General features: G+C 36.0%; 5 protein-coding genes and 1 long non-coding RNA gene across 8 annotated transcripts in view; 5 read left to right on the forward strand and 1 right to left on the reverse strand.

The window, feature by feature from the left end:
* LOC127154063 (uncharacterized) overlaps positions 1-9,901 on the forward strand; it is a 16,982-nt gene extending 7,081 nt beyond the window's left edge. The window contains exons 2-9 of one of the 2 annotated variants that reach the window (XM_051095458.1): positions 1,484-1,888; positions 2,016-2,342; positions 2,444-2,767; positions 2,971-3,291; positions 5,198-5,320; positions 8,009-8,046; positions 8,500-8,571; positions 9,123-9,901. In XM_051095458.1, the coding sequence (XP_050951415.1) occupies positions 1,484-1,888; positions 2,016-2,342; positions 2,444-2,767; positions 2,971-3,291; positions 5,198-5,320; positions 8,009-8,046; positions 8,500-8,544 (1,583 nt within the window). In that variant the 3' untranslated portion in view covers positions 8,545-8,571; positions 9,123-9,901. Of the gene's footprint in view, positions 1-1,483; positions 1,889-2,015; positions 2,343-2,443; positions 2,768-2,970; positions 3,292-5,145; positions 5,321-8,008; positions 8,047-8,499; positions 8,572-9,122 lie in introns of those variants that run through there. The other variant, XM_051095459.1, reaches the window with a different exon arrangement.
* Positions 9,902-17,348: 7,447 nt separating this feature from the next.
* On the forward strand, positions 17,349-21,391 carry LOC127154062 (gastrula zinc finger protein XlCGF57.1-like). Its single transcript, XM_051095457.1, has 2 exons — positions 17,349-17,599; positions 19,189-21,391. The coding sequence occupies exons 1-2, from the start codon at positions 17,545-17,547 to the stop codon at positions 20,886-20,888; spliced, it is 1,755 nt and encodes a 584-aa protein (XP_050951414.1). The 5' UTR covers positions 17,349-17,544; the 3' UTR covers positions 20,889-21,391.
* Positions 21,392-24,202: 2,811 nt separating this feature from the next.
* LOC127153423 (uncharacterized) lies at positions 24,203-34,835 on the forward strand. The gene is made up of 5 exons (XM_051094477.1): positions 24,203-24,345; positions 25,751-26,089; positions 28,536-28,877; positions 33,076-33,408; positions 34,483-34,835. Exons 1-5 carry the CDS (start codon positions 24,294-24,296, stop codon positions 34,833-34,835), a joined length of 1,419 nt encoding a protein of 472 aa, XP_050950434.1. The 5' UTR covers positions 24,203-24,293.
* A 106-nt stretch (positions 34,836-34,941) lies between these two features.
* On the forward strand, positions 34,942-36,651 carry LOC127154083 (uncharacterized). The gene is made up of 4 exons (XR_007825435.1): positions 34,942-35,233; positions 35,325-35,667; positions 36,128-36,238; positions 36,326-36,651. It is a non-coding gene; the product is annotated as an uncharacterized LOC127154083 (long non-coding RNA).
* A 4,338-nt stretch (positions 36,652-40,989) lies between these two features.
* LOC127154075 (SLAM family member 5-like) lies at positions 40,990-50,146 on the reverse strand. Of its 2 annotated transcripts, none has more exons than XM_051095483.1 (4): positions 50,074-50,146; positions 42,294-42,611; positions 41,387-41,689; positions 40,990-41,248 (listed from the first exon to the last, which is right to left on the reverse strand). In XM_051095483.1, the coding sequence occupies exons 1-4, from the start codon at positions 50,105-50,107 to the stop codon at positions 41,115-41,117; spliced, it is 789 nt and encodes a 262-aa protein (XP_050951440.1). In that variant the 5' UTR covers positions 50,108-50,146; the 3' UTR covers positions 40,990-41,114. The 2 variants fall into 2 exon arrangements, with proteins under 2 accessions (XP_050951440.1, XP_050951439.1); XM_051095482.1 differs by lacking the exon at positions 50,074-50,146 and adding an exon at positions 42,971-43,035.
* A 17,576-nt stretch (positions 50,147-67,722) lies between these two features.
* LOC127154066 (uncharacterized) lies at positions 67,723-70,865 on the forward strand. The gene is made up of 5 exons (XM_051095463.1): positions 67,723-67,898; positions 68,891-69,223; positions 69,575-69,928; positions 70,039-70,166; positions 70,684-70,865. The coding sequence occupies exons 1-5, from the start codon at positions 67,796-67,798 to the stop codon at positions 70,717-70,719; spliced, it is 954 nt and encodes a 317-aa protein (XP_050951420.1). The 5' UTR covers positions 67,723-67,795; the 3' UTR covers positions 70,720-70,865.
* The last annotated feature ends 1,224 nt before the right edge of the window (positions 70,866-72,089 follow it).

Here is a 72,089-nt window from a genome sequence, read left to right on the forward strand (position 1 = left end):
ACACGTTTCATATACTGCTTAATACAGCGCCATCTGAACAAGAATAATGATCAACATAAACATATACTGTTTAAATACTAATAAAGTGGGGTTATTTATGCTTTTATCAGTGTTTTATAAGAAAAATCTGACTCAATATAACATTGCGACTACAGTAAAAACACGTTTATTGTTCTAAAAAAACAGATTTGTCAGCATTATCGGACTTGAGGATGTTAGAATAAACCCAAAACACACGTGATCGTTGTCATGCGTTGAATCTGGCCGATCGTAAAACAGCCATGTGGTCTTCAGAGCTCCTGCAGCCGCTCTTAAGAAACTGCGCCGGATGAGTTAGCCGGCTGCTCTCGAATCGCTATTAATGTACTTTGATGCCACACGTGACAGTCACTAGGCGTCGGCGCAGCCTCAAGTCGGACAAAATTTCTAACCGGCATGCACTGCTTCAAGTCAGAATTTGATCGAGCTGCGCAGCGCTGCCTTAAGTCGAACACACCTCAAATCTGCTTTGGCGCTTTGGCTGGCGCTGAGCCAGATCGGACGCGCTGAGCGCTTGTCATATTATCGCAACTACACGTGTTTTCAACCATATAATGCTTATTTTATGTTCCAGACATTTAAATACACATAAGTCCTAGTGAATCGATGCATGTATAGTTAGCAAAATACACGCCAATGTCTATGGAAGCGGCAATAATGATCCTTACAAATGTTATCTGACGACATGTTTTATTGATATCATATACACATTGTGTAGGTAACTATAAAGTTTATTTTGCTCTTCTCCAAGCTCACCAGAGACTTACTTTAATTTTTTTTTTTTTTTTTTTCGGGAGGAGAGGATGAATTTGCGTTTTGTAAATCACACAGCTCGGATTCAGCGCGAACTAACATGGCGGCGCCCATCACTCGGCATAGATCAACTAACACGCTCATTATAAAAGTGTTTAAACCTCCAAATACATTTACTTGCACATATCTCAGAATCGGAATATCAGATATTTCATAATACAGAGAGCACGTTTGTGAATATTAACAATAAAAAGAGGAAAACGATATAAAAGTGACACATGTGTCATACAGCGCTATTGTGGGTGCGTTGTGTCACGTGACAAACACGACGCGTCGCCATGGAAACAATAAGGCTATATAACGGTCTATATAAAATTCTAAGTAAATATAAAGTTCTAAATAACGGTCGCCTAAAAAAAACTCGCCCTGGGGGCTCAGCTAGAATATTTTAAACTCACGTGTGAAAGGGTTAATGAAACAAGGTAATATACTAGGTGACATACATTGTGTGAAATTAATGTGGGGAAAAATGAAATACCCTGAAACCTAAGTGTATCTACACCAACAGAGAAATCCAAAAAGTGTTGTGCCCTGCTCTCCCCCTATGTATTTGCTGGCTTGTAATTAATGGTTTATTTCTTTTTATTTCTTTTTTTTTTTTTTTTTTTTTTTTTTTTTGGTGTTGATACAGATATAGTGCCAGTGTCTGTTATAGAGGGAGATACAGTCACTCTATACACTGATATTGAAACAAACCAACAAGAAGAAATTAGATGGTATTTTAATGACATTCACAGTCCTGAAATCACTGGAAATCAGACTGAGAACTGTACAGATGTTCAGTGTAATAATGGTACAGAGCTATTCAGAAACAATGACATTCTAATAGCTGAGATCACTGAAAATCAAAGTAAGATCTGTACAGATGTTCAGTGTAAAGATGCTAATGAGAGATTCAGAGACAGACTGAAGCTGGACAATCAGACTGCATCATTGACCATCACAAACATCAACACCAGAGACTCTGGACTGTATAAACTACAGATCAACGGCAGCACCGACAGTCTTGCTCAGCTTTTCAATGTTTCTGTCTTTTGTGAGTCACTATGTTTCTTATCTGATCCATTAGATTAATCACTTTCATATCCACAGTTTTCTCATGTTGTGTAGTTTGTTTGTTCTGTGGCAAAAGGTCCTCCAGCAGCTGTTGGTTTGTGTTTCAGATGCTCCTGAACAAGATAACCTGAAGTTAGTGAAGGCGGGGGAATCTGTCATTTTAGATCCTGATGTAGTTAAAAAAACAAATTATTTGATGAAATGGCTTTTTAATGACATTCGCATCGCTGAAATCAATGGAGATCTTAGTTTTATTTGTACCGATGTGCAGTGTTTATATGCTGATGTCAGATTCAGAGACCGACTGAAGCTGAATCACAGGACTGGATCTCTGACCATCACGAACACCAGAAATACAGACTCTGGACTTTATTATCTACTGATAACCACCATTAGATTCAGCATCAAAAAGAGCTTCATTGTTAATGTCACTGGTGAGTGTAGTCTTTGAAAGTGATCTGTAAAAGATCACATTTTCACAGCATTTTCCTATGTCATAATTTTCTGTGGCTTATAATTATGTTAATTACTTCAGGTTATGTTGATGCAGAGAGAGTGTCAGTGATGGAAGGAGATACAGTCACTATATACACTGGCGTTAAAACAAACCAACAAGAGGAAATGAGATGGTATTTTAATGACATCCGCATCGCTCAAATCACTAAAGATCTGAGTTTTATCTGTACCGATGTACAGTGCAAATATAGTGATGCCAGATTCAGAGACAGACTGAAGCTGGATCATCACACTGGATCTCTGACCATCACAAACACCGGAACCACAGACTCTGGACTTTATCATAATCAAGTCATCAGTGGCAGCAGGGTCAATCACACCATCTTCAGTGTTACCGTCTATGGTGAGCCATTGCTTAATATAGCAAGTTTTGTACATTTAAATCAGATCACTGTGTTCACTGATTGTACAGTAAGTCAAATTATGCAAAATATGCACAAAATGTGAACAAATGTGCTTTTTAGCCTGAAAGTCAAGAAAGAACATGAAAATCGCTTTCATATCCACAGTTCTTCATGCTGTGATTTGGTTTCACCTGTTTTTCAGAAGTTCCTGCTGCTGAACGAGATGAAATGAAGATAAAGTCAGTGAAGGAGAGCGATTCTGTCACTTTATACACTAGTGTAATGAAAAACCCAAATGATTTGATGACATGGTATTTTAATGACATTTGCATCGCTGAAATCACTAGAGATAACAATACAGATGAACAGTGTGAAGACAGATTCAGAGACAGACTGAAGCTGGATCATCAGACTGGATCTCTGACCATCACAAACATCAGAACCACAGAATCTGGACTGTATAAACTACAGATCAACAGCGGCAGAATCAGCATCACAAAGAGCTTTAATGTCACTGTTGCCAGTGAGTATAATTTAGCCATTTATTTTCTTTTTTTATTTGTTTATTTATTTATTTTTTTTACTGTAGTTTGTTTGACAAATTGGACTTGGGCCCTTCACTTCACTACACTTAAAATAGCTGAAACTCGGTCATGCTAAACCTTGTGAAAACACAAGCTTGGGTTATTTTGTTTTACGTTTTGCACTCCTTCAAATATGCCTTGGCTTAAAAGGTTAGTTTAACCAAAAATAAAAACTCTGTCATTAATTACTCACCCTTATGTTGTTCCAAACCCATAAGACCTGCGTTCATCTTCGGAACACAATTAAAGATGTTTTTGATGAAATCCGACCCTCCCATATGTAGCATGGGGGGGATATATTATAAATTATAACATACCCAACCAATCATAGCCCGACTATGCCACCCTGAATCTTATTCTCCTCAGGGAATATTCAGTTAAGTTATAAGCACAGATTCCATGTGTGCTAACCCAATAAAAGGAACAGAGACGAGTTTCTCAAATTTAACAAAAGATTACAATTTATTGATATTATAATTTATCGATTTTACATAAAAAGACACACTGCCTTTATAAAAGAATTCATTTAGTGTTTACTAAATGAAACACAGTGGGTTGCATTCTTATAGAAAGGGAACACCAACTACAAAAACAAAACAAAACAAGGAAAGAAGCGGACACCCGAGAGAAACTGACCGGTCACTGGCATGAACCCACACTACTAACCCGGTGGAATTCACCCGCAAACGTGCACACACACACACACAGCAAAAGAAAATATCTACACCACACACAGTGAACATGCAGTGCATTCGAAGGATATCCGCCAAAGGGACCACACCTGAGATCCAACCAGCACCCCTGAGTGTTCTGCTGAAATAACAAAAGGAAATAGAATTAGTTGGATTCCACACAATTAGGATGTTCAGAAAACCGACCATTAAATCGACAATACAGCCCACTTAAAAGAACACCAGCTCAATTACAAACACTGAATCTCAACATATAAGAATCACAAGTTAATTCACAAAACACCACAATAAAAATAAACAAATATTACACATAGACAGCAAGAGTACTACCACGTTCGAGGCTCAGAAAAGTACCAAGATGATCGACAAAGTAGTCCATGTGACACCAGTGGTTCAACTGTACGAAGCTACGAGAATACTTTTTATGCGCAAAGAAAACAAAAATAACGACTTTATTCCACATTTTCGTCTTGACTGCGTCACTTGTGGATGCGCGTTCACGACAACGCATGGGTGTGGCGGCGCCGGCGCTGACCCAGATCCTGCGTTATGACGTTGAACACATGCACCGTGCCTTGTTTACACGCAGAGAAAGACGCACGCATATGAAAGCTATTGAAATATATTGATCTGGGTCAGCGCCGCCACACGCATACACGAGTGATCCAGTAGAGAAGAAAATGTGGAACAAAATCGTTATTTTTGTTTACTTTATGCAAAAAAAAGTATTCTCATAGCTTCGTAAAATTAGTTGAACCGCTGATTTCACATGGACTACTTCAACAATGTCCGTACTAAGTTTCTGAGCCTTGAACGTGGTCCCTTGCCGTCTATGGAAGGGTTAGAGACCTCTCGGATTTTATCAAAAAATATCTTAATTTGTGTCCCGAAGATGAACCTTACAGGTTTGGAATAAAGATGAACCTTACAGGTTTGGAATAACATGAGGGTGAGTAATTAATGGCAGAATTTTCATTTTTGGGTGAACTAAACCTTTAACAAAATTATTTGCATTTGCTGTGTCATTGATTCGAAGAATGTGGCAGGCAGCCTACGTATTGCTGACTGTTATCTAGTTGTTTTCTTGATTAAACTTTTCAGACTATAAAAGTAAGAACTAAAGATTTCTTCTTCACCTCACCTTGATGACCAGTCATTTCAGATTCAAGTCTGTCTCCAGCCGCTGTAGCAGGAATAATAGGCATTGGTGTAGTTGTTTTGCTGCTCATTGCTGCTGGTGTGATTTACTATCACAAACGTCAAGCAGGACAATATGGTGAGTATGATATACAGATGGTTTAAAAAGATCAAAAAATGTGAGATTTACTGTGTGAGAATTTAATCTTTAGAAACTATTGGAATTGCACAGTTGCTTCTTCTTCTCTCAAAACGAATCGCATATTTGAGGGCCTAAACGTTCTCAGAAACTCATGAAACTGCACACACACCAAAAATGGTGAAAGTTTACATCTGATATGGGTTTCAGAAGTGGGCATGACAAAATGGCTCGATAGCGCCACCTATAAAATTTCATGAAATGCCCCTCGAACTACATTTCATTTAGATGTATGAAATTCGGTAGACAACACACCAATGTACCTACACCAATGTAACACACCAATACCTACAAAAAAGTCCCCCGGTACGAAGTCCGAAACCCAACAGGAAGTTTTGAATTTTCTCTGTAAGTTTTGTGCCGTTTTTGGCATTTTCAGGTGTTGTATTTAAACAAACTTCTCCTAGAGATTTAAACAGATCAACACCAAATCTGGTCAGTCTAATCTTCAGCCCTTTGTGATGTTAAATTGCAAAGATCTTGAGCTTTTCTCAAAGGGTGTGTCTGTGGTGGCCTGACAAAAAGAGGAAGTTGTTATAATTCAGGCACACACATGCCCATGACCATATTTAGTATATATTAATATTTTAGACCATATAGTCATAACTCCACCTGCTGGCAACAGAAAGTAGCATGTTTTATGCTGTAACAAACTCCTCCTAGTGATTTAATGACATCAACATTATATTTGGTTGGTCTACTCTAAAGGCCTTGCAATGTGAAATAGCAAAGATCTTGTGTTTTCGTTAAAGGGCTTTTCCATGGCGGCCTGACAAAGTTCAATGTTTCACCATGTAATAGGAAGTTGTTATAACTCAGCCATACAATGTCCGATCTGCCCCAAACTTCACACATTCAGTAAGAGTCCTGGCATGAACACATTTAATAGCCAATATTCTGTTATAATCATAGTGCCACCTGCTGGCAACAGGAAATGGCTTGTTTTACACTAATTTAAACATGCAATGTCCAATCTGCACTAGACTTCACATGCTTGGTAAGAGTCCTGTGCCGAAGACATCTAAAGGCCAATATTCAGTTATAATCATAGTGCCACCTGTTGACAACAGGATACATCATGTTTTACCTTAACTCAAACACACTGTGTTCAATCTGCACCAGACTTCATAAGTTTGATCAAAGTCATGTCTTGAAGACATCTACATGCCAATATTCAGTTATAGTTAGAGCACCACCAGCTGGCAGCAGGAAGTTTGGCACATTTAAATGACTTTGACATATTCGTCCTGTATTTATGACTTGAAATTCATATTACTCACCATTCGCTGTTTTCCTAAAGCCACCGGCTGGCGGTTAGCCCATGTGCAGGGGTCCTTTCAATGCTGTTTGCAGTTTTAATTAGTTTTTGTATTTTTATTAATTGAAGAGTTTGGTTGCAAAACGCGATAAACGCCATTTTTTGACATTTGGATTTTATTATTGGAAATCACTGTTCAGATGTACCTTAATCCATGTGTGAATTGCTGCCATTAATACAATTTAAGAATGTACATTTTAGGCCTACTATAAAATGTATTTTTTCACAAAACGCGATATCCGCCAGACCAGTTTCTTTACAAAGTGCGATATAACCAGGGTTCGAAATTAACACCCGCCAACCCGCCAAATGCGGGTTAAAAATCATTTTGGCGGGTATTGATAAAGACTTACCAGCCAGTTTGGCCGCTGAAGCATGAGCCAATCATGCAAATCATGTCAGAGACGCTCTGGGTCGTTTGTCCCCTCCGTCCTACATTTCACATGAACACTACGGGTGACGTTTTAGATATTGGCAGCAGCGCGCAGATACTGTACGCTTCGGTTTGCGGGTCCAATCAACGACGACAAGAGCGCGAAAATACAAACAAGAAATAGGAAATATCGGATGAGCAAAGAGGACTGAGCTGGACAGCGAAATAATCTAAAATCAAAATGCTGCGGTGGTTAGGACAGACGTCAGGATCACGCAAGCGCAGCATCCACTGGGAAGAGAGTCAATGCCGGTGAAGTGCTCCGAGTTTGCGCATTGATTTAACGATAATATCAAAACAAAAAACATATATTTTTAAAAAGAGGATTCAATAGGCTAACTAAAAAACGTTTACCATTTAATTGTGTATACTGTAGGCGAGCTGTCAGTCACGTAGGCTACGTTTATAGCGTTTTGCAAAAAAAAAAAAAAAAATAAAAAAAAAGTTATGTTATGTTATGTTGTGTATGTTCTGGCCAAAACTAACTCAGAATCTTATTATTAATAATCAATCTTTGTATATACTATTCCATATATTTATGATGTATTGTTTTTTTAACCAATTTAAGATGTTTGACAATGTTAAGATAAATATGTTGCATTTTGGCATGGTTTTTGACTTATTTATGAACTATTTATGGACATAAAATTAAATAAAAAATATCCTGGATTTGAAAAATATTGTGTCCCTGGCCTTCACCGAGCTCAAGTAATAGTTTAATGTACAAAAATTGTGAATGAACTTGACTGTTGATGTCTTAAATAATAATGTCAAATAACCAACATTTCTCAAAATGGATATATCTCGTTTTGCAACGAAACTCTTCAATTACTAATCAAAGTAATGTGTGTTCAGCTGAGTTTGTTATTGTTTACAGGCGACACTACAGACATGGTGATACAGTTCAGTCAACAGGTAAGATGCTACAATAAATCTGCATGTCTGAAAATTACAGTTTTGTGTGGTTTGATTCAGAATTTACTGCATAAAGACATCAGTAATAACTGATTCTACAAGACAGCACTATAATACGGTTATAATATGGAACAGTGGTATGAATACATTTTATAATTATTTATAATAATGTGTACTATTATTATTATATCATTATATTTGCCATACACACTTACAACCCAAAATGGCACATAGTATGAAAAAAATAATAATAAAAAAAAAAAAAAAAAAAAACGAAAAGGTACAACTTTATTAGCAGAGCAAGTAAGAGTAGCAATGCTACTCTATTAATACTTCTCAGTGCTATACTTAAAGCATTTTAGATGTGCAGGCTGTTTAGGAAAGATTAATACAGATTTTCAGATGTTAGTCCTGTACATTTTTTATACCTTCTGTGAATCCGTTTTCTTGAAGATGGATAGAGACACTTTTATGACTCCTGCCAATGAATCTGACTAAAACTGAGGCTGCCAATGAGACATCAGAGTAAGTTTATTTATGTTGATACTTTCAATGAAAGGAAACATCAAGAAAAGTTGGGGAACTAATAGTGTTGCGATACCAAGTTTGCAGTATTCAGTACCAATACCAGTGAAATTTCACCTTGACACCAATTTCAGCTAATTAAATTCAAACTCATTTGCTGTGATTCATTTTTGCGTAATCTTAATAATACATTTAAAAAGTAGCCTAAATATATATTTTTTAAAAACTTACCAGAAATTTTCAAGTTTAAAGGTTTTGAAGGCTGTACAGTCTATCTGCAGGAGGAGAGCAGAACATAGTAAATTAAGAAAACATAGTAAATTAAGAAGAAGAGAGAGTGCTTTAGGTTTTTTTTAGTTTGTCAAGGTTTATTAAAGCTGCAGTGTTACATTACAATTTTCGTATTAGCTTCTTCCCTGATGTTATTCCTTGATGTTACTCCCAAGAGTCACGTAACTAAAAACTGGTGTTTTCAGCTGAAATACTTTAATTTAAGTGATGCTTTGTGCTTTTCTTTGTTTGTTTGTATTGTCATAAACTTGTGGTTAAAGGCTCAAACCCTGCAAGTGTTGGTCCATGAAATACCACCATTGTGTCCTTCATCAAACTCTGAATCTCAGGAACTGAACCTCTTAGAACTGCACTGAAAAACACTATCAAGAGAAGCAGCAACAACATGTTAAATATGTGTTTTTTTTTTGTATATTTTCCATAACTGTTCCATAACTGTTACTGGATGCTGAATAAACTATTTACTGGTATTAATCAGCAGAAGGGTCTGCAGTGAATGTGGGAAAACAAACAAACTGAACTGCATGCAACAACCAGAAGGACATGCACTGACAATAAACACAGGAAACAGACTGTTTATAGTCCACTAAGATTAATGGTGAAGGATCTGAGGACCCTCAAATGAAAACTGTGTGTGTTTTGCTTCAAGAGAGCAACCATACATTTGTGTTGTGTTTTCCTTTTTTCCTTTTTTTACATTTATTCTTCATTCATTTATTCATTTAGAATATTTTTTTATTTAATCATTAAATTTTTATTATTTCATTTAATCATATAAGAATTTATAATATTGTTAATATATTAAAATAATATAATTTTTGTTGTTTTTTAATATATTATGTCCATAGTTGTTTAGTCTTATGACTGTGTAAGGGCTCTTTGTCTTTGTGAATAAGAGATACAAGAGAATCTTTATGGAAATGCAAGGTTTATCAGATGTTGTTGTGAATCAGTTTGTTGGATTTGTGTTCTTCAGACAAAGTCTGAGCACTGAAACATAAAACTAATCAATAAACTCAGCTTCTTTTTATAATCATCACTTTGTCTCCTGCTGGAATCATGGTTTCTTGGTAGAAATCGTTCTCCATGGGCTGATGAACCTAATGTATGTTATTTTAAGATAACCATTTTACTCTCTTCCTTAACTTATTAGCTAATTTGCCGATTCCAGAAAACATCTGCAGCAGATTGGCATCTGGTTCTTCTGGAGGCCATCCTGATTTTGGCACACTTTATTTTTATTCCAAAATTCAAGAACTTCACCCAAACAATTTTTCTGTATTGTTTGTATATTTGAGTCTACTGGTATTGCCTAATATTTTCTTAAGGCTTTCTTTTTTTTTTTTTTTTTAACTATATTAATTATTTAATTTTTATTAACTTTCATTGCTGAATCAACGTCCCTTTCATGGAATGTCTGTTCACTTGGCAGATATATTTGCAACACCTCCAAGCAGTTATTTCAGGCATCTAAGACCAAGTCTTATCTAATGGTGGAATCCTGAAATTTCAAAAAACTGCTTACCAGGCTCGTAATCACACAGTTACATAAATAATAATATATTTCAAATCAGTAACTAATACTGACAAACTGTTACAAAAATATTGCTTCTTGTGTTCAAGTAGCATTAACAAAAAAAAAAAAAAAGGACCTTCCAGTTAGCACATGACTTTTTAAACAGTTAAATCATCAAACAGACTGTATAAGTTCTAAAAGTTGATCTAAAAGTCCATATTGACTTTTAACTTTTAAATTGGAGCTTACCAGCAGGGTCTGTTGAGGTGATCTAAACTGCACTGCAGAACAGATCTTTCACACCAGATATTAAAGTTCATTGCATGCAGTTGATTCCATGTTAAAAACACCTCTATTCAAATTTCGATTGATATTGCGGATGTGAAATGTCAGTTAAATGTTTTAGTTTTGGGCCTGGTATTATTGTTGGTTCTTTACTGCTTCCTCTTGAGGAACAATAAATGTTGAGCTGTATTATTAGAGAAGGGATTTCCGCTTTGGATACGAGAGCAATGATGAGAACATTGTGCTACATTTGCCAAAATGTCCAGAGAAGCATTGTATGAGAAACTGTAATCATTATGCAGTGTACTCGATATTCAAGTAAATTTTGTAAAAGGAATAAATCATTATCAAAAATATACACCGATCAGTCATAACATTATGACCACTGACAGGTGAAGTGAATAATGATCATCTCTTCATCACGGTACCTGTTAGTGGGTGGGATGTATACTGAACATTTTGTCCTCAAAGTTTATGTAATATAAGCAGGAAATATGGGCGTGCGAGTTTTGAGCGGATGTGGACCTCAATAATCCCTACTACAAACCATGTCTTGTTTTAAACTATTGTTTAATCCTTACAGATAATCAGAGCACATTTAACCATCATAAGGAGCATTAAATGAGATTGAATTATCCTTTAATGTTAGATTTTTCTTATTCCTTAATATGTAAAATTAGAAGTACCATAACCCAGATTTTATGTTTATTAAAGCACCAAATAACAACGACTTCAACAAAATACTAGATTTTAAAAATGTGAATTTTATTTTTACAGACATTAAAAACGAATAAGATTTATTTGACATTAATTAGGATAACATTACATTCGTTTCTTACCACTGAATTAACGATGATGTGCTTCTCTCTTTTGGTCAGTACACAAAAACCTCTCCGTTAACATCATGTTCTCTTTAATTAGACGTGTCAAATTTCCCTGAAATCACAATATTCACTCTCGTATTAATTATAAGTAATTATTCATTAAAGAGATCGATCAACGAATGTTAGTCAGTAAAACGAAATGACCGTTAATTTTTAAATTACGCGAGTGCGCGTCTTTCTGTGGAAGACAGGATTAAGCGCGTGCAGATCAGAGGCGCGCAGTAAAGAAATATACAAACAAACCCAGTGTTTATGATTTGATTTTCTGACTACGTTTATCCTTGGTTTAATTGTAGATATAAAATTAAAATTATATTATCATTATAATGCGATTTGACCACTTTGATGTCTACGCTTTATTAAACGCTTATTTCAGACATGAAATTCTGCAAAAAATAGTTTATGTATAATGACAAAAGTATACATTTCAGCATTAGAATAATCAGAAACATCTGCAAAGTTTTAATTAGTTTACATATGACAACTAAAAATAACCTGCAGGGAACGTTCTGGGAAGGTTCTTTTTAGGTTATAAAATTTAACCAAAAAATAACCTGCAGGGAACGTTCTGGGAACGTTCTTTATGGGTTATTAAAAAGAGAACCTACAGGGAACGTTCCTAGAACGTTCTCATTTGGTTCCCAAAAAAAAATAACCACAGGGGAACGTTCTGTGATTGCTGGGTAGACGACTGGGTCGGAGCATCTCCAAAACTGCAGCTCTTGTGGGGTGTCTATCAAAAGTGGTCCAAGGATCCTTCCTTCACAGCGGTGAACCGGCAACCGGGTGTTTGTGCATCGGAGAACACATGGCACCAGGATGCACTATGGGAAGAAGGCAAGCCGGTGGAGTCAGGTATTAAGATGCGTTTTGGTCGGAGACATATCCGTTTACACCCGGCGTTTCAATCCGTCTTCTCTGTCCACTTTCGACCACTTCTGACCACATTACTCAACATGGTGCTGATTACATGGAGGGTAAATGGGGGGATCCCTTTGTCGGCTTCAAAACAGGAGCGGGAGGGCTAAAGTTATCGTTCACTTGTACTCACACGTTTGCAAAATTAGACAAAAAAAGAAAATGCGGAGAACAGCCGCTTTAGTTTCGTTTCGTTTCTTTCCGCTTCAAAGTTTAAATCCCATTTGATAAGAGTGTGTCCTTGTACGTCTCGCAATGAATACGTATTAGGTCAGTAGGCAGAGAATGTCTTAAGCTGTTCCACCACATGTGCGTCTACAATACAACAGCAATCCGATCAAATGCATTTTCAACCACCTCTGGATGTGGTTTTATGTGTGTCACTATGATGATGTTTAGTGTTTGTGTAAATGACACTGCACCTTCTATATATGTTAACATTTAAAAGCTGCTTGTGATGGGCTTTGGCTCGTCTTGTAACGTTCTCATCACCGCCTGCGTTTGGTGGTGTATTTCAAAGTTACCAAACAGATTTCAGTACTTCAGTAGGTTGGTATATTGACATTATGCCAGTTAATGAAATTAATTTGTATAAAATCTAAGGTAAAACCTGTACAGTGTGCACTGAAAGACACTGGAAACAAGCAGCAACAAAGTGCTTAATATGTATAATTTTGTAACATTTTCATGACTGTTACTGGATGCTGAATAAGCTTTACTGATATTAACCATCTGACGGGTTTTTTTAAAAGCACATTTCAAGGAATAGTCCCCATGAAAAAAAAAAAAAAAAAAAAAAAAAGTACTCATCCAACCAATCAACCATCCTAGATGTACATGAGTCTGTTTCTTTATGATTACATCACTTGATCGCCAATGGATTCTTTGCAGTAAATGGAAACAAAACTGAACTGCATGCAACAACCAGAAGAACATGAGCTTACAATGAACACAGGTAACATTAGTTTACACAGCTGACTAGGATTAATGGACTAACAATGCTGGAAATATGTACCCAGCAAACACAAAACGTTTTTACAACTTTTCACAACGTTGTATTTTGGTTGCAATTAGGTAATGTTGTAGTACAACGTTTTAAAAACGTTTTAAAAACGTTTTTTTAATAAAAAAAAATGTAACCAAAATAAAACGTTTTATAAACGTTGTAAAAATACCAACCTGGAACGTTTTCTTTAAGTAGTCAAAAAACGTAAATATCACGTTCGTCTACTACGAAAATGAAACCAGACCAAACTACAACTTTCGGGGGACGTTTTATTCAGGTGTTAAAATAACGTAATATTCACGTTGGAATAAAACGTTTTAAAAACGTCATAAAAGTACCCAAAATACAACCTTGCAAAAACTATACGTTCTTAAAAGTACTTAAAAGTAATAGGTGAATCCTTACTTTCAGCTGTATTCGCTCATCTAATAATATCACGTTCGTCTACTACGAAAATGAAACCAGACCAAACTACAACTTTCGGGGGACGTTTTATTCAGGTGTTAAAATAACGTAATATGCACGTTGAAATAAAACGTTTTAAAAACGTCATGAAAGTACCCAAATATAACCTTGCAAAACTCTTCTGTTTGTGTAAAAATATCAGTAAAATAACAGTGATATTTTAACATTAACGCAATTCAGTGACTGAGTAACAGATAGTCTGAGCAATATAAGGACTTAAAAGTAATAAATTTGTCTTTGCTCATTTAATAATACCGTATATTCATGTATCACGAGCTAACAGCTCAGTGTGTAAACCAGTCTGTGGTATAAACAAAAGAAAGGTGGGAGAGAGGTATTAACACATGACAGTATGCAACGGTGCCAAAACTCCCTTTGTACGTGATGTTTGTTTTTAATGTGTTTTGCTATAGATAGACTACTTTTATTCTACACTGTTTACAATTTCTTGTATGTTTTTCGTTAGGTAGCTAAATAAGTAAATAAATACAATTTCTAAAGCTATTATTATATTATATTATATTATAATCTGTTATAAACTTAATTCAAAAAATTTTATATTCTCTGCTAATATGCTTTTATATTCTCATTTCACTTACAGTTTGATTACTTACATTAGGCCTACACTATCCACTTACACAATACGTTATCAAGTTTCAGGACATTTTATCTGTCATTCTGACATCTGTACGCTGTAGTTCATGTATGTATTTATGTAAACGCTACATTTTAAACGGACACGCGCTTTGAACGTTCGAGTTGTATTTAAACTGCAGCGGAGAGAGAGTTACTATGGAAACGGGGAAGCAGCTTAACTGACAAGCGGCGAGTCTCCGTCTGTCACACCGCTTTACGGTAAGTTTTGTCCCTAATAAGACAAAAATAATACATACAACTGTTCCTAACACTTTCTTATATGTAATAGACACGTTTCTGTTGAATATTTACTTTATAGAAATGGTTTAGTGTCTTCGGAAAAAGTCCGTTAGCATCTCAACCGTTAGGCTAACTATAAGATGTAGGCTAACTGTAGAGTTTAGCTCTTAATTCATAAAGTTTTCGCTTTTAGTCACATACTATGTGTAGATGACAGTTTTTTGTATATATATAGTTTTGTAAATATTGCTGGCAATTTGTCAGTGGATGAACGGAAGTAAACCATTTAACCCAAATGTATGGGCTGTACTGTTAATCGGTGACGTCACTTACATGGAGCGTGAAAATTAACTCAAATCTTTTTAAACACGTTTTGATCCCACTAAAAAGATATTGATAAAAATTGTACTGTGATTTCAGCAGCATCAGTAAGTTATTTGACTTCTAAACAAACTGTGATGTGATACTGTATGAGTTTGTTTATTTCTAATAATGCTGACCTTGCATATTACATATTGCTGGCTCTGTGACAAATTGTTTATGTTTCTAACATTAGATTCTTCATGCTGATGGCAGTACTGCAGTAGAGTTGGAGCGGACCTCCTGTTGAAGAGCATCTCCAAGGTGCTATGAACCATCTATAGAAAGTAAAACCTCAAACATACATTACTTCTAACAATCATTGTTGATGTTAAAATTGTATTTCAGGGCAGTTTGTGAAGACAGACAAACAAGAGATGCTGTGTCAACCTGGACAGAAGTCCGTTTCAGATCCACCTTCCACACCAGACTTCTCATATGGATTGCTGTCTACTAGCATATTATTTGTTCCCCTCAGAATTTAGTGCATGCAGACATTACTATATTGCAAGAATAGAGAATGTGCCGTATTTCGGATATGAATGTTAATTGCTCTTAAGCATTAAAAAAATTTTTTTCCCCAAAGCACCTATAAGCCAATTCACACTGAATCTCACGAGTCAGAGTTAAAAAAAAAAAACTCTGGTTTAGATAATTCACTTCTTTACAACCTTGTTTCTTTTTGGGGTTGTACTGAATTCTGTGACCCACCAAATTTTGTGAACCTAGGCACTGCAGTGAGCTAATCTGACCTACTACTAAACCCAACCCTCTAGTCCTACCATTTTTTGCCATACTGATTACCATTTGTATAACCATAATTAAAACTGTTTTTGTAGCAAAACCATTTTTAATTTTTGGTTACCATAAAATATTTTAAATGTTTCTAAACTACCCTCGGCAGTAGAGTCATATAATTTGGTGGGTCACAGAATTCAGCAACTGAATGAATCAGCACTAAAAGAATGGTTTTCTAACTAAGTCATTAAGACGGTCTCTTGCTGCCACCTAGTGGCATAATAATGTAACTTACAATTAAAGCACTGAATAATCCCTACCTAAATACATTTTTCCATTATTCCAGTATTATAAAATATTAATTAAACAACAATAGCCATTATAAACTGTATGTATTATATATTATTTGAACAAGTTCTAAATTGGATGTCATATACCTGTAATTTGTGCTAATAAATCACTAACAATATAATCATTAGTTTTAGTGCAAATGAGTAATAAGATTGCAGTGTGATTATTATTATAACTGCAATAAAATAATTTGTAACTAGCTGAAATTGAATACATTTTACAAATGAAATGCTGCTTTTTTTTCTGTTAAAACATGCATTGAAGTTTCTTGGACTTTGTACTCATATTTAACTTTGCCAGTCATTGCATAATTTTCATATGTTGTACTTTATTTGAACCATTATGCTTTATTGGTGTATATTCATGCATTTGTCTTGTTTATTGGCTTATTTATTTATTTTTGTGAACTACCCATATCACATTACTTGTTATATTTTGTGAATAAATACGACGAGTGATAATTTTTGTTTAGTATAAAGTATTAGGCCTATATATGTTAACCTAGCCTTATAAAACCAGCAATGCTACAAGGTAAGGTGAAATGTAAATAAGTGCTTTTAAGATCAATAGTCAGATTTAACACTGTAAAGAAAACATTTTGATGGCAGCATGTAAAGTACCAGTTTGGACGTGGTAAGTACGTTATAAATACGTTTTTTCACAACGTTGCAAAAACATTTTTACAACGTCTCCTTCCAACGTTTTAAAAACGTTATAAAAACGTTTTTTTCACGTTGTGAAAAAAAACGTATTTATAACGTTTAAAAAACCCGACATTTGTCGTATTAAATACGTCGGAAAAAAACGTTATTACAACCTTTTTACAACGTGAAAAAAACGTTTTTATAACGTTGTTGTGTTTGCTGGGTATCTACTAATCAGGGACTTATCAAACATCGTCAGATTGATTAATCCAAAATAAAAGTTTATGTTTACATACACGCACGACTATCAGTATTACAGCACTTTAAAGTTTTTTTTCTCCCTTATTATTTCCCCCCTTTTTCCTCTTTTTATCTCCTTATAATCCTCAACTATTGTGATAAACTATGTGTGCTTCACACTTCAGACCAATAGGTGGCGGAACGGCGCCTTTTCCCTTCAAACTCAAAACAGTAGAAGAGGAAAACGAATGAATGCGCTACCAGCCGATGTTTCTAAAAAAAAAGATTGGTAACGTTTTTAAAGCATGGAGTCAATTACAAGTGAAGACTTGCATTTAGACCAACAAGAAGAACAGAAACCTGTGAAGACAGAGTTTTTTTGGAGATTACAGTGAGAAGATGAGCGATCCAGAACCCCTCAGAGTGAAGGATGAAGATACTGAAGAACGAAGAGGTTTGTGTTTATTCCTGGTTCTTCATTAAAACGCCGCTGTGAAACACTAAGGTTATAAAACTTGAAAGAATTTCAACAGATTTTATGGTTGTAGTCAGTCAGTAAAACGAAGCATGTCCAGTCATTACACTTAAAGATAACTACTTGTTAAAGATGGTCACTGACTAATATTAAAACTACTAGTATCAGAGTATCAGAAGTACTAGTAAATGGTGTAAATAATAGCACTGAGTGATCAGATCTGAGTAGTGGGTTGCTGGATTCTGTGTGATGAATATGCAGTAGTTCTAGAAATTCTGACATTATTTACTCACACTTATATAATAATAAATCTATATGAATTTAATTCTAAAAATGTAATGCATGAACAACATGAGGCTGTGTAAATAATGAGTGAATTTTTTAGATGAACAGCTTTAATTCAATTAGAGATCCTTATACTACAAATATGGTGCACAATGTAACAAAATAACAAAATATCAAGAATCGCAGAGGTTTGGTGGTGGGCTTTTTTTTTTTTTTTTTTTTTTCTTTCTCTCTCCACTTACCCTAGCAACTGCAACACCCTGGGAACCACTCATTTTCTTCAGAAAATTTAAAAAATATTGTTTTACTTATTTTTCATTTTTTGTTTGTACTGACATTTTTTACTGTGTTAATCAGTGTTAAGGCCTTTTCACACCAAGAATGATAACTACTGTATTCTGGAGCTCTGTAAAGTCAAGTGAATTCTGATTGGGTGTCAATATTTTATCATTCATATAGGAAAAAAAAAAATGTTCTGAAAGTGATTTTGTTTCAACAGTACTGTTCCTCAATATCGTTATCATTAGTGTTGTTTATTGTGTTTTATTTATTATTTATGTTTCCGTCCATACTGTATAAAGTAACATAATGTAAATTGTGCACAATTATTAACCACAGTGGTTAGACATACATTCTTAATTTCAGACAGAACACATTTGTGACCCTGGACCACAAAACCAGTCTTAAGTCGCTGGGGTATATTTGTAGCAATAGCCAAAAATACATTGTATGGGTCAAAATTATTGATTTTTCTTTTATGGCAAAAATCATTAGGACACTAAGTAAAGATCATGTTCCATGAAGATATTTTGTAAAATTCCTACTGTAAATATATGAAAACTTAATTTTTGATTAGTAATATATATTGTTAAGAACTTTATTTGGACAACTTTAAAGGTGATTTTATCAATATTTTGATTTTTTTGCACCCTCAGATTCCAGATTTTCAAATAGTTGTATCTCGACCAAATATTGTCCTATCCGAACAAACCATACAGTAATTTCAGATGATGCTTTTAGATGATGTATATATCTCTGTTTTGAAAAACTGACCCTTATGACTGGTTTTGTGATCCAGGGTCACATTTATGCTTTTAAAAACGTGAGACAAAGCGCATTGGAAAAGCGCACAGGTTTGAACAGGGCCAAAAAACACTAGACAATGGCTCTGAGAAAGACATGATGATCAAGCACCGGAAGTAACAGTTTCTTCACATTTCTGTCATTGATTGATTGATATATAATGATTTGCTTAAAAAGCAACTTTTTTACTTTCATTTCAGACCTGATGGAAGAGAATGAGGAAAGTGAAGAACAGAACTGCTCACAGAAGGAAAGACAATTTAAATGGAGAAGAAGAGCCAACAAGTTAACTTGCCTTCAATGTGGAAAATCATTCCCATACAAAAAAAGTCTTGAAGATCACATGAGAATCCACACAGGAGAGAAGCCATTTACATGTGATCAATGTGAGAAAAGTTTCAGACTAAAAAGAAACCTTAATATACACATGAAAATCCACACTGGAGAGAAGCTACACACATGTGATCAGTGTGGAAAGAGATTCACACAAAAAGCAACCCTTAAGAAACACATGAACATCCACTCTAAAGAGAAGCCACACACATGTGATCAGTGTGGGAAGAGTTTCACACGGAAAGAAACCCTTACGGATCACATGAGAATCCACACTGGAGAGCCGCTGCCCACATGCGGTCACTGTGGGAAGAGTTTTGTACAGGCAGTCAGTCTTAATTCACATCTGCGTTCTCATTCTGAAGATCATCAAAGATCATTTACCTGTGATCAGTGTGGGAAAAACTTTCGTTGGGCACAATCCCTGAAGAAGCACCTGTCCATTCATACAGAGGAGAAGACTCATGTGTGTTCTTTGTGTGGAAAGATTTTTTCACGACTGTACACTTTTAAAATACACCAGAAAAGACACAACAGCGTGAAGAATCATAAGTGCTCTGATTGCGGGAAGTCTTTTTACACAGATGTTCAAATGAAGCTGCACCAGAGAATTCACACTGGAGAAAAACCTTACAAGTGTTCACAATGTGACAAGAGATTTAGTCGGGTAGAATCTCTGAAAACACATGAGAAGATCCACACTGGAGAGAGGCAGCACGTGTGTGGTCAGTGCGGGAAGAGTTTCACACTAATAGGAAACCTTAAAGAACACATGAAAATCCACTCTGGAGAGAAGGCACACACATGTGATCAATGCGGAAAGGGATTCAAACAAAAAGGAAACCTTAACAAACACATGAGAATCCACACTAGAGAGCCGCTGCCCACATGCGGTCATTGCGGGAAGAGTTTTGCACAAGCAGTCAGGCTTAATTCACATCTGTGTTCTCATTCTGGAGATCATCAAAGATCATTTACCTGTGATCAGTGTGGGAAAAGCTTTCGTTGGGCACAATCCCTGAAGAAGCACCTGTCCGTTCATACAGAGGAGAAGACTCATGTGTGTTCTTTGTGTGGAAAGATTTTTTCACGACTGTACACTTTTAAAATACATCAGAAAAGACACAACAGCGTGAAGAATCATAAGTGCTCTGATTGCGGAAAGTCCTTTTACACAGATGCTGAAATGAAGCTGCACCAGAGAATTCACACTGGAGAAAAACCTTACAAGTGTTCACAATGTGATAAGAGATTTAGTCGGGTAGAATCTCTGAAAGCACATGAGAAGATCCACACTGGAGAGAAGCCGCACACATGTGATCAGTGCGGGAAGAGTTTCACATTTAAAGGAAACCTTAAGTTACACATGAAAAGCCACTCTGGACAGAAGCCACACGTGTGTGATCAGTGCGGGAAGAGTTTCACACTCAAAGGAAACCTTAAAGAACACATGAAAATCCACACTGGACAGAAGCCACACGTGTGCTCTTCTTGTGGAAAATGTTTTACATGGTTGCATGGTTTGAAAGTACACCAGAAGACACATACCAGTGTGAAAGCAGTGTGAAAAAGACATTTGCTATATAATCTCTCCAGAGAATTCACACTGGAGAATAGACTTTTAAGTGCGGACACAGTGATAAGAGATGAAGTTTGTCAGGACACGTAAAACCACATTAGATGATCCACATAAGCTGAATCTGTAGGTGTAGTGTCATTAAAAGTATAGTTCTTGTTCAGATCCAGTTTCAAGTGCAACTTTGCATCAAGACCAGCAGTTCTGAGTGTTAAGGTTAAAATTAACTTGAAGATTGAGTTCTTCCAAAAAGACGAACATTTAAGAAGTGTGTCACTCTTAGTTCATTTACTGTTTTTTACAAAACAAAGTAGTCGTTTTTTACATGTACAGAATAGTCTTGAGTTTACATTTACTAGGTATGTGCTGAATGAGGCTTTTGAAACAGTGAGAATTTTACAAAAAACTGCGTTGATGCTTCAAAGCTTTTGGTACAGTTCTGTACTCCGCCATCTGGTGGTCAATAAAAATTCATACACAAAATGTGTCATTGAGATGTTTTGTTAATTGGGATGTCATTGTTAATTTTTTTTTTGTGAATTTTATAAGCATATATCTCATTAGCAAGGTGGTGCATGTGTGCAGCGATAGAGTTTCAAAAATATATTTTGCACAAAACAATGACAAAAGCCGCTTTTCCACTATCGTACCGAACGGTTCTTAGAACGGTCAGGTCCGGTTCCAGTTGTGTTTCCACCTGGGCCTGGTATACGGCACGGCACGATTACAAACCGTTCTCGGCCCGGAATTGTCGGCACGGTTAGACAACCGTGCCAAACCGTGCTGATAGAATGTGTGTGCTAAGCGAAAGCCGCTGTATGATCAAACAGCCAAAGTAAACAGCTGTTACCCTGCGTTCATAGCTCATGCATTAATAGTGTCAATAAATGTGTTAGTTTTCAGAAAGGTTTTACCTTCTGTGTCCGTTTCCGTTAGCATGCATATCCCGTCAGCATTTGTTGGTAATGTTATACCTGTCGTCGCCTTCTGTTTATTTAATTTTTTGCGTTGTTTATAGTTGTGTCCTTTTTTCTGTTATTCTGTTAAGTCCCAAAAACAGAAATACCTGATCATATGAAACCTGATCCGTGCTGACTGGTCCGGATCGGCACGGAACGGAACGGTTAAGCGAAGAGAACGGTTCGGCCCGATAGTGGAAAAGCGGCTAAAGACTTTGTTCTTCATTTCACCTGCTAAATAGAATGTTTAATACGCCAATAAATTAGACCAATGTAATTTTTCATTGCACCATTTTTGTTTCTTCTTTACAATAGAACACAACCATGCACATTGTTAAAAAAATGCACAAATACAAATGCAATTATTTGTTAATCATATGAAGAGTTCAGATGCAAAACCAGCTAAATCCATCTGACGTCTTTCTTTAAAAAATGCATTTTTATCAGACTCAGATTACATAGGTTTCTATGTAAGTACAGGCACTTCTGATTAGGCTGTGGTTGGTATTTTAGCGAGTTTTTGATGGACGGTTAATATGTGTCGAGAGCATTCACTCAGTATCATTATCTTATTTTTGACCGAGATGGCTTTTAGCTGGTTTTGCATCTGAACTCTTCATATATATATATGAAGAGTTCAGATGCAAAACCAGCTATATATATCCGGGTTCACCGTTTCCCGTTCACTGATACCAGAGACACCGCTCCGCCTTCGCTCCGCGTCTAAACTATATCAGTATGTTTGAAATACCACAGTTCTGTTCATAACGTATATTAAAAGAAGAATATAACAGAAATAAAACGAAATTATAGTTTTAAAGCGGCTTATAGGAACACAAGTGTGTAAACTTTTTTTCCTCATGCCAAGCTAACATGTTTGCCAGTCAGCATTAAAAGGTATAATTTCTGCTTTTTGCAGTGCAAATGTTTGTGATATAATAATAATAATAACAATACGTTTCGTCAGTTATTTTACGTACAGATCGCTGTATTTCTTATAGATTTCATTCAAAAACGGATATACAGACGAACTACCACAGTAAGATTACATTTGTTTGAATGCATTATTGAGAGAACGATTGCGTGTGAATAAGTGTTGTACTTGTTAAAATCACGCTTTCACTCGAAAATATTCAGTATCTTGAAAGAACAAACTAATTCATTGAAAACTATAACTTTCTGCTCATGTCCATTGCTGTCATATTAGTTTTCACATTCTTTCTGAATTTGAGTGATCCATCTCTATCAAGCTAGCTAAACAGGCTATGTTTAACACGCGAATTCTTGCTATATATGATATTTCAGATAATGATGCTGAGTGAATGCTCTCGACACATATTATACGTCCATCAAATACATCATTACTCCATTCACATGATCCTTTAGAAATCATTATAATATTCTGATTTGCTACTCAAAAACATTATTATTATTATTATTATTATTATGTTGAAAACAGCTGATTTTGTTTCAGGTTTTTTTAATAGAAAGTTAAGAAGAACAGCAATTATCTGAAATATAAATCTTTTGTAACATTAAAAATGCCTTTATCATTCCTTTTGATCAGTTAAAGCATCCTTGCCAATTCTTAATAATAATAAAAATAATAATAAATGTATATTTATTATACATTTATTTCTTTATTTATATATTCTCATGTTTGTTATATATATATATATATATATATATATATATATATATATATATATATATATATATATATATTATGTTTGTTTATCTGCTCTGTGAAACTCTGGCTAATAAGTTTTATGTTCGTTTCGTCCCTTTCCTGCTTACTAAGTCCTTTTCCGAGGCCGTCTTTTTTTCCCTCTAACACTAGCATTCTAATCCATCTACTTGTTTCCTTTTATTTAGTAATAAAGGGCCTTACATTTTGTTTTAAACAGTTTTCTTAAAATGAAAATCGTTGTAATTTGTAGGGTCTTTGTTTATGTGACAAGTGTCATTAAAAACATCTAACTGTACATTTAAAATAAATAAATAAACATTGGATGAAGGTGAAAGCTATTTTTGGAAAGGTGAATTCTTAGTTGGGACTCTAGATGGAGGTAGACACACACTTTTTTCTCTGATGAAGATCCCATATAAAATATGAATATATCAGCAACAATAAATGTAGTAACTATTTTGACCAAACTATGGTTGCAGTAGTAAATGGCTTTATGGTTTATATTTTATTATTTTCTTTTCTTCTTTTTGTGTTTTTTTTTTTTTTTTTTGTGTGTGTTTGTTTTGTTTTTTTTTTTTTTTTTTTTAATAAGGGTAATTAAAGAACGCAACGAAACGTCACTGTGTCATGACTGTGCAGTGAGTAAGAGCTTTCACTTTAATATAACGGCCTCGACTGCAATGTAAAGGAGCAAGAGTACGTTTAGGTCACTGAATCTGCGTTCATTTTAGGAAAGTGATTTTGAAAATGAAGCATATCTCTAATGTACTCTCATTGCACATGTTTTTGATCACGTACGGTAAGTTATGCTTATATATTCGGTCAATTATAAAAGCTAACATGAGGAAGTTTCGTTTATCAGCTGTACTCGATTTACATTCGACATAAATTATTACATTGTTGCTCGACCATTGTGAAACATTGGTTACAATCAGAGGTTTATTTGGTTTATTATATATATTGCAAATATGGTTTATTCTGAAGCATTCCAATTATTTTTGCTGCAGATGTAGAACAAAAGCTGTCTGCAATACTGCGCCTAAAATGTAGTGACCTAGTATTATTGAACTTGAACTTTTGAAGAGTCCTGATGGTGAAAACGTGTGATGTTGCTTAAGTAACTGTAATTTAAATGTAAAAGCCTTCATGCTAAGTGTTGCGCACTTTGATTTCTCCTGGAGAGGGTGAGCCTCGCCTCAGCAGCGCAACCTTACACCGGCAGTGCATGCATTATATACAGTAGCTATATCCATTGTTCGCCACTTAATCTAAATTAGTGGTGTAGTGGAAGCTGGAAAGAACAATTTACATCTGGACGTGATCTTCCGCAATCTCAAAATCTCAAAAAGCATTTCTTTACTAAATCCTTAGACTGAAATGTTTACAAGCGTTCACCGGTTTAAATATACCATTTTTAAGGCATTGTTTTCTTTATAATGTACTGATTCAAATTGGTAATCAATAATGAATGAGTATTTTACCAGTCTGCGCGCCTCCCCTGGCATATTCGCGCGCGTATGAACAGGCAGCATTTGGGGTGGGGGACGGAAAATAATAATAATAATAATAATAATAATAATAATAATAATAATAATAATAATACTTTCGTTTTAGTGATTGCCTAGTTATTTTTAGTTATTGATGTTTTAATCTGGTTACTTGTGTAGCGTTATTGTAGTGTTAATGTCGAGCCCTGTGCCGAAGCTTAGCCCCGGATGGCCCCGGCCCAGTTTAAACCCTGGTTACAATCTCTCTTCTGGTCAACAAACGTTGCGCCTATAAAAGTGAACGACGCAGGTTCCAGTCAGGGTGTATCAGTTGCAGGAGGCGTGGATGTAAAACATTATGGACAAATCAAGTCTTTGGCCAAACACTTTAATTAGGGAAAGGGGTTTCTGTTTTTGCACAGGTCCAGTGACATTTGGTATGAAAACACACAAACGTTATGTAGCATCATACAATGAGTAAATAGATGTCACCTAAACTGACCACTACTTTGAATGTGAGTCGCTTTGGAGAAAAGCTTCTGTCAAATGAATAAAATGCAAATAAAATGATATTTAATCAAATAATATAAATAATAAAAATTATATTTATGTGGGAGATGCAATCAAGAACTACCCACAATATTTATTATCATTTTCACTGCACATCTGTTATATAATTTTGTTTGGCTTATGATTACCTGTTTATTTCTTCTACAGGTGTAACTTATGTCTGGACAGATGAAGTATCAGTGTTTGTGATGGAGGGAGATTCAGTCATTCTAAACACTTTTATTAAAACAAACCAACAGGTCAGAATGAAATGGTATTTTAATGATATTTGCATTGCTCAAATCAGTAGAGATTGCAGACAGGCCTGTACAGATGAGCTGTGTGAACATTCTGATGAGAGATTCAGAGACAGACTTACACTGGACAATCAGACTGGATCTCTGACCATCACAAACATCACAACCAGAGACTCTGGACTTTATGAACTTCGGATCACTAGCAAAAGCCAAAGAATCCGTAGAAAGATCTTCATTGTTGCCGTATTTGGTGAGTCGTTGTTTTTGAAACTCTTGTACATTTAAATCACATTTTTTATGTGTTTCATTATATTTTTGCTGACATTTAGAGGTGTTTATTCTCTTTACCTCCATTATTTTTCTCATCCTTTTACATTTCATATGAAATATAGAAGAGGGACTGTAACCCATCAATCCCTTATGCAGGATGGACAGTCTTCTGGGCAGCAGATTATTATAGGCACCTATCATCATCATTGTACTGAGGATAATGAAAATCAGGAAGAGTTTAATTTACAGAACATTACACAAATTTGTTCCTGCCAAATCAATCAAAATAAAAACTAATATTTACTTTTGAACTATCAGAGAGATAGAATAAAAATGAAAACTAAAATAAACTGAAGACTAAATTAAAACTAACAAACACATTTTGTGGAATAACCAAAAGTGAACTAATTAATTTGAAAGTGAAAACAAAATAAAAGCAAAAACTAAATCAAAAACCCAAAACTATAATACCTTGGCAATAATCCCACGATTGAAAATATCTAAACAGATCTTGATTTTTTTTTAAAGAATTATTTTATATAAAAATATGTTAATTATTATATTAATTTTATGTGGATAGATGAAGCTGGTGAATGAGGCTTGCAGAGTTTCCAGTGCAAAATCTGTGTGTATAAAGGGCTAAAACATCACATCTACTGCAGTTTTAATTCTGCTTACCAGCACCAACTGACAGGCTGATTGCGAGTAGGATGTTTGTGTTTCCTCATTTTCTTTTTTCTAATTGTGTATTTCTTGTGTATTTGTTTCTGTCTTTATTTCAATTGCATTGTCTCTATTACTTAAGGAGACCTATTATGTTTTTGGGACTTTACCTTTCTTTTGTAATGTGTAATATGGGTATTTTTGCATTTTGTTGATCTGCAAAGTTTCAAAGCACAAAGTCCACACTAACATCTTGCAAATACATACGAGACACTGTGGTTTTTAACACCTTTGGACCTAATATGAACTAGAAAACTGTGTCTCAACAAGTCTAGATCAAGAAGACTATATATGGTTTAACAAATTTGCAACCTTTTGAGCTTTTGTTCCAAGAAGAAGCATGTTAAAATGAAATAAATAAAGAATGATTCATAATGTAATCCATAATGCATAATGTCTTACATGAATATAAGAATTCTAATAATTCCAAAAAAAAAAAAAAAGTCATCACACAAATTTAGATATTTTGCTTCCCAATCTACCTCATAATTTTGTAGATATTCCTCATTAGGTTTACAATTAACTTTATTAATTGATAATAGATATTTTTCCATTTCTATTTCCACCCCTGGAAACAGAGATGATGAATTAAGTCAACAGACAAGATGAATCACTTGTTGTAGCCCTCATTCGTAAGTTGCTTTAGATAAAAGTGTGAAATTAATAATTGTAATTGGGCCAGTGGTTTTATATGGAGCAAGACTTGAAAAACCACATAGTAAAATCTCAGAGGATCCTATGGCAAATTATTCTTCTGGGTTGTAATGCCATCTACACAGCACTCTGTTTCCTCTGTTTGAGATGGGAAGTGTGTAGAAATTTTGATTATCCAATAGGACACACAACTTGGGGCCCTATTTTACTAATGAAAGCGCAGCTACACTTAGGGCGTGTCCACATAACACCGACAAAGGCCGCCCAATATAGTTGACCATGACCATCTTACCTTAGACCCGCTCTGACTGAGCTGTGAACAGTCCGACTCCAACCACCATCATTTACTTCTGACATCCGAGCCACTGAAGACGCAGAGGATTAACGTTACTTTAGTTTTTGAAGGGAATGTGCCCACCGATTTACATAAATGTGTCTATGTTCACACAAATCATTTATGTGAGTATAAGAGGTTTTATATCTTTGCAAATCACCTTTCTTAATAATGTGCTAGTTTGGCAGCTAAATGCGGCTAAAGTAAACGAACCAGCTCATCACCCCATGGCGAACAGAGCTCATTAGCATTTAAAGGAACATGCAACAAAATGGCTCTCTCTGAACAGGACTGATTTTGACAAGGTAAAAAGGGTTTACACTGTCACTGAGAAATTTTAACCAAAGTATGTTATACTTCTCATTAAAACCCTAAAGAATCATAATCAGCTTGTGGAAAACGGGCATCTGATGACCCCTTTAAGGACACTGAGCTTTGCCATTTTCAAACCTGGGACAGTTTTACGCACATACACATCCTCTCGAGTGCATGTTCTCTCAAGTGGCCCAAACTGCAAGTGTGGGTAATGTGACACCAGTCGTGGGCAGAGCCTTTCCCTTTTTTGTTACTTTATATTGGAGATTAAACTGCCTGGAGATATCTCTGCATTCAGTGGTTTGAACGCACACGTTCTAGACAGATCAGAATTGACTATTTAGACAGACCATGATATATTTTTGTTCGGGTTATAATTAACTGTTCATTTCTTCTTCAGGTTTTTTCGGTGTTGATACAAGAAGAGTGTCTGTGATGGAGGGAGATTCTGTCATGTTACACACTGGTGTTAAAACAACCCAACAAAACAAAATTACAATGAGATGGTATTTTACTGGCTGTCAAATTGCTGAAATCTCTGGAGATCACAGTGATATATGTACAGACGCTCAGTGTAAAGATGCTCATGGGAAATTTACAGACAGACTGGCTCTGGATCATCCAACTGGATCTCTGACAATCAAAAACATCAGAACCACAGACTCTGGAATCTATAAACTACAGATCACCCGCAGTGGCATGGGAATCAGCATCACAAAGACCTTCAATGTTACTGTCACTGGTGAGTTTCATGTGATGATATAAATTTAGCTCAAACTGCTTTTTGCTTACTCATGTATGGTAAAACATTTATTTGTTACAATCTCTCTTTGATAAAACCTAATGAAAAATGTAACACATTCCAAAATGCAGCCCAGATCAGATCAGTACAAGTCTTTGTAAATCCTCAGGTCAAATGACTTCAAAACATCTAAATGTAACATGTTGTTGTTGTTGTAAACTCAAAAATGAAGACCAGAAGACTCTTGGGCATCTTCAGCAAAGTTCTTGATTGAGAACGCACTGCGTGGCGCTGCAGTCATTTAAAGTATAACTAAAGCAGTGATACGTGGCATTTTATAGACATTCAGTGGGCTTCCAGACTTCCAGAACAACAATTTACAAATAATTTACTCACCCCTTTGTCATTAAAGATGTTCATGTCTTTCTGTCTTAAGTCGTAAAGAAATTCCTTTTTTTGAGGAAAGCATTTCAGGATTTTTTCATTGGTGCCCCTGATTTTAAACTTCCAAAATGCAGTTTAAATGCAGCTTCAAAGGGCTCTAAACGATCCCAACCGAGGAAGAAGGTAATTGTTTTTCAAAAAATGTATGCTTTTTAAGCACAAAAGCTTGTGTAGCACTAGCTCTGGGATGCATGTCCACAACGCTACATACTACTAAATCACGTCGAAAGGTCACGTGCGACTCACCACCTGACTTGCTGATTCTTTCCGACAGTGGAATAGACGTGGTCCATTCTTGACAGCATTGAGATTCCTGCTCCGTTAGCAATGGTAGGCATTTTCCACATGTGCACCACCATGTCTCATTTTGAACGTGGTCTGCCCGAGGCTTGAGAGACTTGTGTTGCCGCAGTAGTCTCCTCTGTCTAAGTTCATCATCTGTGTATTCCGGCTCAAAAAGGTAGGGTATGGTAAAAAAAAAAAAAAAAACTCCACCTCAGTTTGTTCCTACAGCTTTAGAATCGTCCGACATCATTGTACCTTTTTGTTTGTAAACAGTGATTGACTTACTTGCACTTCATTAGTCTTTGCATGTTCGCTTTGTAAGTACTGGGTCTCTAGTTCCGGCAACATCGCTTGTGACCTTTCAACGTGATTCTGTAGTATGTAGCGCTGTGGACGCTAGTGTTACACAAGCTTTTGTGCTTAAAAAGTTTACAAATTTTAATTTTGGGGAAATCGTTTAGAGCCCTTTGAAGCTGCATTTAAACTGCATTTTGGAAGTTCAACTCAGGGGCACCACTGAAGTCCATTATATGGAGAAAAATCCTGAAACGCTTTCTTTAAAAACCATAATTTCTTTATGATTGAAGACAGAAAGACATGAACATTTTAGATGACAAGGGGGTGAGTAAATTATTTGTAAATTGTTGTTCTGAAAGTGGAGTTCACCTACCACTTAAAGATAAAAGTTTCCAAATGTTTTAAGCTGCACCTGGCCATGAGAACAAAAGGCATGTGAAAATTCACATGTAGTTAACTTTCAGTAGGAAGATCAGAGACCAGCGAAACCCCCACGCTCTAAACTATACTGAATCTAATCAGATGTCATTATGTTTGCATTAAATGCCCAATACAATGTAGATCACCTTAGGTTTTCATCAGGATGTAAGATCTGTAAATCTAAAACAGATTCTGAAATTTTTAATCCCACATTGTACTACCTTGAGTAATTGTTGATATATTTTACATCAGTACATAAACTGATCAAATGCAATCTAATAAATGCTTCTGCCAAATGTATGAAAATTTAAATGAAAACCTGATTTATGAGGGAGAATCAAACAGCAGGAATAAAAATAAGAACCATATTTAGTATAAAAACTTACAAATTATATAGTTCACCCAAAAATGAAGGTTTTTTTCAAGGGCTAGGTTTAGGTATAGGGTAGGTGTAGGGCGATAGAAAATAGGGTTTGTACAGTATAAAAACCATTACGCCTATGGAATGTCCCCATAAAACATGTAAACACAACGTGTGTGTTCACGGTGTGTGTGTGTGTGTGTCTGTGTTTACTATTCACTGCTGTGTGTTGCACTTGGATGGGTGAAATGCAGAGCACAAATTCCGACTATGGGTCACCATACTTGGCCACACGTCACGTCCTGTCCTGTCCTGTCCAATACAGTTTATGTGCAAAGAAGACTAAAATAACAACTTTATTCAACAATGCTTCTCCTCCACGTCACCTTAGTGTGCCTGCCTGCAACTATTAGCTGAAAAAGCGTACTGGCTAAAGATAACACTTCCGGTCTGACAGTACGTGGCAAAGGAGACCAGAGGCCGTTTTGTTTTTTGTTTTTTTTGATTGATGTCAATGGAGGAGAGGCTGTACTATTCTGAATAAACAACTTTCTAGAGAAAACTCACAACTGTTCTACATCACAGCACCACATGCATGTGTTGTTTATGTGCAGAAAAAGCACACGCATGTCGTCACCTTTATTTATATAGCGATTTTAACAATAAAGATTGTGACAAAGCAGCTTTACTGTATTAAATAGTGCGTCAATAATGCAAAAGGACAACAGTAAACACTCAATTTTCAGGTAAAGGCAGTTCATCATTGAATTCATTGATGTCATCATCCAGCTCAGTTCAGTTTAGTAATTCTCCAGTTATGTTGTGATATTCTCCAAAATGGTACCCTAGAGTGACGCAGAGGAGGAGAATTGTTGAATAGTTGTTATTTTAGTGTTTTAGTGTTTGCACACAAAAAGTATTCTCATAGCTTCATAAAATTACAGTTGTTCCACTGATGTCACATATGGATTATTTTACCGATGTCCTTACTGCGTTTTTGTACCTTGATTGTGGTTGTACCCTTGCTGTCTATGGAGGGTCGGAGGGTTCTCAGATTTCATCAGAAATATCTTAATTTGTATTCCGAAGATGAACAAAGGTCTTAACGGACATGAGGGTGAGAGACATTAGTCTAAGGAAATACTTGGTTGTCTGAATGCACAAATATATGTAAATACATATTACCAACCAATATCACATTCATAGACATGAGACATGGCTGTATATTGGCATGGCTGTGATTCGGCTGTAGGTAACGCACTCTACGAGTGTGATGTTGCATTTATACAACAGTTCGGTGGTACGAGTGTTTTAATGCATAAGAAACAACAATGGTGTGTCTTTAAAAACCCTCTTTAGTGCAAACTACTTCCCTCCACCACGGATTCAAATCTCAAGATGACAGTTTAACAGCTGAACCAAAGCCTCTGTTACTTTAGAACTAGTAACGAAGGATTGAGTGGCTTCATTAAAAGCTAATTGTATTACTGTATTAAAAGCTCACTGTATTTTGTGGAGTAGAGTATTATGAGAGAGAGATGGACTGGGCGAATGCAATTACCTGCACCTCATATAGGATTCATTCTTCAGCCCATATTCAGCATAATATTTTCAAATAGACAATATCTTTATATATATAAACAAATACTTTCTCACCTGAAAACCTCTTGAAAACTACATTCCATTTTACAAAAAGGTGAAATGGCTGTTGGAGTTTTTACTGGACTCTAATATTGTTATCAGTCAATCAGATTCAAGGACCAGAAAGAACTGTTGTATAAATACAGAGTTCTGGCATGAAACTCTAGATCATCTCTAACTCAATCTAATTTCATGACATCACATGGCACAGCTCATTGATTCTCTCCTGTATCAGTAGCCAATGAGCTTTCTGCTCAACATTCAAATATATGACTAGTGGTTTCTGTAGCTGTACGCTTCAGAAACCCTCCACCTTCCCCAGCTCCACCTGTATAGATCTGCTACGAGATAATTCATGTATGCTATATGGGGGTTATTTCATGTATGTTATATGTGCAGCTGCAGTATTTCTTACATGCTCACAGCAGCATGTTGTGGATGTACTGGCAGTAGCAAGTCTCGGTACTTGGTCTGCCACAGCAGCGTAGCAGATCTATTCCACCAAGACCAAATACATAAACATTGTCATATACATCACCATGCCAATTTCTCCGAAAGTTGTCATGAAAGAAATTTAAATATATAATGCTGATGTTATTCTGCTGTTTTTTTTTGCATATGTTTCATTATGAATTCAGACGTATTTCTCTACTCACAATCTTTATGATTTGCAGATAAGCATTTTCACTGCACTTCCCTGTTGTATAATTTTGTTTGGCTTATGACTAACAATGTCTGTTTCTTTTTCAGGTCTTTTTGGTTTTAGAGCCATAGTGTCAGTTTTTGTGAAGGAGGGAGATTCAGTTACTCTACACACTGATGTTAAAACAAACCAACAAAAATATATTAAATGGTATTATAAAGACATTCAAGTGGCTGAAATCACTGGAGATCTCAGTTATATCTGTACAGATGTTCAGTGTGAAGATGCTGCTGAGAGATTTAGAGACAGACTGAAGCTGGATCATGAGACTGGATCTCTGATCATCACAAACACCAGAACCACAGACTTCGGACTTTATAAAATGCAGATGAAGAACAGCACCAGAATCAGTGAAAAGACCTTCTTTGTTGCTGTATATGGTGAGTCATATGTTTAAATCCTATATGTACATTTAAATTAAATGAATAGTATGTTAAGCAGACATCCCAACCTGTAAAAACTAATTTCAGGGAGGTATTACTATAAATAAAATAATAATAATAATAATAAAATAGACAATTTTTGAGCACATATGTGAATCATTTACATTACACACATATAAACATTCATTATTTCAGTAGGCTCTACTATGTTTTATATTTTTATGACTATATTAAATGAAATAGCATGTATATAGTGTTTGTGCCTTTCATTTCATTCTGTAACCTACTGTCCATGGGCTTTTTTGATTACTTTCAGTTAAAAGTGCCGGCGATGCACCATTGCCAGATATTACTATAAAAACAAAAGAAACCCGAAAAATAAATGAAAAATAAACTGAATTTCAAATATTTTGCAAATAAGATAAGACAAGGATACCACCGACCCTAAAATGCAACTTCCCACTGTATTAACCTTTCTAAATTGTCAAATTCAGTGGAAAAGACAAGTCCAAAAAGTATAATATCTGGATCTGGCAACACGGCGGAGGCTGTGCCTGTGACTTCAAGACTCGTTCACTCCGCCAGCGTCTCGCAGAAATCATTTTCATACACGGACGCTAAACATTCTTATGAACTGTCCAAACTGAATTATGCATGTAAACACTCATGGTGATCTCATAGCTGGCTAATGCTTCCTATATCACTACATGTGTCTCTCTCTTGCTCAAGTGGCACTCTTTGCATTCTCTACCTTGCCTCCACAATATCCGGAATATTGAATAATTTGTGGGCATCAGGGAGGCACTATGAATATGCGGGAGACTCCCGGATCTTCCGGGAGAGGTGGGATGTCTGGTTAAGTGGGAAGTGGAAAACAATTACTTAATGCTTTGGCAGAGAGGGGGAATTCCTGTCAGACCTGCTTTAGTTAAATCCAAAGTTCAGAGAACTTGATTAAAAAGTATACAAATTATGTTCATAAATGTAATTTTAACTAAACTTTCATGTTGTGTAGTTTGTTTGTTATTATCAGTATAAAGATCCTCCAGCAGCTGTTGGTTTGTTTTTCAGGTGCTCCTGCTGTTAAACCAGATGAAATGTCAGTAGAAGAGGGAGAGTCTGTAACTTTAGATCCTGGAGTAATAAGAAACAAGAATGATTTGCTGATGTGGTATTTTAATGATATTTGCATCGCTGAAATCAATGGGGATCAGAGTAAGATCTGTACAGATGAACAGTGTGAAGATGCTGATGAGATGTACAGAGAGAGACTGAAGCTGAATCATCAGACTGGATCTCTGACTATAAGAAACATCAGATGTACAGACTCTGGACTCTATAAACTACAGATCAGCAGCAGCAGTGACAGCATCATAAAGATCTTCAGTGTTATTGTTGGTAGTGAGTATCTGATGAATGTGTAAATCAGTGATGTTCTTCTTCTGATTGTTTGCGTGTGTTACATTTCACATTTTCACATCACTTTTCTGTGTGTCTTCTTCAGGTTTTTTCAGTGTTCATACAAAAAAAGTGTCAGTGATGGAAGGAGATTCAGTCACTCTACACACTTATGTTGATACAAACCAACAAGGCAGAATGAGGTGGTATTTTAATGATATTTACATCACTGAAATAAGTAAAGATCCCAGTAATGTCTGTACAGATGATCAGTGTAATGAGAGATTCAGAGACAGACTGAAGCTGGATCATCAGACTGGTTCTCTGACCATCACAAACATCAACACCACAGACTCTGGAGTTTATAGACTACAGATCATCAACAGCAGAACCAGTCAAAAGGTCTTCATTGTTGCTGTATATGGTAAGTCATTATGACCAAAAGCAAGTCTTGTAAATTTAAATCACTTTATTCAGCAAAAAGATCCTCCAGCAACTGTTGGTTTGTGTTTCAGGTGTTCCTGCTGATGAACGAGATGAAATGAAGAGAAAGTCAGTGAAGAAGGGAGAATCTGTTAGGATAGATCCTGCTGTAATAAAAAAACCCAAATGATTTGATGAAATGGTATTTTAATGACATTCCTATTGCTGAAATCACTGGAGATCAGAGTAAGACCTGTACAGATGTACAGTGTAAAGAAAGATTTAGAGACAGACTGGAGCTGAATAATCAAACTGGATCTTTGACCATCACAAACACCAGAACCACAGACTCTGGACCCTACAATCTAGAGATTACCAGCTGTAGCAGCAACATCAGTATCAGTGTCATTAAAAGTTTCATTGTTACTGTCACTGGTGAGTATTTGGTTCTCATTTATTGTAATATCTCTTGAGCTGGTTTAGAATTCGACCTTTGGCAGTGTGCGGGATTTGTTTTCGTTGTTAAATTTTGAAACCAAATGTCTAAATGTTTTAAAAATAACATTTTGAAAATAGAAATGAATCATTCGTTCATCTGATTCATTCAAAACGGCTAATTCATTCAGGAACAAAACAAGTGACTGACTTTTTCATGGGTCACTGAATAATTTCGATCAACAGATGTGTTCAAATTGTGCATTCATTCAGGTGGTCCTGTCTCAAATAGTACACTTCATGTGCACCCAAGGTCTTTTAGACTATTTATAGTCTAAATAGACAATAGTACACATTTTTGCAGAATATTCCATATGGGTGTTAAAGCCTCATGCCTATGACTGCTTTAATGCTGCTCTTCTCTCTAATGATAAAGACTGTTTGTCTTTATCCATTTCAGGTTCAGGTCTGTCTTCAGCTGAGCAACAATATGTGTCTCTGCTGTTGTTCAGCTGTTTGTTGCTAAAGCTACTGGTTTAATTTACTGCCACAACCCTAAGGAAGAGAACAGGTGAGTATTGCTTGCAGATGATTTAACAAAATGTGAGTTTGTGGTCTGATCTCATCTAAGACCAACCTGATGTTCTCCTATTTCCAGTCTCCAGTAGTCTCCAGCTCTGCATCTCCTGATGAGTGACTCATCTGAATGCTTCTGATTGGCCACTGCATTTCTAAGCTTAACAGAATTGTGTGTGATTATTTATAATGCACAACACTGTAAAAACTTCTAAAAAAAATTACAGAGCAACGTGAGCAACATGATCTTATAATGCCGGAATCAACACTTTCTATTCATTTTCACTTTGTTAATAACAGATGTAATAGATTTAATTTGTTTGTGCAGGGGCATTTTTGTTCAATTTAGTGCCATTTTTCCCCCTAAGTCCCTGTGACCAGCCTTATACACACTCCACCTAAGCGCCTTGAAGGTCCTCACTGCAGAACACAAGATCCAGCAGGCAAGGATGGATCCAGATCCAACTCCTTCCCACCCCTCACCAGTCACTGCTGGAAAAACATGAAACACTAAACATCTTCCCTTTAATGTCTTGTTTAATGAGTGTAAATCTGCATTATAATTTTCACTCAAAATCCTTCTTTTCCCCTTAATGTATTAAAAAAATCTCTGATTATTTTCATTTGAATATATTAAATTCTTTGATTTCATTGTGTTTTCTTTTAATTTAATTACAGTGATGTGCATAGTTTTGGAGTTGTGTAGTTCTAGTTAACTGGTAATAAGCTCGCACCTTTAAGAGACGTTTAACTTTTGGCGCGCTCTCCTTTCTCAGTTCATGCTAAGCTAAACTGAGATGACTCACGGAGCCAAAGGTAACAATATTTAATCGTATTAGTTGATATTTCTGTTGATAACTGTTCTGTGGAGTGTGTTAACATGATTTAAAATGTGGGGTTACACCAATGTGCTATTAAGTTTACATTAAATGTGTGATCACGTGGCCTATGTGCTGTTGTTCACCAACAGATTATGAAGTTATCGAAAAGAGACCACAAAATGCATGTTTATTAATATCAATTCTTCATTTGTCCAGGCATGTCATTGTGTAATCCAAGCATAATTGATGTTGTTCTGATGTTTGTTGTTCAAGCTTTTTTTTACACTGAAGAGGGACCACAAAATGCATGTTTATTAATATCAATTCTTCATTTGTTCAGTCCAGAGAAATTAAAGAGTCATCCGTGATCAGCCATTGACGTTTCGGTGTCCATTTGTCCCTGGGTTGACATCCCATGATGTGGGACCGGTTATAGTTGTAATGAGAAGCGTTTTTAAACCTGTTGTCCAACAAAAGAGAACAGTATAATACACTAAACAACATCAGTTGAGTGTTAGAGGCAACTTTATTTTGTGATCTTATCTGGCTTCTTATCACAGAATGAGGCAGAAATATATATTTGTTACTGTAAGTAAGGCTCTGCTGTTGAGCAATGGATTATAAATATATGTAATAATTATTATGAAAATACCCAAGGTGGTTTAGGAACACAGACAAACTATACATTGTTGTAGTCGAGTGTATTGTCTTAATATTTCATCATTCAAAGGCAAATCAATTCTATCTTCTTTTATTCAGTTACAGCAATAGCTGGATGCTTTTGTCTATCAGAGGAGAAAATTCCTCTGAGAAGAGATGTTTATAATGTGTGTTTGAGTGAAGGCATATTAGGTATTAAGCAAAACACTGCTCTCGCTCCTCTCCTAATATAGCACTGATGATCTGATAACACTGTAACATTATTTCGTTCTTATTCAATCATATTTTTGTATTAATTATTCTGGTTTGAATTCAGTGTTTGGGGGTCATCTGACAAACTGTCTGTGGCCCCTAGACCCAAAAAGAACAATCTTGCTTTCATCAGTCCACAAAATATTGCGCCATTTCTCTTTAGGCCAGTCAGTGTGTTCTTTGGCAAACCTCTTCAGCACTGTTTTTTTTTAACGGCGAGACTTTGCAAGGGCTTCTTGCTGATAGCTTGGCTTCACAAAGACGTCTTCTAATTGTTACAGAACTCATAGGTAACTTTAGACTTTGCCATTTTGGCTATTCTTCAATCCACCCAAATGGTAGTTTTCCATTTCCCTCCATGTTCTGGTTGCCATTTTAAAGCATTTGATATTATTTTAGCTAAACAGTTTATAATTTTCTGCACTTCTTTATATGTTTTCCCCTCTTTGATCAACTTTTTAATCAAAGTATGCTGTTTGTCATGAATCTGGTCGTTGACCTGCGGTCCGCTCACCACCAGATGTCGCTCTCACCTTGTTGGGGCCACAGCACTGCAGATTTTTGCTTCAACACACATACTATGCAGTTTTCAATTAAGCCTGAAGGACTTGATTAGTTGGATCAGGTGTGTTTAATTAGGACTGCAACTAAACTCTGCAGGGCTGCGGCCCTCCAGGACTGGAGTTTGACACCCCTGCGTTACACAGAATCAGCAGCATGCATGTCATTATTGTTGGGTCTGTTGGTTTTCAGTTACTCTACTACACTTATTTGCCATGTATAAATATAATTTCTACCAGAAACAGTGATTGATCTGGTTAGTGATGTTGGACTGCTATTATTTTGAACACAACTGTACTTTAAAGCAGTGGTTCTCAACTCCAGTCTTTGGGGCCCACTGCTCTGCACATTTTGTATGTCTCCCTCATTTAACGCATAGATGTTGTCTTAACTCAGGATTTTGCTATGTTTCTCCACCCAAAACATAAATCAACACGTTATCTTGTCAGTCACATAGTCTGAATTTTCCCGCTCTTGGGGAATTTATAACCTTGGACATGATTTCTATAACAAGAATATAATACATTTTACAAAGAACTGAATGATAGAAACATTTAAAGCATGAATTTTCAAACTCATACATACCAAATGCAAATATAAACCTTCAGCTGCTCAATAGTTATTAAAAGGACATACACAGTGGGTGATTAGAACATGACAAATGTGTGGGTTACATCCATGATAGGGAGTTATGCAATGGACTAATGTTCATTTATAAGTCCTTTTAAGCATCATTTTGGTGCATTTATATGTAAAAAGACTCTGTGTCATTCTTGGGTTTCTTTCCCCAAATTGTGTTCTTTTCTGTTAATGTTGCAAGTTGTTCAAAGCTGTGAAGCAGTTATTTTGGTTAATGTTCACCAAGTATGTTCAAAGCCTCCAGGCAACACAGCCTTTTTTGTTTTGTTTTTTTTAATAATAAAATGGGCCACCCATTTTTGAATCAAATCTTAGTAAAATGAAGTCAAATACTAACAAATGAAATGCAAAAATCACATGACCCTATCTCAAAATTTTGCTTCCTCTTTCAGGAAGAAGAAGTCAAATACTAACAAATGAAATTGCAAAAAAGTGGTCACATGACCCATAGGGGTCTATTTTGCTTCCTCTTTCAGGACATGTGCACATGTCACATGACTCCATATTTTGTCCAGAAAAAGGTGTAGTTTTCATCAATTTCCATTCATATAATTGCCAACAAAAAATCTGAATCACCTTCACTGATTAGTAAAGAAGTATTTTCAAAAACTTTTCATAATCATCAAATATCATAGGACAAATGCATGTTGAAAAAAAAAATGCATGTTGCCTCAAGGTACCGTAATGGATTCACATATGGCCATACCAGGCATATAGCATAGCATACATGTATATGATATTTGTAAGAAAAAAGTTAGAATTATCTAAATGTATTTGCATTTTTGCATGATATTGTAATGCATTTATAAGAATTGTAATTAATATACAATATCTGCACATATTCTGTTGAGAGGAAGTGCTTCCTCAGCTTTCACAAGCAGTGACGAGTCATCAGTGAGGAAGGAGATTGTAGGAGCCTATTTTTGCTTAGGTTCCATAACAAATATTTTACTATCATGTACTGCATGCCAGTTTTGTTTTGGATTGTTTGTATTTATAAAAACACTTTAATTAATATGTACAATTTTGACAAATATTCTGTATTTTACATAGAAAATATGCACTACTTTAAAATTGTGTACTGGCTCTTTAAAAATCGCGTATGTCAAGTTTGGCGGTTTGAGTTCTTGGAATACAGCGGAGTCACAGTTTTCTTTACCGCATCCGTAATATTTGAGATTTAGGATTATATTTTGTTTATTTGATTTTATTTGTTTTATTTATCGCTCAGTGAAGAATAAAGGAAGATATTTGACAAGAAAACGGAATACTTGGATTTCTTTATTGGATACGGAGCGAGTAAAACTGAAACTGAAACAAAATGCGCACTCACAGAGATTTTACATGCATGTGCTTGTGTGTGTATGTGAATGCTTGTAAGGATAAGTTATATATTAGCATAAGGTTATGATAATTTTATTTATTTTTTTACTTTGAAACAACACTAATTATAATGTTTTGGTATGATAACAGATATGATAGTTTGGTTATACTTGTGATCCACGATGGTACAGAGTTGCCTGAAAGCAACATGTGGGTATGAAATCTTACTTTTTGTTAAATATGAGATGTGCAAAACATCAAAAGTGTGATAAATCTATTTGTTCAAATGTTTGATTAAAGATATTGGTGTTTTTAAATAAGTTTTTTTTTTCTGCATGAAAATATCAAATGTTTCATTTTGTCCATTGTGGTACAATGTTGCCTTGAGGAAACAAACTTAAAAAAAAATAAATAAACAAAAAAATATATAAAAATGTTTATTGATATTGAAAAACTTTACAAATATTTTTTTCCTTGTTGATATACCTATACATTGCCATTAGAGTGAAATTACTGAACCTAAACATAGGAGCCTTATAAAATGCACAATTTAGATGAAAATTTCAGTCAGCATTTAGAGGCTTTTGAATCTGAACTCTTCACATATCATACATATCAGATGAATTGCATGCTCTCATGACCTGTTTTACCACATTTCCAGCAGAAGCGGCACATCACGACTGCAGCTACAATCAACAAAGATCCAGCAGCAGAAATCAGCACTTTGTCTAATGAAGGTAAACCCTGATCTGCAATAGAAAAAAAAAAAAAAAAAATAGTAATAAATGAGCCATTAGTGTGATCTACAACAAACACTGTCAAACTTCAACACTATATAACTGAGAGTTGAGCTTAGTTAATCCACATTACTATCAACACCAACATACCTGAACATGTGTGACAGAGTTTGCTGATGTCCAGATGTGTGGTCTGGTTGCTGATGGGATTGTTGATCACACAGCTGTAGGTGTTTTTATCCTGATATTCCACCTCCAGAGGTAGAGAGAGACTGATGCTGAGATCAGACACACTGATGCTGGACAATAAACTGTTTCCTTTGTACCAGGAGAGACTCACATCACTCACATTCACCACTGAACACAACAATGAACAATTTGATGATGATGATGATGATGATGATGATAAACATTGTGAAGAGTTACTGCTGATCACAGGAACAGGCAGACGAGCTGGAAACATGAGAAAATAAACAGAAATGAACAATTCTGCTGTGATGATGATGATGAACAGTTCCTGGTAATGTAAGGAATAGGCAGACAAGCTGGAAAATATAGAGAATAAACAGAAATCTTGGTAAATCTAAACAAATCTTATGTTTGGTGTCATGTGTTATTGGCCAGTGAGTGTTTCTGTCGTCTCAAACTGTAAAACAAATGCACATTTCAGTGTGTCAATATTTAAAGGAATATTCATAGCTAAGTTCAATATAATTAAGCTTGCCACAAAAATATACTTCCACTTATTAGGGGTTATTTATTTTCATTTTATTTTATTTTTATTTTATTTTATTTTATTTATTTTATTTTTGTATGTCAATCAACATTATGCCACACATGCTGTACAATAAACTTAATACTGCACCCAAAATACAGTAGTCAACATTTGAAGTGGATCAAAAAAGTTCATCAAAGTTGTTCTAAGACAAGCTTTGGTATTGTTTTGGTTTTAATGACAACTTTGATAAAAAGTTTTGATCCACTTCAAATGTTGACTACTGTATTCCTTTAATTAATCGAGAATATACAAATGACAGGACAAATGATCTCTACTCACCATAGACAGAAATGTTGAATGTTTTTGATGACCATTTTGCTCCCATTATCTCTAGTTCATAACATCCAGCATGTTGAGTTGTGATGTTTGTGATGGTCAGAGATCCAGTTTGATTGTCCAGCTTCAGTCTGTCTTTGAATCTCCCATCAGTACCATTAAATGTGGAGAAGATTTCATGAGCTGTATCGATTTCAGCGATGGTGGATGCTTTAGCTCCAAATTTCCACAGTATGTCATCGTCTTTACGTATTTCAGTAACATCAGTGTGCAAAGTGACAGAATCTCCTTCACTCACTGACACTGACTCACCAAACACACCTGATAAACATAAAAAAAAGGTTTTGTCACAGATTAAGGCTCTTGTTGGTTAACAAATCCAGAAATCAGGTGAAGTTTGTGCCTAAATTTGATTTGAAAGACACTGGAACAACAAAAAAGAGAGATAAGTCCTGGACATTACACTGTAGGCTCACTGAAACATGGGCCTGAATCCAAAGTAGATCTCAAAATAATATGTTTATCCATTATGCTATGCAGAAAATCCTTAATCTAATGTGGTTTTCTGTTTTTAGAATGCAAATCCTCTAACTAATTTGAACAGTAGCAGCAGCTTTAAGACTCTGACAACAGAAAAAAAAAAAAAAAAAAAAATAAATAGATATGCATTTATAACTTACCAGTCAGACACCACCAACACAACCAGAACAGCTTGTGAAACATTTTCTTCAATGGTCAAGTGAAAAGTCTAATAATAATGTCTGCTGAAAACGTGAAACCTGGTCTGTTTCCTCCTCCAACAGAGTGTGACTTTTCTTGTTCACACCCACATATGCTCTCTGAATCTGCTGATTATGATTGTGTGTGATTATACTGTATGTAACACATAAATGTTCTTCTGGCTGTTATCAAGACTCTAACGGTTCTTAATAGCAGAACACAGTCTTTAATGAAAAACATCATTTAATTTGAAAGATTTGTAATCATTTAGTTGTTGTTAAATGTCAAAACAGTTCATGACGTGTTAGTCATAATGGCAGTTGACACTGAAACGGAAACTGCTGTGTCTTCCTTTGCAGACCGCAGATGATTGTGTTCAATGTGCCTACAAATAGATGGTATTCATTGACGTCACCTTCCCAGACATCACCTACATTGTCCAATCAAGTAATAAAGAAATAATCACAAAGAATCAATTGGAGAGGTCCAGACTCCAAAAATAAAAAAATAATAACATTTAATTAAAGCTGCAAGCAGCGATGAAAGGGCCCTCACACCTAGGCTCACTGCCACCCAGTGTCTTTAGGACAACAGCGAATGGTGAGCAATATGCACGAGGCAAGGGATTGTTGTGTGTTTGTTTTCACTGAAACATGGCTAAACGACAACATTCCCGACTCCGCCATTCAGATGCACGGGCTAACCTGCTACCGAGCTGACAGAGATACAGCACTGTCTGGTAAGATTCGCGGGGGAGGACTGTGTGTTTATATCAACAAGGGATGGTGTAACAATGCTGTGGTAGTGACAAAACACTGTTTATCGCTGGTGGAGTTTATGTTTGTGAAGTGTCGTCCGTTCTATCTGCCGCGGGAGTTCACGGCAATTGTGACTGTCACGGTTTACATCCCGTCGTGTGTAAATGCTAAGGACGTGCTTCGCGAGCTGTACAGCGCCATCAGCGAACAACAAACAAATAACCCCGACTTTTTCATCATTGCCAGTGACTTTAATCACCCGAACTTAAAGTCAGTTTTGCCAAAGTTCTACCAACATGTGAACTTTGCAACAAGGGGGAACAACACTCTGGACTTGGTTTACACAACAGTAAAAAATGCATACAAAGCTAAACCCCGCCCCACCTCGGATACTCAGACCACATCTCTGTCATGCTAATCCCAGCATACAGACCACTTCTCAAATTTACCAAACCGGTTCAAAAAGAGATTACAGTATGGCCAGATGATGCCACCTCAACACTACAGGACTGCTTTCAGTGCACAGACTGGAACATGTTCAGAGAGGCGGCCACCTACAATACACAGACACAACATACCTGGCCGTGTACTGATAGACTGTGCTGCCCAGCTGACGCATGTCCTAACAGATATCTTCAACACCTTGCTGAGCCACGCAGTCATCCCCACATGTCTCAAATCCACCTCCATAATTCCAGTACCAAATAAGTTCCCTGTGTCTTGTTTGAATGACTACCGTCCCATAGCACTGACTCCAATCATGATGAAGTGCTTTGAGAGGTTAGTTATGCACAATATCAAAACCAGCCTCCCCAACACACTCGATCCGCTCCAGTTTGCATACCGTCCAAACCAATCCACGGACGATGCCATTTCCTCCACCCTTCACCTGGCTCTTACCCACTTAGAAAACAAAGACTCTTATGTTAGAATGCTGTTCATTGACTTCAGCTCAGCATTCAATACAATAATCCCACAACAGCTTATCAACAAACTGAACCTTCTGGGCCTTAACACCTCCCTTTGCAATTGGATCTTGGACTTTTTAACTGGAAGACCTCAGTCAGTCCGTGTCGTCCACAACACCTCGAGCACTACCACACTGAGCACAGGTGCTCCTCAGGGATGTGTTTTCAGCCCACTGCTCTTCACGCTGCTGACCCATGACTGCACTGCCAAGTTCAGCTCCAACCACATCATCAAGTTTGCTGATGACACAACGGTGGTAGGTCTCATCAGCAACAATGATGAAACCCTACAGAGAGGAAGTGGCACAACTGGTTGAATGGTGCGGTGCAAACAACCTGTCCCTCAATGTGAGTAAGACAAAGGAGGTTGTGATGGACTTCAGGAGGAACTCTGTTGACCACACCACACTGACCATCGATAGCTCGGCTGTGGAGAGAGTCAGCAGCACCTGGACCACCAACCCCATGTCACTCTCCAAGAAGGCACAACAGCGCCTCCACTTTCTCCGCCGGCTGAAAAGGGCAAGTCTCCCTCCGTCCATCCTCACCACATTCTACATTCTACACCATTGAGAGTGTGCTGACCAGCTGCATCACTGTCTGGTACGGGAACTGCAGTGCTGCTGACCGTAAGACCCCGCAGCGGCCAGTGAACACAGCTGCAAAGATCATCGGTGCCCCTCTCCCCTCCCTTCTGGACATTTTCCTTGCATAATGCTCAGGTGAAGCCACCAGTATCGTGAAGGACCCCACCCACCCCTCCCATCATCTCTTCCAGCTCCTGCCATCAGGAAGATGCTACAGGAGCATCAGAGCCCACTCTGCAAGACTGCTTAACAGCTTTTTCCCCCAGGCTGTGAGAGCCCTCAATTCCAACCACCTCACCCCCCTCTGAAACCTTATCCACAATGTAAACTGTTGAAAAACTCAAAACACAACTTTTGCAATTCTGAGTGCACTACACACAGGTGAGTGGGCTGGACAAACCACCTGTAGTAACGCATTCTTTCATCTTTATATTCATCAGACACTTTCCTATAAACACTACATGTACACAGAAAACATTGTGCACCTCTGAGTGTGCAACATACAGGTGAGTGGGCTAGACAAAACCACCTGTAGAAACGCTCTTTTCTCTCTATGCACCAGACACTTTCTTATTAACACTTAACATGTTACAAGGACCTAATAAGGACTTACAAATGTCTACTAGTCAATGCATCACAAATCATTTTGCACTATTTGCTTCTTAACCTTTAAATACCTCTTCTGCACATTATCATGCACAGTTATTACGTAAACTACTTGTATAGTCTGTCTTAGGTTATGTGTATGTATAGTCAATTATTTATAGTATATGTATAGTTACATGTATAGGTTTAAAAATAGTTTCTACGTGTAGTGTATTTATGTTCATATTTATGTTTATTTAGGTAGCACCGTGGTCCTGCGAGACACGACATCTCGTTCCAATGTATGTCCACACATGTAGCAGAATGACAATAAAGCTTGACTTGACTTGAAACAGACTCGCTGTTTCGGTCAAAAATGAGAGGTCGTGTGTAAATGCGTGTCTAAAAGTGGAGTGGAATGCCAACATGTTCTCACTCCTAACTCGTCACTTATTGACGCTCTGTCAGGACCCCTTTGGCATCAATTCTTGACTCTCAGGGTACCCCCTTAGCATCATTTTTCGACCTGCAGGGTCCTCCAGTACTTTACATAAGAAACCATTGGCGTCAATGTCCTGACGCGAAAGGCACTGGAAATTTTATTGTCATGAATAAATTGTATAATGGGCAATAATATTGCTATTATTGCATATATGTTAGGGTGTGATATATATATATATATTTTTTCCCATTGCAAATAGTCACAACAGTTTCATTTATATTACACTATTTACAAATTTAACCCAACCCCAACCCCTGCCCCTAAACCTAATTTGTCAATAAAACACAATATATAACAGGCAGATACAACTATCATCATTTATTCAAAAAGTATTAATATTCCAAGGGTTCCGAAGCAAAACGATTGATTTGTGAGAAGAATAGATGCGGTCTCCATCTGCGTCTGCCGTCCCGTGTGCTGCACTGCAGTCTGTCTGTGCACAAATTCAAAAAAATACAGCCAAGAAGCAAATTTTGGTTGTGAAATGCTATTGGTTCTTGGATGTCTCGTGACTGATTGCGTCATGTTCGGGAGTATCTTTTTGAATGAGATATGAGCGCGTTAGTGGAGCGGGATCATTTTCAGCGATTAAAACCTTCTGTTATTCGCATAAAGATATTATATGGCTTCAGAAGACTCGGAATGCAACAGGACTTGTTTGTAGTGCTTTTATACTGCTAGTTTATGGTCACTTTTTGCAATAAATACCTGTGACTGTACTTATATTTGCATGTTGCGTGTTTTATATTGTTCAGAAGTGGGTAGGTTTAGGTTATGGGTGGGGTATACGTTTAAAGTATACATTTATATAAAATAATTTCTATTTTTACAAATGATTGCATAACAATTAATTAAGACGAACAACTGAAAACAATGGAGGACCCTGCGAGTCGAAAAATTATACTAAAGGGGTACCTTGAGCATTAAAAATTGACGCCAAGGGGTCCTGACCAAGCGTCAATATGTGACGAGTTGAGAACGTGTTGCAAATGCAGCCACTGTCAAACATCGACACTACATAACTGAGAGCTTAATTAATTAACATTAATATCAACACCAACATACCTGAACAAGTGTGACACAGTTGACTGATGTCCCGATGTGTGGTCTGGTTGCTGATGGGATTGTTGATCACACAGCTGTAGGTGTTTTTATCCTGGTATTCTACCTCCAGAGGTAGAGAGAGACTAATGTTGACATCGCTGATACTGGACAATAAACTGTTTCTTTTGTACCAGGAGAGAGTCACATGACCCACATTCACAGCTGAACACACCAATGAACAATTCTGCTGTGATGATGATGATGTAAAACACACCTGATGAACATAAGGTGTCAGAGATTAAGGCTCTTCTTGGTTAAAAAAAAAAATCCTGAAATCAGGTTGAGTTTGAGTTTGTACCTACATTTGGTTTGAAGGACACTAAAACAACAAAACTAATCTAATGTGGTGTTCCATTTTTATTCCAATGCAATAACATAGCATTTCCGAAAATGGCTGGAAAATAACCAGAGGGTTCATTTATGTGAAAATAACTAACAAATGCACATCTTCCAACTATCTAACTAGAAAATGAGAAATTTATAACTTACCAGTCAGACCCCAACAACACAGATGGAGGAATATAAACGTGTAAAACATTTTCTTCGACAGTTTCCACCTCATTCAACACCCCCACACACACTCACACTCTGATTGTGTGTTATTTATAGTAACATATAAATGTTCTTCTGGCTGTTATCAAGATGCTAAATGTTCTAAATAGTAAAAAATAAATAAATAAATAAATATTAAATGAAAACAAAAAAAAAAATAATAATAATGTCAAAACAGTTGATCATCTTGCCAGTAATTGCTATGACTTATTACATGTGACAAACTGAAAGTTACACTGATTGTCACATTCATGTCTGTGCTTGTCATTGGTTTCTCCCATTGTCTCCCCCTGTTGTTGTATTGACTTTGGTTTCTCCCTGATTATTGTCGACACCTGTATGTAATTAGTCTCACCCTTTATAAGTCTGCTTGTATTCTGAGTTCTCTGTTGGTCCTTAATGTTGTTTTGGAGTGTGTGCCTGTTCCTGCCTGTTCCTGCCTGTTCCTGCCTGTTCCTGCCTGTTCCTGCCTGTTCCTGCCTGTTCCTGCCTGTTCCTGCCTGAAGATTTATATTAAAGTGTTTGTTTGTATCTTATCTTGTTTCCCGTCTCGTCCGTCCAGCACTACACGTAACACTGATGTGGTCTAATTTTCTTTAGAAACATTGTATAATCTGTTGCGATGAAGTGCTTTTGCAGAAAAGTGCCTATTTGTTTGTGTGTTTTATTTGTAGGTGAAGGGCTTCTTCTTGTTCTGCTATTGACGCTGATGCAAAATCGAATCCACGTCAGACGGGTGGGTTGGAGAAGTTTAAACTGTATTCAAAATGTTTCAGAAATGCAAATGAGTAATATAATTATTAATAACTTTAAAAATGAGAAAATAAAAGTGTTTCAATAAGAATGTTCAATCCAATCATTTCACAAATAAATTACATAACGCAAACTCAATAAAAGTCTTTCTTAGTCAGTCCAAATCAAATTAAGTTAATATAAATCTAAGAAATCTATAAAGTGTATAATCATAGAAGTCTTACAAATCTTACAAATCTGAGAAGGTTAGGTCTATAGAAGGTCTAGGCTAGCCTGTGAGCTTCAGAGCAGAAAAGGAGAAGAAGCAGAAGAAGAAGCTGAAGTTCTTTGTCTGCATGTGCATTTATACCCTGCATTCTCAAGGAGGTTTGAAACTACCTAAAAATAAGTGTTCCTGCTACATGGCATCTGTGGTGTATTAAAAGGTCAATGATGACTGTATGGTCTTGTGATGTCTGAAAAGAATAACATTTAACTCTGTGGTTTATACTCATAGGATGGCAGGATATAAAGTTGATTTATTTCTATATCTCAAAATAATCTGAGACTTGAGACATGTAATGAGAATTGTACATTAAACCAGAAAGCAAGGAAAAGAGGGAACACTCAAACAAATTAATAACAAACAATTGCTAGACACTGAATTGCTGTCACTTTGAAAGTGAAAGTAAAACTCGAACTATACTTAGATAACATATTGCTGTATTGCCTTCCCTTTGATTTTTTTTTTTTTTTTTCCCTTAAATTTTCTTTAGTTGGTCTTAAAAAAAAAGTCTTAAATTTACCCTCATAAAACCTGCAGAAACCCTGGTGGGTTGTCAATCCTGTTTGACCTCCAACATTATTTGACTGCAGTTTATATCACAGTAAAAAATGTGCTTGTGTGAAAGACATTATGGTTGAGATTCTGGATGCTGTAAGACTAAGTTAAAAAAAAAAAACAGCAGAAGATATGAGTCAGGGTCCTGCATGAGTGCTAAGTCATTTCTGGTAGACGCAGATGCACAGTATTTGATCATTGGTTTTTTGGGGACGTTTTCATTCACAGCATCCGACTTCTGCAACAAAACACAAACTCAGTCAGCAATCTTGCTGATGCACAACAAAACCAAGAACAGACCAACTTTATCTATACAATGATTTAAGTAAAAAAATCATTAAAAAAAAATCAGTAAAAATTTTTTCAGCATTTTTACTCCAAAGTTTAAACTTGTACACTTAAAGCTATTTGGATGAATAGTTTATCCTCCTGACCTGTTTTTCTACTTTTCTTGCAGATGCAGCACATCACGACTGAAACTACAATCAACAGAGATCCAGAAGCAGAAATCAGCATGATATAGAGTAAAGGTAGGCCCTGATCTGTAATGAGCAAAATGAGCCATTAGTGTGACTGAATCTAATATACAACAAAAACTGGCTGCGTTCCAGTCCATTTTTTTATTAAAGGGATACTCCACCCCAAAATGAATCTTTTTTTTTTTTTATTAATCACTTACCCCCATGTCATTCCAAACCCATAAAAGCTTTGTTCATCTTTGGAACACAAAGATATTTTGGATGAAAACCAGGAGGTTTGTGACTGTCCCATTGACTGCCAAATACCACTGTCAAGGCCCAGAAAAGTATGAAAGACGTCGTCAAAATAGTCCATCTGCCATCAGTGGTTCAAGCATAATTTACGAAGCTATGAGAATGTTTTTTGTATGGAAAGAAAACAAAAATAATGACTTTATTCAACAATTTGTCTCCTCTGTGTCACTGTAGCGCTTTTTTGGAGAGTATCCACTGGACGCAAACTGCATACGCCGTTCTCTGTCAGCTGCGTCATGCGGATACGCTGTTTTCATTCGAATCAAACCGTAAATAAACGTAGAAAACGTATCCGTGTGATGTGGCAGCACAGCGTACGCAGTTAGCGTCCAGATACTCGCCAGCAGATGGCGCTACAGTGACGCAGAGGAGACGAACTGTTGAGTAAAGTCGTTATTTTTGTTTTCTATCTGTACAAAAAGTATTCTCGTGGCTTCGTAAAATTATGCTTGAACCACTGATGGCAAATGGACTATTTTGACGACGTCTTTCATACTTTTTTCGGCCTTGGCAGTGGTATTTGGCAGTCAATGTGACAGTTTTCATCCAAAATATCTTAAATTGTGTTCTGAGGACGATCGAAGCTTTTACGGTTTTGGAATGAAATGGGGGTAAGTGATTAGTGACAACATTTTCATTTTGGGGTGGAGTAACTTTTTGATGTAAAAAAATGTATCATGGTCTATGGAGCAGTCTGAAGTGTGCATATAAAGCTGACTCGCTGTCTCGGTCAAAATTGAGGGGACGAGTTTGTCAATGCTTGTCTAAAAGTGGAGTGGAATGCCAACACGTTCTCACTCCTAACTGGTCACATATTGACGCTCGGCCAGGACCCCTTTGGCATCAATTCTTGACGCTCAGGGTACCCCTTTAGCGTCATTTTTCAACGTGCAGGGTCCTCCAGTACTTCACATAAGAAACCACTGGCGTCAATGTGCTGACGCAAAAGGCACTGGGCATTTTAGCGTCATGAATAAATTATATAATGGGTAATAATATTGCTATTATTGCATATATGTTGGGGTGTGATTTTTTATTTTTTCAATGCAAATAGTCACAACAGTTTCATTGATATTACACTATTTGCACATTGCCCCTAAACCTAACCATTTGTCAACAAAACACAATATATAACAGGCAGATACAACTACAATCATCATTTATTCATTTGTGAGAAGAACAGACGCCTTATGGTCAGTTTTTGCAGAAAATACCTGTGACTGTACTTATATTCGCCTTTTGCGTGTTTTATATTGTTCAGAAGTGGGTAGGTTTAGGGTAGGGGTGGGGTTAGGTGCTTCAATTAAAGTGTACATTAAAATAATTTCTTTTTTTTTTTTTACAAATGCATGCAAACAATTAAATTAAGACAAACAACTGAAAACAATGGAGGACCCTGCGCGTCCAAAAGTGACGTCAAGGGGTTCTGACCAAGCCTCAGTATGTGACGAGTTGGGAGTGAGAACGTGTGGCGAATGCAGCCACAGTCAAACATCGACACTACATAACTAAGAGCTTAATTACTTAATGTTAATATCAACACCAACATACCTGAACAAGTGTGACAGAGTTGACTGATGTCCAGATGTGTGGTCTGGTTGCTGATGGGATTGTTGATCACACAGCTGTAGGTGTTTTTATCCTGATATTCCACCTCCAGAGGTAGAGAGAGACTAATGTTGAGATCACTGATACTGGACAATAAAGTGTTTCTTTTGTACCAGGAGAGAGTCACATCACTCACATTCAACACTGAACACAACAATGAACAATTCTGCTGTGATGTTGATGAACAGTTCCTGGTAATGTCAGGAACAGGCAGACGAGCTGAAAAACATGAGAGAATAAACAAAAATCTGGGTAAATCTAAACAAATCTTATGTTCAGAGTCGTGTCTTGATGGTCAGTGAGTGTTTCTGTCATCTCAAACTATGAAACAAGTGTACATTTCAGTATGTCAATATTTAAAGGAATATTCATAGTTCAATACTAGTTAAGCTTGCCACAAAAAATGTATTTTCACTTGTCCAGCAGAAAATCAAAAATGAGGTGTTACACAGTAATAAATCAAGAATGTATAAATGACAGGACAAATGATCTCTACTCACTATAGACAGAAACACTGAATGTTTTTAATGACCATTTTGCTCCAATTATCTCTAGTTCATAACATCCAGCATGTTGAGTTGTGATGTTTGTGATGGTCAGAGATCCAGTTTGATTGTCCAGCTTCAGTCTGTCTCTGAATCTCCCATCGGTACCGTTAAATGTGGAGAAGATTCCATGAGCTGTATCAATTTCAGCGATGAGGGATGTTTCAGCTCCAAATTTCCACAATATGTCATCGTCTTTACATATTTCAGTAACATCAGTGTGCAAAGTGACAGAATCACCTTCACCCACTGACACTGACTCGCCAAACACATCTGATGAACATAAAAAAAGGTTTTGTCAGAGATTAAGGCTCTTGTTGGTTAACAAATCCAGAAATCAGGTTGAGTTTGTACCTACGCCTATGTCTGTGTCTGGGACATTACACTATGGGCTCATTGAAACATGGGCCTGAATCTGAAGTAGATCTCAAAATAATATATTTAACCTTTATATTGTGTTGAAAATTCTTCATCTAATGTGGTGTTCCATTTTTAGTCCAATGCAATAACAGCATTTTCAAGAAAAAGAAAATCCTCTCCAGTTCAAAATGCCTGGAACCAGAGGGTTCATTTATCTGAGAATAACTGCAAATGCAAATCCTCTAATTTAAACAGTAGCAGCAGTTCTAAGACTCTGACAACAGGAAGAAAATTACATATTTATAACTTACCGATCAGATGCCAAGAACACAAACAGAGCAAAACAAACGTGTGAAACATTTTCTTTGACAGATTTGTGAGAAGTGTGCTTCAATAACACAGTCTGCTGAGGGTGTAAAATTCCCCCAACAAAGGTCACCCACACACACTTTTTTCTGTGCCTTATGAAGATTTTAGATGCAAAAGCCTGTAAGTCTTTCCACTCAGTATCGTCATCTCATTTTTGATGGCTTTCAGAGGCTTCTGCATTGGAACTCTTCATATACAGTTACAGTACATATAAATGTTCTTCTGGCTTACAGTTTGAAGTTAAAATTTTGTGACCACTATTTAGTGCAACACCAGTATTGTACAGGTGCTCATGTTTTCTTTTTAATTCTGTCTGTTGCTGTTTAAAGCTAAACTGTCTTTTACAACACAGGCATTTATCAGTGTTTGACACAGTGTTAAATGAATTGATTTGAGTATTTGATTTGAAAAAGTCATTTTTTTTTTTACTGTTGGCAGACTGTAAATTAACAGAAAAATTCTGTTTTTTAATTACGGTACAAAGTCAAGGTAATGAGCTGCCAGTACTTTTTCTTTTCTTTTTTTTTTTTTTTTGGAACATTGTGTTTTCAAGACTCTAACTCATTTAATTTTAAAGATTTATAATCATTCATTTGTTTGAGAATAGTAAAAACAGATAATGATCACATGAGTTAACGATCACATGATTTCTAGTCATGTGCACTCATGAGTCAAACTGAAAGTGGTGACAATCTGCTGTGGTTTGATTCTTAAAAGCATTGTTTGATGTGTTGGGTGGATAAAATGCTTTTGCAGAAAATTTGGCTATTTGTTTGTGTGCTCAGTGTGTAGGTGAAGAATAATTCTGCTGATGACAGAGTCACAGTCTGACAGTCAAAACAGTTAAATAAATAAAATTTTTAAAAAATTAATAAAATTATGCTGATAATTTAATTAAACTCTATTTTTTTTTTCTAGGAATAAAATAAATTTCTATTTTAGAATCATTTTTGCAAAACAGTAAAATAATAAAAGAAAAAAATAATAAAATGATTTTTATTAAATTAATAATAAAAAAATATTATTAAATTAATTAAAATTATAACTTATTTCTATTTCAGATTTTTTTTTCTTATGACAAAACTTGAAAGAATGTTCTTAAAAACTTGAATTTATAACATACCAAGTCTACTAAGTTTTTAAACACAGGATGAGATATAAACCAATCGAGTATCCTTGTTTTTGACATTTTACTGGCACTTCAGTGTTACAGGATGGGACTGCAGTTATGATAGAGAGGTATATCATCAATACAAAAGGGGGTGTAGGTATGTCATCTGGGTCATTCAGGTGGGCTCCCTCTTTCATTGATGTTTTGTTGATGAGCCCACGACATGGCTTGCGGGGAGTCAATCTCGGGTGGTAAAGAATTGGTGGCAATGTATTTTTCCTCAAGAGTGGAGGCAAAGCTCTTGAGAACTTTGCTGTGACGCCATGTATAATGACCCTGGGTAAGGCTAACCTTACACCCTGTCAGTATGTGACTGAGGGAAGCTGGCCTGGAACAGAGAGCACACCCAGGATCTTCCCACCACTGATGGAGGTTAGTTGGCGTTGGAAGGATGTCATAAGTTGCTCTGATGATGAAACTGAGCTGCTTTGCTTCCATGTTCCACAGGTCCTTCCAACTTCCTCTTCTCAACCCTATCCCACTGTGTCCATTGTCCCTGTCTACCAGCAGCAAGGACATTGGTTAATAAAATGGGATTAAATCCATAAAGGATATTTGTGTTATTTAACATATTTAATTATTGCAGGTTTGCATCATATCCTGAGTTTGCATTTTACTTATTTATTCATTTTGATTAACACTGAATCTGTTTTATTTATTTTTTATTTTTTATTTTTTTGCGAGTGAGATGAATGAATGCATGTTCAAATTTAGTCTAGAAATATAACACTGTTTGTATGTAATAGAGGTCAGTGGGTAGGTGCTGTGCAGGTAAACCTCACTCCCCTGATCTCAAGAGGTGCACTAGCGACTGACACTAGAGGCTGCAGTTTTTAGCCTCCTTGTTTGTGCCCACCTCTCATGCTGGAGACCCAAGTTCGAGACTCACTCGGAGCGCGGCGAGTAGGACCCAGGTGGAGAGGGATTACATTTACACAGTGCACACAATGCCTCTGCATTTCTGATTTCTCTCCATATGGCAACATGAGAGCAGACAGTCAATGTTAAAACAAATGTAACTGACGTTACTCATTTGAAGATATTTTCTTGTAAATTAAAAAGTAATGCATTACTTTACTAGTTACTTGAAAAAAGTAATCTGATTATGTAACTTGCATTACTTATAATGTGTTACCCACAACACTGCTTATAATTATGACATAAAAGCTCAAACTGTGGCATAAATAGTCATTTTCATAATTTTGACCCTTTATCTCACAATTTATCTCAACATTTAGGTTCTAGATGTGGTAATACACGTTCAATCTCTTCTGGATCTGATGTCATAAACCAGAACAGCAACAGCCAAGCCCACCAGAGCAGTGACAACCAATTGGACCACAGCTTTAGTAGAATCGCAACAGCGGACAGAGTCTGAGGAATAAAAACATCAAACTGATGAGATCAGATCAGCTCAACCACGGGCATGAACACCTGCACTATAGACTTATTTTTTCTTTGTACCAGGAGAGAGTCACATGATTCACATTCAACACTAAACACACCAGTGAACTGAACACTGATGATCCTGATGATGGTGATGATGATGATAAAGGACATTGTAGAGATTCTCTGATAATGACAGGAACAGGCAGATGAGCTGAAAAACATAAGAGAATCAAGATTAATGTTGATGGATGAAAATAATCCAGTAGATGAAGTAATTTTGAGAGAAACCAAGACTGATCAAAAGAACTCCACAGACGGTGAAACTGAAATTCTTGTTCAAGTTTCTGTTGATCTGTAGTTCATAAACTTGAAAGAGTTGACTCTTGTTGAGATGTTCAGTCTATGAATATGTGAAGGTCAGGACAAATAAAGTCTGAATGTTTTTGGTCCCTTTATCATTATATGTTACAATCCAGAGTGTTCAGCTGTGATGTTTTTGATGGTCAGACATGCAGTCTGTTTGTCCAGCTTCAGTCTGTCTCTAAGGATCTCCCATCAGGATGATCATATTTGGAGAAGTGTTTGCCCTCTCTGTTGATTTTAGGTATGAGAGAGTTTTCAGCTTCAGATTTCTACTGTATGTCTTCATGTCCATATATTTTAGTAACACAAGTGTTTAGAGTAACCGCATTTTGGTTTACAAAGCCTGAAATCAGCTGTTCTGTCATTTACATGTGAGCTAAAGAACATGCACAACAGCAGCAGAGATATAAAAATTACTCCTCCCACAACAGTTTTAAAAAATTACATCCTCCCACAACAGTTTGACCCTCCTAGTTCACACGCTGTATTTGCATATTTCATAATGTTACAGGTCTTCTGGCCCTTTTTTGAACTATTCCACTTTAACTATTTTTAAATGATGGAAATGTTTTATTTATTTATAGTTAATAATAATAAACATATTTTTGAAAGGTAGTTCTCAGACTGTTAAATGCCTAACAGTAGAAGAAAAATGTTAAATATTGGATGACAAAAATGTGCCTAACCCCTGTGATTTTAAAATGGATTTATATATTTATTAAATTGTGTATGTAATATCGTAATGTAATATTGTGTATGCGCATCATCTCACATTAGCAGGTTTACTGAGGTTCATCTTCTGAGTCAAAGGCTTTCATAAATGAGGTTTGACATCTTGTGTGTGGGCATTCAAAGCCAGTGTGTTTGTTTTGTAGGTGAAGGGGATTCTTCCTTCTTTGTCCTGCTGCTATAAGTAGTTCAAATCTAAAATAGAACACGATGAGTAACTGTTTAGTAACAGAGGGAGAGAAATAATAACAACAAAATGATTATATTTAACTTTTCAGATGTTTAGAATGGCTATCATGTTTTTGAAAGAAATGGATACTTTAAAAGGGTCATCAGATGCAAACTTTACTTTTACATGTTGTTTGAACATTAGTGCGTGTTGGCAGTGTATGTACAAATCTGCTCTATAATGATAAAAATCCATGCAGTGGTTTTTAATAAATCTGTAAAAATTTGGATGCTACTTTAGCTACTGTTTTTCTAAAAACCCACCAGATGGCGCCATTTAAAAGTTAAATCAATATCATAAAAATCATTTATATGACCAAAGCAGTTGTAAATGCCATTTAAAAATTTAATTTATACCGATTATTAGTCTATCTGTACTAATTAATAACTGTCTGTCTTCACAGATTCAGGTCTGTCTTCTGATCCTATAGCAGGTGGATGTGCCACTGTTATTGTTGGTCTGCCATTGTGATTTTATCAGTGCAGTAACACAAGCATGATAGAATGGCAAACAGTACATATATATCTTATTTAACAAGATATTAAGGTAACACTTTACAATATGGTGGCACTAATATGCATTAATTAGTGCTGAATTAATGTTTAGATAATCTTGAGTTAATTTATAACTCATGAAGAACTAAACCATTTATTAATGGTTACTGCATCAGCAACAAATAAACATTCTATATGATTCATAGATTAAGTAATAAATAAATGATTATTATTTAAATGTGTCAGTGTACTGGATTTATGGAGTTCTGTGGTTGCAATGAAAATAATCCAGTTTATTTGACTTTCATTTTTTTCCACAAGGGGGCATCAGAGACGCTTACTGACCCAGTTTATAATGTATTTTATTATTTCAGCAGAATATGACCTGAAATTGTGCCTTTTAATGCTTATTTTCATAATATAATCCAGAATTTAAGATCAATAAAATAAAAATCACCAAAGAGGAGGTCAAGGTCAGGTCTGATATTAAGGTCAATCCCAGTCAAGTCCTTAAATGAGCCAGTAGAAATCTCTTTTTGAAGGAAAAAGGCCACCTGCCTGATTTGTGATACTGGTTGGAGGGTAGGCATTCATGTCATTGTGTAACGATATTGTACATTAATGTCATTTTCATTAATTCTTGGACTTTGTTGTGTTCAGATACACAAGGCCCATTTTGAGAAAACTGCTAAGAATTTCATTTCTCTTTAGCTATAAGAAGAATCAGAATTGACAGTGGAGTCTTGCATTGCAATCATTCGTGTTCAGGGAGAAGAGCAGTGCAGCAGTGCTGATTATGTTGGAAATTAATTTTCCCAGCCTCACTAGCTGTTGCCTGTCTGTCAAGAAGTTGATCATCCACTGACAGATGGAGGAAGGGTACAGAGAGTTGAGTTTATTGGGTACAGGGATGTTGGTAAAGTGTTTAAAGTAGGAAGGCACACCCATCATTCCACGCTTCCTTACAGCATCATAAAGCTACGCTGTTGATGTTATTTTTAATATGTGCCCTCAGTGAGAAAAAATTATATACTGTGCCTTTAAATTCAGGTTAAGAGAGAAGAGGAAGGGGGTACAGGGTGTTAATGGTTGTGTAGAGACAGTCAGAGGTGTGAGGTGTGAGGTGGAAACTGGGCTTTTCTAACCTGCCACAATGCTGATGCTTCTTGTATCTGATGATGGCTTTCAGGCCTTTCCAAACTGAAGCAGCGTCATTGGCTTAAAATTGTTTTTTCAGCTTTTCAGAATAGCTATTTCTGAGCCACTCTGGTCTCTTTTATAAGTGGGGTTCTGGTCTGTTTGCAGAAGGCTTTATCCTCACTCCTCATCCTACTCCAGGGTATTTGAAATACTGACACTCATGCAGCAATTTAAACTGGAACTAGTGTGGATGTAGGATTCTGAATTGGAACTGGATCCAGGACATTGCACGGTGAATGACAGATAGTTAGGAAAGTTGCTTGGCTTAGTAGGTACAATGTTTTCATTACCCAAATAAAGCATTAAACATACAAATCTAATTAAACAGGACTGTATTGTAGAAACATGACATTAAAGTTTAAAAGTAGTTTCACACTAATTCTCACTGGGAGAAGACTTCTAATGACAGCTTTCATCTTTTCTGTCTTACCTCTGACAAACAGTGTGGCGAAGTGGAACAAAATTAGCATCAAATCATTTGTATACTGGCAGAGGGTAACAGTATTTGCAAATAATGCACATTTGAGTGTTGTAGCAGATCAAAAACATGCACTGATTTACACTTTTCAACACATTTGAGATGATTATCAGTCTCATTTCTATTTTTCAAAATGTGTATAACATCAGTGTGACCTATGACCACAATCATTGATGTCTGGTGCTTGGTTCCTTTGTATATAATGGTTAATATTACAAGGGAGGACTCATGAATGCCTTGCATCAATGTACTAGAGTAAATAATGATATTTTGGATGTGATTTTTGGATACACATATTCTTCAATCAGAACCTTTTGTAGGCTACTTGATTATGAATTTTGGATCCATGTATCATTTCAACAAGCGATCTTAACTTGAAACACAACTGCCAAGTTTTCATCGATTTTTTTCTATCCCAATTAGTAATAGCAGCAACTGTTTTTCATATAATTTACTACCTTGATAAAGTATCAAATTCTTAAAAAAAAATAACTCTTACAAATGTAACATTTGAATGGTAGTTAAATGTGATAACCATGTTTCTGTTTTCTCCCTCTGTGTCACACACAGTTTCTCAACATTGTTTAACATTTCCTTAGATTAAAGAGTATTCTCACCTGCAAACTGAACACATCTCCTCTGAATACCCATCCTCGTGTACAAGAAGTTTGTCCACCCAACAGCTCAAACCACACTTCTTAAGAAAACCAACCGCAGCAGGTTTCAGTTTGACTCAGAAGCTGAGCTTAAGTAAAACAGTTACAGTGACAAGGCAGTCAGTTTTAACTTTGTAGTTTGTTTTTTTTCCATACACAAGTGAGAACTGAATAAATATATACAACAATTTAAAAATCACTGTAGTGTTAGGCTCAATTTTACAATGAAGCAGTTCATAAAACATAAAACATCCAATATTCACACTGTATTCTTCTACTTTTTTTAAAAATGTTTAACACAGTCAGACAACTACTGTTCAAAAACTATGAATGTTAAATGATAAAAATAAAGAACATTAACTACAGTTAAAGAATAGTTTTAATAAGCCCTAATAAGTGCCAGAAAAGCATTTATATGTAGCTATATGTGACGTGTGTGTGTGTGTGTGTGTGTGTGTGTGTGTGTGCGCGTGTCAGGAGTGTCGTCAGATTCTGTCAGGGAGGATTCACAAACTAGACAAACATGTTTCAGCGAATAGTGTTATTGGATCAGACTTTTCGCTGAAGAAAATTTTTTATTGAAGAAAATGTTACTTATTATTGTTTTGTTCTTTTTGTGCTGGTGGAGTCTGACTGGTAAGTCATATAAACATTTTTACAACTTAATTTCTTTCCATTTACGGGTAATAAAGCGTCTGCTGCTGTTGGAACTAACCTGTTTTCATTGATGTTATTTATCTGTTTAAGATTAATCATTATTGTGAGATTTAGATTCAGGTCTCTGTTTATGATTTAAAATGTGATTTCTAGGCCTGGAAAATGTAAAATCTAAAAATTTTTTTATATTAATTTCAGTAAATATTTCTAAAAAAGAGCAGCTTTCATAAGGTGTCTTAGGTGCATATTCTCCCTAGCAATTTCTAATTTATCACTTTGTCTTTTCTTTTGCATCTTGGCTGGATTTTTTTAGCCCACATTTAAATGTTACAAACTAGAACTGATTTCAGGCTTTGTTAACCAACAGAAGCTTTAATCTGTTCCTGGTCATGTTCTCTAGGTGTGTTTGGTGAGTCAGTATCAGTGATGGAAAAGATTCTGTCACTCTAAACACTGATCTTACTGTAATATGTGAAAACGAAGACATACTGTGGACATCTGGAGCTGAACCACTTCTGATAGCTAGAATCAACAGAGGGAAACAAATCTTCTTCACAAATGATAATGTTTCTGATGGGAGATTCAGAGACAGATTGAAGCTGGACAATCAAACTGGATCTCTGACCATCATAAACATCACATCTCAACATGCTGGACTTTATGAACTACGTATTAGTGGAGCGAAACTGACATCAAAAACATTCAGTGTTTCTGTATATGGTGAGTAGAGATCATTTATCCCATCCTTCATAAATTCTCATTTTATCAAATAGGTGTTTTCTCATGCCACAAATGCTGTACATTGAGCTTAACTTGTTTTGAACCCAGAATATTATTTAAGGTGACAGAAACACTCACTATCAACACACTACACTAAATTATTCTCTCATATTTTCCAGCTCATCTGCCTGTTCCTAACATTATCAGAGAGTTTTCACTAAATCTTTCATCATCATCATCATCATCATCACAGCAGAATTGTTCATTGTTGTGTTCAGTGGTGAATGTGAGTGATGTGAGTCTCTCCTGGTACAAAGGAAACAGTTTATTGTCCAGCATCAGTGTGTCTGATCTCAGCATCAGTCTCTCTCTACCTCTGGAGGTGGAATATCAGGATAAAAACACCTACAGCTGTGTGATCAACAATCCCATCAGCAACCAGACCAAACATCTGGACATCAACAAACTCTGTCACACATTTGAAAGTATAGTGGCAATACTGTATATTTACTGAGCTGATCTCTGTCTTTTGATCAGACTGATACATTCACTTACATTAATGTTTCTTTCTCTTTGTCACTACAACATCTTCATAGAACCTTCAAATCCATTAGACTCAATTTCTCTGATCTTGATCTCTGCTGCTGCTGCTGGATCTCTGTTAACTGTAGCTGCAGTTGGGATGCTCTGGATCTGCAGGAAACACAGAAAAACTGATCTGGAAGGCAAGTGTTACTCACTGATTTAATATACAGGTAGACACAGTTAACCAGTAGAAGTTTGTCAACCAGATGTGGTTAAACTTATGACCTTTCCATGCTGTGCTGTCATGAAAGCTTAACATTTGAATGCCTTTTTTAAGCTTTGTTGTTTAAAAAAAGTTATTTTGAACTGTTCAAACATGAAAGAGCAGCTAAAACCAGTGAAAGGGAACTCTTTTTTTTGTATATGTGCATGCTATCTGGGTTTCTGAGAGAAGTCTCTGAGAAAAGCATGCATATGAAGCCACTTCTTATACAGCACTAGTACTGAGTTGAGTTGTTTTTGCTGTCTTAGTGGATTGAACGGTCAAATGCACTCACTTCTGTCTCAAAATGCCCGTCTTCTTGTAGAGTATTCTTGTAAACAGTCATTTATGTCTTAAATGAAGGTAAAGCGTTAAGAAAGAAATTTCACTTGCATAAGTAAATAGGATCCATGCATTTGGTCTTTGAAGTGACAGCAAGCCAAATTACTCTGTAGGCCATGCAGATTACTTTATATAATTTTTGTAGTATTTCCTGTTTCTAGTGATTGAACTTTATCAGTATAGTCTAATTCATGTGTGTCTTTGTTCTATTGTAGTTTTTGTTGTTTTGCTTAAAATTTATTTTTTATCTTATTTTGTCACTGTTTACTTGTTGCTATTTTATAGCTTGCTGTTTTATTTAGTTAGGCTAGTATAAACTTTTTTTTTTTCGTGATTTTTTTTTTGTGATATTGAAATTGGTGACAAGAGTTATGAAATTTCAACGGTATTAAAATCTTTAAGCAAAAATAACTATATCATGATTAGGCTTCGAATTTTCATGCTGTGATAATTGCTAAAGCTGTTATTATGGTGTACAGTATTTTCACAATATTGAAAAAAAAATTGCAATGTTGTCTTAACATAACAGGCTTAATAACTTTTTTCTTATAACAAAAAGATCTAAACTTTTACATACTATAAAATAATACACAAACATGTATAAAGTAAACAAATGTTTCAAACAGGTTAAAGTGCAAAAGAATTATAAGAACCATAGGTAACACTTTATAATAAGGTGTCATTAGTTAACTAAGAGATCCTGTAGGCCTACATCCAAAATAAAGCCCTTCAGTGTTATACAAGTGCTGATAAGCCTGTCGGGCTTTATCCTGCGATAACAACCAGCTGGATGTACATTATCCCACTTATTACACGGCATCTTGCCACAAAAGTAAATAATTAGACATAAAAAATCGATCTGAGTTGAAATATCTGAACGCAAAGCTTCCTAAGCGTCAAGTTCAAACTACATTTAAGGGAGATGGTGAAGTCATAGCACTTATTACACAAAATTTCACCACATAAAACAATTATGCCGATAAAAGATATTGATTAAAGACGGAAAGGTTTCAAAATCTTACCAGTTTGTTAGTTATCTTATAATCCATTACAGTGTACAAAACATTTGGCGCAAAATGACAGCAGCAACGAGAGAGACCGCGATACCAGGGTGACATAATTAATTAAAAAATTGTACACATAATATTCAACTGAGTTGAAATATTTTATTAGCCAACCAAACGCAAAGCTTCCACGAAGAAAAAAATGTTCCCAGCAAGCAAACAGCGCCCTCTGCTGGCAGTTACCCGGATGAGCCTGTGTTATTAGTTGTTACCTGTTGTTATTTGGGAATATCATACCTTGGAATGTGGTGACTGACCAATTAGAATCGAGTATTCCAGGAAGCCATGTAATAACGCATTAACATTAACGCAATGCATTAACATTAACATTAACAATCAGCATTATTGCTATTGTTACAGAAGTTATAAATTCTTTGTTAAACAAAACAACTGTTACAACTGTTAGTTCATTTTAATTGTGTGTACATGTTAATGGCAATATTTGGTTATTGATAATACGTATTTTTGAAGAAAAAGAATTGGTTCATTTTCAGTTTAATGCATCTGTCATTATTGTAGAAACAGTTGAGACTTGTGCAGAAGAGATCACTTATGCCGAGCCAGTGTTTGGCCAAAGAAACGCACATAAATGGGTAAGATCATTCTCTGTGTCTGTCTCATTTTTGCAGTGAGCAAGATTTAGATGTTTCAAACACACCAGCACTATATTAGATATTTATATAAGACATAATACAATGTTACTTCTATGTTGGGTTACCACATGATGTCCAATTTGAGTCCTAAAGCAAAACCACTGAGAAACATGGATATACAGTAAATTAAGTAGATGTTTGATGGTGTTTCCTGAAGCTGCTTCATGAATTTGGCTTGTTTAAAATATTTACTTATTTTATCTTGTGCAATGTATTTTCACAGAAAGGTAAAAAGGAGGATCATGTGGATTATGCACCTACTGTATCTCCATGAGATGATCAAACTTCAGTCTTTTCCAGAGCAGCAAATCCACTAGAAACCTCCTAGAACAACCTCAGTGTCTATGGCTGAGTTCTGGGATTGGTAAGAATCACTATTAATTGTACAATTAATGCAGCACAAATTATGTCCAGAAAAAAATAGGTAAAAACCTAACATTTTATTTTCAGCAGGATTTTTTTTTTTTTTTTTTGCTGTAGTTTCACCCTGAGTATGATCAAGAGATTCCAGCAGACATACAGCAGGATTATTCTGAAGGGTTTAAAGTGTGATTTAAATACATAGATGGACTAATGAAAGTCTTGAAGTTCAGTTCGCACTCAATCATGTAATGGTGGTGAATTGCTACCAGTATTAAGATTGTGTCATGTCTGTGACATAATGCTATTCTACTTTGATTTTGTTGTTTTTCATGCTGTCTCTTTTTCCTCTATTAGGATTGGTTCTAGATGTAATGCCATTGGTGGTTGGACCAGAGAAGAGACATTGACTATAAATTATTTTGGAAATCCTCTGGAGGACGCTCTCTGCCTCTTTGATTGCTCCTGACTAATTATTGTACTGTGTATTAAATGGAGGAAATGCAGTGTGACAGATTGTGATTTCTGTGCTCTTCTTTGGGGTTTAACCGTGTTAGCCCCTTTTGTTATGGTTTTATCTTTAGGTCATAAACAACAGTGTCAAATCTCTATAACTTCTAAATTATTTGACGGTGAGTGCCCTGTTTTATTTATTTATTTATTTATTTATTTATTTATTTTAATCCTGTTGGTTAGATAAAGAGATAGGGTATGCTATTGTATGTTTTGTTTCTTTTATTAGATTCATTGGGATTTATTATTAATTTTATTTTTTTTTTTTTTTTTTTTTTTTTTTGGTAAAGTTGGTTTGTGTTTGTTTATTCTTTAGGCATTTTCTCTTTTTTTTCAAGAACTTTTTTTTTTTGCACACACACACATTTGTTTTTGTGAATTGTGGGGACTTTCCATAGATTTCTATAGTTTTTATACTGATTAAACGATATTGTCTATCCCCTAACCCAACCCTAACCCTAAACCCACCCCTTACAGAAAACATATTTGCATTGTTACATTTTCAGATAAACATCATTTACTATTTTTGCTAATTTTTTAACATTGTAAAAACACACACACACACACACACACACACACACACACACTTAAAAATAGCATGAAAACAAACAAGAAAACAAAAAAAGCAAATACAAAAGTGTGTGTATTGTTGTGCTATTTATGTTACACCTTGACCTAGACCAAGGACTGTAATAATAATAATAATTTAAATAAAAAAAGAGAAGTGTCTCAGAACGATTCCATGAGACATGTCATATATCATGATGTGTAAAGCTTCTACACAAGTGTCTCTGGAGGTTTGTGGTTCATGTCTGTTGGTGTATGTGAGTCTGTGGTGACAGTAGTGAGTTTATGTGAATAACGTGGTTGAAGGGCTTTTTTCCATTTCTCATACAGTTTAACTTCTGCTCTACACTAAATCATCTTTCCTGTGAAATAAATTTCTGAATCAATCAATGATGTCTGACAAATAAAAGATTCTCTCAATCATAGTGAAATTATCATTATACTATGTGTCTGTGAAATATGTGACCCTGGACCACAAAACTTAAGTAGCACAGCACAGGTGTATTTGTAGCAATAGACAAAAATACATTGTATAGGTCAAAATTATAGAAAAAAAAAATGCATTAGGATATTAAGTAAAGATCATGTTTTATGAAGATATTTTGTAAATTTCATAAATATATCAAAACTTAATTTTTGATTAGTAATATGCATTGCTAAGAACTTAATTTAGACCATTTTAAATGTGATTTTCTCAATATTTAGATTTTTTTGCACCCTCAGATTCCAGATTTTCAAATAGTTGTATCTCAGCCAAATATTGTCCTTTTCTAACAAACCATACATCAATGGAAAGCTTATTTGTTTAGGGTTATGTATAAATACCATATTTATACATTATTATTATATCATACATCATCATTATTATTATTATTTATTTATTTATTTATTTTTTTATTTTTTTTGATGACCTTTGTGGTCGAGGGTCACATTAAAATTCAAAGACGTGCATCTCACTGTGTACTGTATATCCATCACACGTGTCTCAAAATAGTTAATGATTTCTTTAGTTTTTCAGTTTTGTGGAGTAGTTAATTAAATAAAAGTAGCAACGCAGCTAACAAACTCTCTCAAACAGCGGAGTGATCCGCAAAGCCGATCTGGCACATGTTTTACGTCGGATGCCCTTCCTGCCGCAACCCAGCCCTGAGAGAGTACACCAACTCGTGCAACCCCAGTAACGCTGCTAACAAACTATTATTTCTACTAAAAGTTAATAGCAGTGCTGCCCTCAAAAGGCAAAATGCAGCAACTACACATTTGGTCAAAAATTTAGTTCAGGCTCTGATCTATTTGTACTAAAAGCGCGTTCACGCCATATCGTTTTTCCCGTAATTACGAGATTCAAACTTGTAAAAAGCGTTCACGTCCTCCTAGAACTATTTACGACTTGTGAACTGGGAGTCTTCTGAGCGACGACTTTACCACACGACCGCTGTACCACCTGACCAACGTAGGCTCTGTTTAGGCGTTGATAGTGTTGCCATACAAAAAAATCATAATTCCGAGTCTGAGAACGTGAGCTCCGAGTTGTCATCTCTAAAACAGTGCTTTTTTTATTAATGTTTTACTTTTCCTTTAGTGTCTAATTTGACTGTGTGACGTGTGATCTGCAAGATTAGAAAGCTCATAATCTACCATAAAGGAATTTATTCAGTCTAACGGAGAACAGCTCCAAACCTGCATTAAACGCCTTGATCGAAGTCCAGATATTACTGCTACAAACGTCCATGTTACAATCTGAAATATTAGCATACTGTTTTTACTGTATGCGGATATATTTGTATGGATATATACTATATGTACATACATTTGCGTATTAACGCAAAGTCACAAAAAACTATTGGGTCTACTGAAAAATGCACAATCTTCCAACCTATGGTGACGTCAGAACATTAAAAATTATTTGCCTGAAGATCTCCAAATAACGTACGTTAATGCTTCCTCTTTCTCGATTTGAAAAATGCGGCAATTTAAATACTGGCAACAAACTGTCAGCAGCGAATTAAATTTTTGGGTGGCACCCGGGATGGCCAATCAGATATCAGTGGTGTCCAACGCCACCCTCATTACTACTTTCACTTTAAACAGTAAACGGTGGCGTTACAGAGGAACAAGAGAACACTTTTATGCATCAGCATCTGCATTTTTCTTTTGGAGTAGTGGAAATGAAGCTTCTCTTTATTGTGCTTTCTGTGTTCTCTTTATTGTTTTCGTGTTTGCGTGTGTATGGTAAGACATTTTCATGTTACTGTTTGTCAACGATAGAAACGAACTGACCGATAAAAAGGAGGTCTCTGCACATGGTATGTGGCATCATACCGTGAGTATGTTGATAACCTTTTTATCATTGCGTAAACTAAATGTGCCTTAAATGTAATGTGAATTGCTTTGGGTAAAAAATAAAAAAAAAAAAAAAAAAAAAAAAAAAAAAAAAAGGTATGCTAAATGAATTGAGGAGCGTGATTTATGTGGGGGATTCAAACAGTAGGACTGAAAATGAAAAAACAGTATTTGCTGAAAAATAGGAAATTATTTGAGTTTTAATGTGGTGGAAAAGCACAATTTTCTTAAGTATTTTTATGGATAATATTCATCTATGTAACATGTTTGTGTAAATCAGCGATGTTCTTCTGCTGTTTATTGTTACATTCTAAATCTAGACATATCACCTTGTAGCCCAAGACTGACTGCCCACTGAACCCAAGCAGGGTTGAGTTTAGTCAGTACCTGGATGGGAGAAGACCTGGGAAAACCAGATTACTGTTGGAAGAGGTGTTAGTGAGGCCAGCAGGGGGTGCTGCTCCTCCTGTGGTCTGTGTGGGTCCTAATGCTCCATTATAGTGACAGGGCCACTATGCTGTGACTTAACAGGATTAGATGTTAAACTGACTGACTCTCTGTGGTCACTAAAATTTCAATGGCACTTCTCGTAAAGAAGAAGGATTTAACCTTGGTGTCCTGGTCAAATTCCCTCCACCAAATAATCCCCATCCACTTAACTGGCTTTATCACTTTCTCTTCTCTCCACCTGTAGCTGGTGTGTGGTGAGCGTACATACCCGTGCCATTGCACTGACCCTTGATATGATTGTAAAGCGCCATTCATTCCGGCATTCATGCACACTTCTCTACCTACAACATTTATGATCTGTGGAAAAACATTTTCAGCACTTTCCTGTTGTATGCTTTTGTTTGGCTTATAATGTTTAATTTTTTCTCAAGGTGTATCTGGCGCTGATAGATTCAGTGTGTCCGTGTTTGTGATGGAGGGAGATTCAGTCACTCTACACAGTGATGTTAAAATAAACCAACAAGTAGATGTTAAATGGTATTTTAACTGTATTCGCATAGCTCAGATTATTGGAGATCAGAGTAAGATCTGTACAGATGTTCAGTGTAATGAAGGTACTGAGAGTTTCAGAAACAGACTACAGCTGGACAATCAGACTGGATCTCTGACCATCACAAACACCAAAACCACAGACTCTGGAGAATATAAACTACAGATCATCAGCAGCAACATCAAAGAAAAGATCTGCAATGTTACTGTTCATGGTGAGTCAGTTAATGGCAGTTTATTTTTTAATCACATCATTATTCTTTTTCTTTTAGCTTTCACATGTGTTTTTTCTTTATACCTCTGTTTTAATTTACATTAAGTATATAGATAATCTACAAACACATTTGCTGTAAACATGTAATTTGTAGAATTAGCTCAATTAACATCATCAAACAGTAAGAGTGTTAACAGTTAGTTGTGGTTCATAAGAGTCTTTTTTTTTTGGTGATGACAGTTTCTCATCATACAATGTATGTAAACTGTGTTTAAAAAAACGTATTCAAACCTAAATGTTGTATAGGTTTCCCCAAGTAGATCCCTCAAGCAGCTGTTGGCTTGTGTTTCAGATGTTCCTGCTGATGAACAAAATGAAATGAAGAGGAAGTCAGTGAAGGAGGGAGAATCTGTCACTTTAGATCCTGGTGTAATAAAAAAAATAAATGATTCAGTGATGTGGTATTTTAATGACACTCTCATTGCTGAAATCACTGGAGATCAGAGTAATGTCTGTACAGATGATCAGTGTAAAGAGAGATTCGGAGACAGACTGAAGGTGGATCATCAGACTGGATCTTTGACCATCACAAACACCAAAACCACAGACTCTGGAGTTTATCATCTACAGATCAACAGCAGAAGCAGCATCCGCCGTCGCCACCTCAGCATCAGCAGTGTTAGGAGATACAGTGTTACTGTAATTGGCGAGTATAATTTCGGTGCATTTTTCCATGAAGAATTTTAAATTACAGTTCAATCTAATAATATAATATAATAATCTAATAATAATGACTGTATGTCTTTATTATTACAGATTCAGGTTTGTCTGTAGGTGCTGTCGCTGGAATAATTGTTGGTGTTGCTGTTCTGCTGGTGGCTGCAGCTGTAACCTCTGGTGTGATTTACCGTTGTCGCAGGACCTATGCACCATCAGAACAGAATGCAAGTATTACATACAACTGATTTAACAAGAAATGAGATTTATTGTGCACAATGAATATTTTTAAATTTACAGTGTTATGGATAATTTTTAATGTAATTATGTATTTTTACTTATTTAACACAGAGATCTTCCCAGGCAAAAGTTAAAATAAAATAAAGAATAATTATCAAAAAAAGCATTTGTAAAGCATTTTAGGTGTGTGTGTTTCTTTAGAAAAGTGAATGTATATTTCACACTGAACAAGAAAGCAAATCATCTGCAAAATGAAAAGTTCAGAACTTAAAATAACAAGCAAAGAAGTCACATGATGCAGTTTTATTTTTGTCAGCCATTTTATAAAATACAAAATTCTTTTATAAAAAATAAATTCTTACTGTTCTTACTGTTCTTACTATTCTAATAGTTTGTAACTTCCTCAGATATCAAGGAACACTCCAAGAGTGTTTTTGTATTTGTGTAACTGAATCATCAGCCCTGTTCATTTCTTTTAATTTGTGTGAATATGTTTTCTTGCAGGAAAATTATGTAGATTTTCTGTCTATTGAGGAGTGAATTGTTCCTACACTAGCAGGTGACACTGGATGGTTTGCTAATGCAGCTTGTGTCAAGCTTTTTTCTTCTTGATACGGTAGGTCAGAATCAACAAACAAACACGGTGAGTCCTGGCTTCTGTTATTGTCATTTGCACTGCTGGCCACTTGTAAAGTGTAGCCTTCTCTGTCAGCATTGAGGGATTTAATTGAGAATAGTAAGAACGTGAGGTCCTTAGATATGGTTTTGGATGTGACTTGCACCCACTGAGAAACCTGATGAAAGTGCCCAAGTTATTGCTGACTCTTTTGTGCTGAATGTGAAAATAGACACACCAGCCACAGTAGTCAAATGTTTACTGGGAACCAGAGCTGAACCTGACATCTTGGCAAATTAAAAAGTGCTAGTTTATACTAAACATAAATTTAGATTGTTATTCACATCTGCACTAATGATGTTTAAATTTTAGCCAGTCGCTAAAATATCAAAATAACAGTTTGGTAAAAATAACGTTAAAGAGGTGAATGATAACAGAAAAGTGGAGTGTGGATGGAAGAAAACCAATCTAGAGGTATTTTGTATTGCATGAAGGCAAAGTAATTCTGCCTACAGTAGGCCTTAAAACCAGTTTACTTTTAGTCTTGTTTAGAAGAAAACAAACACAACACTAATTATTTAATACAGTGACTAAATGAACAAAAATTTAAGCTTTAACTGAAAGTAAGAATTTTGTCTGATCAATATTATCAGTTAAATAGCTTAAAACATATTTTTGAGCTTGTTTTGTAATAATGTTTATTTATTTATTTTTGGGGGGTGTGCCCACATGTGCAGTGACATGTATAGTTGGACAAGCACCTGCTCCACTTTCGCTTAGTTAACAGAAGTAGTTTACACTACACAACGCCAAGTGGCAATGCTGGATAAATAGTTATTGGAGAGTGAATCTGTGAGTGAATGTATTCAAATTCTGAATGGATAATTACCTAGAAACTGTGCAAAGAACACTCCCCTTATTATAACTAAAAAGCTGTCACTCATCTCGCAAAGTTCCTTTAATCAAAAAAGCTCTACACTGCACAATCTCTTATTTACTCATTTTCTGATTATATCAGCTCTATTTGTCTTGGATGACTAGTAATTTCCCATTGCTGATTTCTTAAAAAAAAAAAAATCATGATAATAATAACAGGTGTTAATTAATGGACCAGATACCTAGAGCTGGGGTACTCGGACTCGTACTCGGACTTGAGTCCCGACTCAAGTACAACTTTTAGCAGACTTGGGCTGTCATGTTCTCGGATGCATTTTTTTTTTTTATTTATTTATTTTTTTTTTCTGACTCCAACTGAACCGCTGATAGCTGACGGATCCCCATCTCTTTAACCTGG

This window comes from Labeo rohita, chromosome 22 (genome assembly GCF_022985175.1).
Source record: "Labeo rohita strain BAU-BD-2019 chromosome 22, IGBB_LRoh.1.0, whole genome shotgun sequence".
In the NCBI taxonomy this organism is placed as follows: Eukaryota; Metazoa; Chordata; class Actinopteri; order Cypriniformes; family Cyprinidae; genus Labeo; species Labeo rohita.

Excerpts from the sequence above, each read along its gene's own strand:
- LOC127154062 (XM_051095457.1), top strand. The coding sequence starts at position 17,545 with ATGAGCGATCCAGAACCCCTCAGAGTGAAGGATGAAGATACTGAAGAA. Across the intron at positions 17,600-19,188 it reads AGATACTGAAGAACGAAGAG|ACCTGATGGAAGAGAATGAG; the intron begins GTTTGTGTTTAT and ends CTTTCATTTCAG.
- LOC127153423 (XM_051094477.1), top strand. The coding sequence starts at position 24,294 with ATGAAGCATATCTCTAATGTACTCTCATTGCACATGTTTTTGATCACG. Across the intron at positions 26,090-28,535 it reads CTTCATTGTTGCCGTATTTG|GTTTTTTCGGTGTTGATACA; the intron begins GTGAGTCGTTGT and ends TTTCTTCTTCAG. Across the intron at positions 33,409-34,482 it reads CTTCTTTGTTGCTGTATATG|GTGCTCCTGCTGTTAAACCA; the intron begins GTGAGTCATATG and ends TTTGTTTTTCAG.
- LOC127154075 (XM_051095482.1), bottom strand. The coding sequence starts at position 43,013 with ATGTTTCACAAGCTGTTCTGGTTGTGTTGGTGGTGTCTGACTG. Across the intron at positions 42,612-42,970 it reads GTGTTGGTGGTGTCTGACTG|GTGTGTTTGGTGAGTCAGTG; the intron begins GTAAGTTATAAA and ends TATGTTTATCAG. Across the intron at positions 41,249-41,386 it reads ACTCTGTCACACATGTTCAG|ATCAGGGTTTACCTTCATTA; the intron begins GTATGTTGGTGT and ends TTTCTATTGCAG.
- LOC127154066 (XM_051095463.1), top strand. The coding sequence starts at position 67,796 with ATGCATCAGCATCTGCATTTTTCTTTTGGAGTAGTGGAAATGAAGCTT. Across the intron at positions 69,224-69,574 it reads CTGCAATGTTACTGTTCATG|ATGTTCCTGCTGATGAACAA; the intron begins GTGAGTCAGTTA and ends CTTGTGTTTCAG. Across the intron at positions 69,929-70,038 it reads ATACAGTGTTACTGTAATTG|ATTCAGGTTTGTCTGTAGGT; the intron begins GCGAGTATAATT and ends TTATTATTACAG.